The 71,889-nt window shown below is 43.4% G+C and overlaps 2 protein-coding genes across 3 annotated transcripts; one reads left to right on the top strand and one right to left on the bottom strand.

Annotated features, from left to right (window-relative positions):
• Nucleotides 1-59,304: 59,304 nt before the first annotated feature.
• On the bottom strand, nt 59,305-61,363 carry LOC119654835 (pre-mRNA-splicing factor CWC25-like). 2 transcript variants are annotated; one of them, XM_038060408.1, is made up of 4 exons: nt 61,230-61,363; nt 60,849-61,169; nt 60,670-60,776; nt 59,305-60,605 (listed from the first exon to the last, which is right to left on the bottom strand). In XM_038060408.1, the coding sequence occupies exons 2-4, from the start codon at nt 61,157-61,159 to the stop codon at nt 59,482-59,484; spliced, it is 1,542 nt and encodes a 513-aa protein (XP_037916336.1). In that variant the 5' UTR covers nt 61,160-61,169; nt 61,230-61,363; the 3' UTR covers nt 59,305-59,481. The 2 variants fall into 2 exon arrangements, with proteins under 2 accessions (XP_037916336.1, XP_037916335.1); XM_038060407.1 differs by having other exon boundaries at nt 60,670-61,169.
• An 8,504-nt stretch (nt 61,364-69,867) lies between these two features.
• Nucleotides 69,868-71,611, top strand: LOC119655152 (GPI mannosyltransferase 2). The gene is made up of 2 exons (XM_038060890.1): nt 69,868-70,022; nt 70,093-71,611. Exon 2 carries the CDS (start codon nt 70,143-70,145, stop codon nt 71,469-71,471), a length of 1,329 nt encoding a protein of 442 aa, XP_037916818.1. The 5' UTR covers nt 69,868-70,022; nt 70,093-70,142; the 3' UTR covers nt 71,472-71,611.
• Nucleotides 71,612-71,889: the final 278 nt, after the last annotated feature.

The raw sequence follows: 71,889 nt of genomic DNA, 5'->3' as shown, positions 1-71,889 counted from the left end.
TGATAATTATAATTCCCATTTTTTTTAAGTTCAGATGTACTGACAAAATTACTTTTGACCACGATCGTTAATATCCCAGTACTTTCGGGCAGCTTGTTTCTTTTTCTTCAGCCTTCTTTCGGTCCAGTAGATGGGTCGGCTTGTCAGAATTTGATTCGGCACTTCTCTTAGACATGAAATTGATCCACGGGGAGTTCCGATACGTATCAAAGCGTCCCTGTTATGGCCCGCCTTTGAATTTCGGGTGATTTTCTGTCACCCTATAAGATGAGTCGTAATGATGTACCACCAGCGAAAATGACATAAACGCATCATTTAAGGCACTCCTATCGCAATTTCTCAATAATAGGTGCAACGCCATATAGACCATAAAGAGTCACCCCATTAATCTGGCCTACCATGTTCGTTTCCATTATGACGAAACGGCGTTCATTGTCTGGCCCAGAACTCGTTGTGGAATGCTAGCACCGATCTATCAAATTAGTTTATTGCACTACTGGCTGCATTTACCAAGGTACTTAAGGGCATACCATCAGGTCGACCTATCGGCTACACCTGAACAGTCCACTAATAATAATAATACTTTGGGGATTACCCGGCCACCATGCTGAGTAGATCACTGCCGGAGGCACCCACCATGCCAATACGCCTGGCATGAATTTTGCGGATGTTATCGAAGAGGAAATTCGACGGGCCATAAACAGCTCGAAGAACTGGAGGGGCCCAGGTCTGGATCGGGTGCAGAATTTCTGGTATAAGAAATTTACCAGCGTATACAGTCGGTTGGCACGCAGTATAAATCAGGTCATGAATTTCCACCCTTCCTCACTGCGGGAATTACCTACCTTATCCCTAAGAAGGACACGGTGCAGGACCTCGCAGACGCAATACCGATTACTTTCGTTCCAACCCTCTACAAATTCATAAAGTCCATTATTAGTGGAAGGGTCAATGTGCACCTCGACACCAATAACATTCTGTACAAAGAGCAGAAGGGCTGCCGAGTTGGGTCAAGGGGCTGCAAAGAGCAACTCATTATCGACTCGGTAGTTTTAGGACAACCAACTAGAGGCCAAAGAAACCTCTTTAGTTGCTATATCGATTATGCTTTCGATAGCGTCCCGCATACCTGGCTAATCGATGTGCTACACCTGCATCGCATTGATCCAAAACTAATAAAGTTTTCGGCGACCGTCATGGAAGAGTGGCATACTACCTTATCATTGCATACATCTCAGAGTGCTAATACCTCAGAGCCCATCCGCATACGCAAGGGCATCTTCCAGGGGGATGCTTGCTGTCATCTAAGCCTATTTCAGCTTACAGAAACTATTTCGTTCAAAACATCTCACTATAAGGTAAATGCTCTTGCTGTGCGAGACTATCATCCTAATGTTTTCCTCGAAGACTTGGGTTCCTAGCACGAAAAGTTGCGAACACTTGCCCGCGTTCGCGAGAAAGATCCTTCGAAGAACTTTGGGCCCCTACATGAAGGTGGACGATTCCGTAGCCCACATAACGACGAAATTTATAAGCTAAACTACAATCATCTTGGCTGTGGATGAGGAGGATCCAGCCAGTATGGATGAGGATGATCCAGTCAGTAGATCAGGATGCCAGACAGCTTTTAAGGGATATCGAATTGGTGCACCTCGGCGCAAAACGGGGGTATCTGAAGTTTCCTAATAAGGCAGGCCTAGACCGGATACCGATTGTTGCGCCGTTGATGACGATGATGGTATATATGTACATACAGCTGCCATTTACCCCTTGGTGGGATATACCGCGTCAACACTTACGTCCCATCGGTCCCCCACGGTCTGCGAGACGCCCGCACTCCTTTTTTATTGTACTGCACCAAATGCCCTTAGAACGACCCACTTATCGGCCATCTTGTGAGAATGGATTCCACTGGATGCCGTGGCCCGCCCTGCTCAATGTCTGACCTATCCACTGCCACTTCCGTCTTCCAATCAAATTGCCCACAGGTGCGAGGCCTCTGCGCCGATCAAGTTCTTCGTTTGTGATAGTATCGGCTCAGCGTACTCAAATGATGCAGACAGATGTTGACGAAATCGTAGAACTTTTCAATAGTTTGAAGCAGATTGGGCCAGTGGAATGACGGACACGTCTCGAATAACTTTCGACATACCGTCGTAACCGACTGCATATGACCGAAACTTTCTGCTCTAGTGTGTCCAGAATTTCTGCTGGCATTGCCAGTGCTGATCTGAATCAGTCTAGCAATGCCCTGCCTTAGTGAGTCCCGCCGACGTTCCAGACGAATTTTCCATGTTGGATCTCTTTGGTCACTCAAACCAATAACACGAAACCGAATCTTCTAAAGGTGCAATCTGATAGCCGCAACTGCACCACAATACACAAGTGATTGTAGTTGCAGCAGCGACATATCACCACACAGCCGAGATGCAATCTCATCATTGATTTGAGATAGAATTCCCGGAGTTGCTGGAGATGCATAGAGCCTAGGAATACCTGGTCTATGCAAGGATCCATATCCGAGAATTCTATACACGTTCTTTGGAATTCGTTCCGAATCTCAGCAGAAACCTCAGCTGGACGGTGGAGAAGAGTGCTTCGGCGAGTACTGAAACTGTTACCTGCAGTGCGGTGTAGTGTTGTTGATGCCGCCGCCTCCCTCGGTCACCAGTTTCCCCGATGACCTCAAGTCGAACACGCTCCTTGATGGTGGCCGGGATTGAACAAGGGGCAGTAAGATGTTGTACCCGCCCCCGCCATTATTTCATAGTAGGAGCGGATGATGAAGAGGTCCATTTCTTGAGTCCATTTCATCCGCTGTCCACGCGAACCTGCTGAAGTGGTCGCCACAGATTGTGGCGAAACAGCTGCAGCAGGCGGAGCTGTGCTCCTGGTCGTCGTGGCGCCTAGACGTCGAACCGCCCCACGACTAGCGGTTTCGACGCCGTGCTGTCCATTACGGAAGCGAACGGACTCTCACATCAACTCAGGACTCCCTCAATTCTTAAAAGAAGAGTCTAGCTCAAAATTTGCCTATTCTATTCTCCATAATGGATTCTCCCAATCTTCCTACTTTCTCTGAACAACAGAAGCCTGTTATAGTGGCTCTCTCAAATAGGTATTTGACAGCAAATCTTACCTAAGTTTTAGCCATTTAGCACTCGATAAATCTTCCGTGGTGATTAGATCAAACTCTTACCATATATTTTCGATAGTCAAAGCGTATCTAAACGTTTGAAAGATATTATCTGATTTTCAATAAGGATTAAATCCTACCAACTTTTTGACAGTTTCAGTAAACTCAGGAAAACATCGATAGTCAGTTTAGATTCAAAAGAAATATCAGCTTGAAATAGTAATACGAACTGGAGTCCAGATAACTTCCACTTTCAACCCAACTAAATTAAGCAATTAGAGATTCAGATATCCAAAATCTAGGCCCAAATCTTCATTAAGGAACTTTACATTATACGAATCTGAAAAGAAGAAAAAATTTCATTAAGCTTCACTGTAATTGCAACTCATTATAAGTGTAGTTGGCGGCGGCGGCGTTGTAATTTCGTATTTCTTATTTGCCGGAAATCTGATAGCATCTCAACTCAGACCTGAATAACTTTTTTCTTATTTTCCCCGTTTTCCATTTTTTCTACCCATACTCGTGTGGCTAAATTAGAAAATGTTAATAAATGAAAGATACTCGCATGAATCTGTTTTGTTTTTTCTCTGAATGAATCTAACCTTGCAAATATCAGCTTGCATTCTAAGCTGCAGTTTGTTGCATGCTATAATGTTTGTTTTAGAGGAATAATGCAACAAAGAGTTCTAAGAGCGTAGGGGGTTTCGTCACACGTCATTGGTGCATTTTTCTCTTGGAGCGGAGGTAACTGAAGCGTATATGCAAGGGTCAATCTTGAGGTCGGTCATTCATCGCATTCCCACGAATAACTTGCGTATGGACGTAATTATGCATGTAATAAAAGGCTGTAAAGCTGATTAAGGAGTTGTGTCACTGTTGGGCAATTAAAATGTAATAGTGCTTCAGCAGAATAGAATTATTGCAAAACCGAATAGTTTTGAAACATATAGAGATTGGGAAACATTTAGTGGGCATAAAAGTTTTCATTCATGGTGGAGACCAACGAAAATTTGCATATAACCTTCCAGATAGCAGCGCGGGAAACGCAGTGTTGATACAAGAAGCTTATTCGAGTTATTGTTTTGAATTCATTCATCAACTGGAAAACGTATAATGCAACTGTATACTGAGTACGGAGTAAGACAAGGGCAAATTTGGCCCCAAAAATTTGGAGGCGGCTCGATTTCTAAGGATCGTCTGACTTGCTTATAAATGCAAGATATGATTTTTCTGGGCTCCATAATAATCATCTTCAATGGCTTGTGCCTGCTGCAAGCAAGGAATCTACTACTGCTCACAACTCCCCTACTTCATTAGCCTAACAAATTCTTAGCGAACTGGCAAGATCCATCGCTCCACCGAAGGCAGGACCTACTCAATCGTCTCTCATCATAGATATTGCCCTAGCGCTTTCTGGACATGGTCTTTAATATCCATTTGGATTAAATCTTCCCACACAATTTGTTCGACTCCAAAGACTGCAGACTTTAACTAGGTTTTGCCAGTTATTAACATGAAGTTAGTTCAGTAGATTTCGAGGCATTAACCATGATATCTATATCTCAATTTTCCAACAGGTAACCTGTTCCTAGCCCTGAAAGTTGGAGGTTAAGAACACACTCAAAGTCATCACTATTTGTCTTAAAAGGATAAAAATTTATGGGCTAGCAACCTGCAAATTTCCAAACTTTACTGCTACCGAAACATCAACAGCGCTTACAATGAAGCTATCCAAAACGGATTATGATTGGTTTCTGGAATGTTCGCACGTTCATCGACAACGTATTAAGAGTCTTAGAAAGCTCGCCTTCTGCAATTCGAGCAAGTATTCCAACGATATAAGCTGGATGGACTTGGTACTGAAAAGTGCACAGAATCTATCACTCACAAGAGGAATGCAAAGTAGACCACTTGAAGCCAGCGATAACAGGACGTGCTTTAACGACAGCTGCAATTCAATGCTGTCATTTTTAAAAACTCTGGTATTGATTTGAGCATTGTCCTTCAGTAAAAAATTGAAGAGTAATCCGTAAAAGTGATCCCTGGCACTGGTCAACGGCGAAACTTAATGTAATATTTACTTAGAGATGGAAAACAGAAGTCTGGCTAACAGCTCTTCTCGAGCTATGCATAGCATTCAGAGGCGTTTCCGGCACCATATAGCTATTGGTTCCTTTATAGCAGCCTTCCTATGTGATAGAATTTGAACCCCGCACATATTCACAGGGTGTTGATTGATGCAGTGCGGCAGAACCCGAAACTGAAACTAATCTACTCTCTGTTGAGCATGCTCTCTTTTATTGACTATTCAGGTGATATATCAAGATATAATTTTGGAAGAATTTGAAGTCAAAAGTGGAGTCGCATTCTGTCTCCAAAATTACTACTTCTCGGGTATCGGTGAGAACTGCTATCCTGACCACAGAAGGTGGGACATTTAGTGGACTTTATCATCCTTCCACCAATATATCGACTACTCAAAAGATATCTACTTACCACTGACTGTGGCTGTGGATTTGGAGAAGAAACCATGCAGAAATGGATTGAAAATGAACGCCAGCGGAACCAAGGTTTACAGTCTAACTTGTCTACATTAACGGGTAAAATCTGGAAGGCATCGAAAAATTTTTCCATATAGGAAGCGTTATTTTTGCGATAGGAACTCCAGACTTGACATCACTCCCCGCAACATCTGCACTAGATGTCTTCGCTGCTCAAAATCTGGAAATGCAACTATTTCAATACACGTGAAGCTGAGGCTTTTCTACGCCAATCTTCTCTCTGTGCTTCTAAATTGAAATTGCAGATTATACCTAAGTAAGATGAACCCAAGCAAAGACTATAGAATATCTGTAATGAAACGTATAAAGGAAAGCAAAGAAAACCATACAGATCAATGAAACCATTATAATCTCACGCTAAAGAAGACTTTTGGAGGAATAAAAAAAGCGTTGAACCAAAAAAAAAGGATGCTGCTTTCGATTTGCACAGCCTTAAAGGGTAAAATTCCACCAGACATTCGCTCCAAACAGGACGCTTGCATGAATGAGTATACTGGTACGAAAATCAAACAGAAAGTATTCTGTTAGCAACTGATATTTTTTAAGGTATCAAAGAACACAAAAAAGCCTGATACACATAGGTAAAACTCCAGAAAAACTACCAATACTTCCATAAAATGCTTCCCCATCCAATTTATAGCGGCTACATAATACTTTCTACAAGCCAATATAGCCCCGTATTCATAACCTACGTTTCGAAATCCAAAAAAAGAATCTATTTCTTAATTTTACTCTAATCTATCATATCAGTCCATGACGTACCCTTTTGCACACCTATTTATCTGCACAAGCCAACAAAAAAACATACTCCATGTAAACTTTGTCTGGCAAAAAGCCCTTATAGCAAGTAGTGCGCAGAATCAAAACGAAAAATCATCACTTTTTCAGAAAATCTCCCCCATTGTACTCAAAAGGATATTCCACAAACATGTTCTTTCGTTGCATCAATCGTAAACCAATGCCTACCTAACGCCCATTTCCTCAAGTGGGAGAAGAATAGAAGACTGTTCGTATTACCCTTGTCTCAAGAAGGAGTTAAACTCACCATTCAAAGTTTTTCATTCAAATTTTTCAGGCACTGCCATACGAGACCCGGGAAGGACAGTGCAAAATGACGGTCAAACCGGGGGTTACTCAGGGATCCATCCTTGGGTCGGACTCTACAGGCCTTATACGATGGTCTGATTGGGTACACGAATGCTATTGCGACACTGATTGCCGCCTGCACGGGTGAACAATCCCTACGCACACTGCGAATACTAATGCGGCGAGTCAGCAGTTCGGTGGGGACGCATTGATTTTCCCTGTCTCTGAAGAAATCCGGTTTGTGAAATCATGTTCTTGCCAGCGGTGAAGTACTTTGGCATTATGATAGACATGAAGATGAGCTTCTTCGAGTAAATTCGCAACAACGCAGACAAAGCTGCAGCTAGAATATTTGGATGTTGGAGGAGTTGGAGGTCCTTTTTCCAATAAGCGCCGTTTGCTAAGGAGTGCAATTCGGATCGTCCTTTTTTATTGTTCCACAAATGCCTAGCGCAAAAAAAATGGCAAGAGGCTTTGCGAGTTACGTCCGCCTATCGTGCCTCTGAGCCAGCATTAATGATGATGACAGGAGTTATTCCAATTGTTGCTGAGCGGAAATCTGTGCACCTCAGAAACGGAGGGATAAATTAGGAAGCCGTCGCTTCTGAAGAGAAAACCCACGCTCTCGGTGGGTAGCAGCACTCGTGGGAAAAAGAACCAAGGGGTAGCATATCACCAAAGTCGAGCAGCCGTGGTTCAATCGAAACCACGTTGAGGTTGACTATTACCTTTCTTGGCTGATCAGCTGACGCGAATATTTTCAGCCTTACCTCTTAGCAAAAAATCAAAGTCAGCTACCTGCATTTAATGGAAGGATATAGTGAATGATACCTGCCATACCTTTTTCTTCTGCAGTAGGTAGGAGCGCCATCACCATCGCCTGTCAAGAAAGAGTATCAAGTGACTCCAGTGGAAACACTTGATTGGAGGATACGTGGAACTAACCGACACGACACACTCAAAACATTCCTAAGGGGAAAAAGCGAAATGGTTAGGAGAGACGCCAAGGAAGCTGAGACTTACTGAACCACGGGGTGATGCCCTTACACTGAATAGGCCTGGGCTAAGGTAATGTTTCAAACAGCTCCGGGTAAGTGTCCTAAACGCAACAAGGGAATATTTAAGCGAGTAGTCCGTCTGGGACAGAATTCTGGCACTTTGTACATTCCACCTTCCTACCCAAAAAAATCAGACACTGCGACGACCCCAAGCGGCACTATAATTAAGGGAGTGGTGGGCCTCCCAACCGCGTTGCCCTGGGTTCGAATCACAACCGACGTGGATATTTTTGTTGTATGTTGTATATCTTGAGCTCTAAGGGTGATAGTAATGAAAGTGAAGCATAGTCTCATTGAAAATGAAGGAGAAAATGATAACAACAACGACTTATTCGAGTACTCCACGAAGAAATGAATATGACATATGTAGCTGCCACCCCAAGTACATTCTCTCCTCCCTAAAATTAAACTCTTCTTCGAGCCGTACTGACATTTTATTTCTTCGCAATTAGTTATTTGGCAGGGAAGAACAACTTTAAGCTACTATAACTTGGTTAATAATAGTACGATTTCCACCAAAGTTTCCGGTTTTCCCTAGCAACGTCTATCCTATTGCAATTTACATATATAGGATGAACTTACGGAGGGGTCGCAGTAAATTTTCAAAATATCAGAGTAAAGAGTATTTTGAGGCCCAGATTTTTCGGTTGGGTAGTCTCTGAGAATGGGTTTTTGAAGGAAGAGCCCCCTTTCGGAACCCCACAGTCATTTCCTTTGTCACAAATGCCAAAAGTAGTATCTGCTTCGAAAAGTACTAATCGAGACATTTCATTTTATACCACCACATGACTATATTCGGTGAAAAAAATGTTGCGCCCCTCTTCTAAGTACATGGGGACCCCCTAAGTTCAATTTAATTCAATGTATTTCTCCGTTCACAATTCCTACCTTCCTACCAAATTTCGGGTCAATCGATACAATCATTTCTGAGTGAAGTGCGTGTAACAGACATACAGGCAGACAGTGAATCGATTTTTAAAATTCAACGACAACTACATCGCAAAAAAAAAAACAAATACATACATCATATTCACATCCAGAAGAGATTCTAACACTAGATTGAGCTTAAACGATAACGAAGAGGTTCAGCACCCTTGATATTAAATCAGCTTAAAACGATTGCAGGTAGCCTATGCCGAGGGTATACAAAAGAAAGGGTGGCCAAACCCGGAAAGTCCAAATAAAAATTCTGCAAAACAAGACAAACAGAGGCAGGAAGAAGGACTGATTCCGATGCTAACGAACATCAACCCTTAAACGACGCCTGAAAAGAGCTGAAGAGCGCAATCGCAACTAATTGGGTTTGAATCTCGACGCAAAAGAAATAATTAGTTCTATGGCAAATTTTAGGAAGCACTCGAGAAGAAAAATGAGCCATCGAATTAAACACAAAGATGAAGAAAAAGAATTACCCCACTCTCATATGAACCGCAAATAGAGTAATAAAGCAAAAAATGTGGAAATAGAATTTGGTAAACAACGACAACAGACAAGCCACCAAAGTGGAGGAGTGAGACGCGAGTTCAAATTAAAAAGTACACTCTATAAAAGAAAAGATGCGGTGGCAGCAAAAAAACAGGAACAATGGGCATCATTATTTAAAGAGCGCATTAATCTTTCTCTGCCAAATGAACAACTCAAAGCAAAAGGACTAGTTGACGAACAACAGATTAAGCGACCTACGTTGGCTTGTTCATGCTAAAAGGTCCTAACAAAAATACTGCATAGAACGTAAAATAAGTGTATACTATATACCTACAAAACAATCATCCACTGCCAGGAAGGTTTCCAATCCGGTCAATGAATCCTCGACTAACTTCTTACGACAATAGGAAGTGAAGGTTGCCCGACCCACTAGAATGACACTAGGTAAAATGACCCCGCAAATAACGACCAACAACAATGATGATTACTAAGACAGGAGGAAGATTCTAAACCGCGTAAAAATCAGAATTAGTCGAGTAGTGTGTTGAATACGAATCCGGCCCGCCCCGTTTACAGATGTTTGGATTATGGGCACACGAAAAGAAGAGTTGCGTCCTATGCAGGGGCCGTGGCGCGTCTAATGAGAACGTTGCGCGCACTGTGGGCTCGGGGCGGTGTCCAGTCTTCCGAGCAGAACTGGAAAGACCGGAGTGCAATTGCTCACGAGTTGCTGGTGTAGTTCGCTGCGGAAACCAAAGCCATCTTGATCCGGGACGGCATCCACCTTAGAGTTCTTGCCCAAAGCCGAGGGGACGGCTTTGTCTGGATTCGGTATTTAGGGTTAACATTTTTCAGTGTATATCTAGCTCCGAATGAGATGATCCCGGACTTTCGAGGCAGGCTTGATGCTCTTGAGGACACTATGTTGGGTACAGAGGGGTGAATCCTGGTGGGGGTGACTTCGATGACAGAGCATTTGAATGGGACATGCCTCACCCAAACTTCAGAGGGAAACGAATTCTCGAAATGGCGACGAACAAAGGGCTTGTTGTTTAAACACTGAATCCACCCCAACGTTCCAACGGCCAGGCTGCTAGGAAAACATTCCAGAAGTAACCTTTGAGTCGGAGTCACTGGTGTCGCTGGTGGGCGTAAATTCAGTTATGAACCTAATAATGACAGCCTGCAGAACTTTCATTTCCAGGAGGGCATCCAGACTTGGCAAACCTTCTACGTATTGATGGACGGCGGAAATTGCAGAGCTCCGAAAGGAGTGTCACAGACTCCGCCGGTCGACAAAACATCTAAAGGACTGGGAGGAGGCAGGTACCATAATGACAGAGTAAATATCAGACAAAACGACACTCCACAACGCAATAAACAGAATCAAAGCTTGTACGGGCACTATTCCCTGCGCACTCCGTACGAAAAGATAACGTTGGCGCGGAGAGCGCAGAGGACTGCCCACTTTTCTCTATAAAAGAGTTGGAACAGTCCTTTCTGTGAAAAACAAGAACGCACCAAGACCCGACGGACCCGTAGGTATTCCAACGTCGGCCAGATCTTCTGCTCAGCGCATTTACCGCTTGCTTGAAGGAGGGCATTTTCCCTTCCCGTTGGAAGGTGGCGTGGCTGAATCGGAAGCATGTCGAGACTGACTATTTCCTTACCCAGTTCTTAAGTTTCAGGACGCTAGACAGCTTTTAGAGATATCGAATTGGTGGACCTCGGCGCAAAACCGGGATGTCTGAAGTTCCTTATTAAGACAGGCCTAGACCGGATACCGGTTGTTGCGCCGTTGATGATGATCATCATCATCAGATAGCTTCCAATATATGATGTTACCGTTTGTTACCCCAAAAATTCCTATTTTCTGCACGACAAGAGTTCAGCTCGGTGATGAAGTTGTTTTAGTGGGTCAGCTTTTCTACTATTCTATGTTTTTTCTCCCCAACTCCCATCAAAGAATACAAACAACTCAACTGCATGCATTAACGAAGTTATTTACATATCTAGAGTCAACAAGCTCCTAGTTCATTACTCAACCATTTATGTAAAAATATCATTTCCGTTACTTCAATCAAATGTACAGTATAAAATGGAGGAGTTTCACAATATTCACAACATTAGTCTAGCTTTCACAAGGTGATTCATTCATTAAGCCATAATTAATATACTTTTCTTGCCTTTGTCAGCTTCATATTAAAAATTGTTTAAAGATAAAGTTGTGCGCTTAATTAGCAGCTTGCATGTCAAGTTAGAATCTGATTAGCAAGATACAAGATGGTGCATGGCTAAGACTTATAATGGATTCCGTATGCTGTTCTATTTTTAAGCCACCAGTCACAGGCGAGGTTTCTTTAAAGTCTTTAAAGGAGCATTTCCAGTCTCAGCAAAAAACCGAACTTATATATACAATTGTGATCAGACAGGATGGATATCTGCCCGTATCTTATTACATCCCGCGAAAATTTATCTTCAAAAATGACAGCATGGAAGGATGACCCTTATCCAGACTACTTTCACAGACCGTAGCAGACTTCAATGACATGCACCTCACTTTTTCCCTTAAATCACTACCTCAACGCTGCAAGTTTTCCTTTTACTTTTCCGTGGGTATTTTTGCTGCCATCATTCCTTCTGCGCTGATTTGCGTGTATTTTCCGAGTTAGCTGTATTTACGGCACGATCTCTCGTCATCTTACAATGAACTAACCTATCATTTGGATTAACCCCGTTCCCACGATTTTTACACAAATTAAATCATACATCAAGTTGTGGTTTAATTTCTGCTATAGTATCTCAAAAAAAAAGATAAGTTTAGAAAATTTTTCAGTAGTTAATGTATCCCAAAACTACATTAAAACGAACGGATGGAAGTGGTTTCTTCCAAGATTAATGGGAGAGAGAAATTGTGAAATTGAGCTGGTTAACTGTATCTATGTTGTAAATTCTTTTTTTTCGGCATTAAGCTGGTGCCGTTAGGCGTCTTAGCAAATTATATGCCGATTTTATTACGTTAATATCATATAGTGATAAAATATGGTCGTCACATTGCAAATTAAAGCTACAAAGGATGGGAAGATGGTGGTTGTTACATCGTTACATCTAATTTGCATTAAATTTTCGCAACAAATCTTCATACTTACAAGATTATTAATTGCCGCTTTCGAAATCAGGTGTTAATTAGACATGTAACCGTCGATGGGTTGATGATGTGAGCCTAGCTCCGCCAAGGTAGCATTTGCGGCGTGTATCAGGAGCCCTGGTCGGACAGTGTGCATTGAACCGGTGTCAGTAGATCGCATTGTCCTGAGCGAGCGCTGATCCGTCCATGAGTTCCGGGATCAGCTAATCGTCGGTCAGAGCTCAGGGAACGGGGATAGGGGCTTGGGCCCCGAGGGTATACCCGTTCCTGACTATTGCGGCCCGATCCCTTGTACACGATGCGCTGGTAAAGAACTTAAATGGCGCAGCACGCTCGCCCCAGCTCCCAGCGAAGGACGCAACAAGGACTAAAATACCCAACGAGACATCAGGACGCACAGACGGAGAGAAGGACTCGCAAAGTGATGCGGCACCTGCAACGGAGACAGGAACCCAGACCTTACAACGCAGTGCTATAATTGCGGAAAGAGACACAGTGGAAACTACAGAAACTAACCAAATGGTTTCAAATGTAAGTCGGGTTACAAGGCTGCCGACTACTCTGGTACAAGCTGAAGAGGAAAGGCTTATTAGAAAATGCGTGGCACTTGTGAAGCGCATGCGATCGGCGACGTTCCTCCAGAAAAACGTCAGCAAAGGGATGAAAAACGGACTAATGGAACTGGAGAAGCTCCTGGACAGGATTTCATATTATAGGCCAACATGGAGAGTAAGAGAAAATCCGTGGAAAGCGGAAACAACCGCGCCTCGCATTGCAGGGCGAACTGGGGAAAACACGAAAGGAGGAAGGGACATCTAAAGGAGACTTCACTCAGGTACTTTCCAGGGCACAAAAGAAGAAGGCGAAGAGGAAGAGGTAGCAACACATCGCGCCATCAGAAAAACCTCTACCTAAAATTAAGGACGGAGCACCAAAAGAAAAGGTGGGGAGACGAAGGGTTACTAGACCGCCCGCTCTACTTATTAAGCCGACGGAAGGCAAGACTTTTATGGAAGTCCTCAGTAAAATCCGTTACAAAATCAAACGCAAAAGTAACGGAGCTGAAGTGTCTTCCATTCGTAAAACGAAGGGTTGTGGAGTCCTAGTCAAACATGGCCCGAGGACAATAAATAAAGCTACGTTCTGTGAAGCAGTCAGGGGGCTTCTGGGAGAAAAACTACGAGATCTTGACTGCCTCACAGAAAAGAACGAATATCCGAAGGTAACCAATGCCCGAATTGGTATCACCTCTGCGAATTCCCGATGCCAAAAACTGGCTGTGATGGAAATTGCCGAGCAATACGCGAGGAAGCTTCTAAACAGCGGGAAACTAAGAATTGGTTGGGTAGTGAGTAGGATACAAATCTAAGCCATAAAGCGACCACCTGAAATGAAAAGGAATCCTGCGTCCTATACAGGGATCGTGGCACGATTCATAAGAACATTGCGCACACTGTAGGTTCGAGGCGGTGTCCTATCTTCAGAGAAAAATTTAAAAGAACTAGGACTCCGTCGATATGATTCGCATCCTACAAATCAATATGCACCGGAGTGCAACCGCTCACGAGTTGCTAGCGCAGTTCGCTGCATAAACCAAAGCTGATTTAGTACTCATCAAGTTGCAGTACCAAAACAAGGACCCAGTTTCATGGCACCCTGACATCTGAGTTCGGGACGGCACCCTCCTTAGGGTTCTTACCCAAGGCCGAGAGGACGGCTTTGCCTGGATTCGGTGTTCAGGCACAACGTATTTTAGTGTTTACCTTACGCCGAATGAGATAAAGCCGGACTTTCGACACAGGCTTGATGCTTTGGAGGTCGCTATCTTAGGCGCAGATGGGCGGATCCTGGTCGGGGGTGACTTCAGTGCCAGGGTACTTGATTGGGACATGCCTCACACAGACTCCAGATGAAAACGAATTCTCGAAATGGCGACGAGAACAGGACTGGTAGTTCTAGACACCAGATCCAGCATTCCAGACATAACCTTCGCATCGGAGTCGCTGGTGTCGCTGGTGGACGGGTGTTCGAGAAGCCCTCTCGGCAAGCTACCATCAATACATTGCCTTGGAAGTGGTGGACACAAACTCTCGGTGTACGCCATCCCGGCGCTCTTGCTGTGCATGGAACGCTGCGAAAGTGACCACCGGGAGGTTAGTCGCCACTCTTGGAACAGGTGGGGCCGAGCTGATAGATACTCCTGGGGTGGTGGCGCTGCAGCCGACACTGCCGTAAATTCAGTTATGAACCTGATAACGACGGTCTGCGGAGCATAGGTCGGAGGAAGAAGAAAGAAAGCCTCAAGAAAAGCCGGACATCCCGGCCCTAACAGTGTCACAGGCGACCCATGTGACACCAACGCACAAAGTCATCGACCTCCGATCAAGTAAGAGAGTGCAAAATAAAGTGGGGAAGCTTCGCGGAATCAACAGGCACTAAAAAGGAAAAAAGGGGTCTTAACCAGTCCAACAAAAGGAACTATAAGGTCAGAAGGGTCCTAAGTGTCCAAAGTAGGAATGCCGGCTAGCAAAGCGAAACTGAAGGAAAATAAGAACGTTGGTTAGACTAAGGTCCTGACGAAAAAAAGGAACAAGAAACCAAAGACTGGAGGCAATTGTAATTTCCAGCAGAGGACATCTAACGTACACGGAGATACTGAAGAAGGCAAAATCTGACCCCGACCTAAAAGACCTAGGCGGAAATATCAGCAAAATCCGGAGGACCCAGAAAGGGGATGTTTAAGCTGAAAAAATCCAGCGTGGAAAAAACTGACGGCTTTCGTAACCAAATAAACTCACTTGGGGAGAATGTCGGGGTTATATACGGTGCAAGGGTCGCGATAAGGTAACATCCAGCGAAGAGATCTGCACTGCCTTGAAGCAACAATTCAAGTTGGAGGAATTCAGCGAAGAATATATCGTGGGCCTAAGAAAAGCTTATGGCGGTACTCAAACGGCCATAATGCGACTGCCAGTGGAGGTACCGCAGAAGTTGTTAGCCTTGGGAAAGGTTGGGATTGGATGGGTTGTTTGCCGATTAAGGGAACAGATCTCTTTAAAGAGGTGCTTAAAATGCCTAATGTTTGGACACTTCGCGAAGGCATGCCCTAGCGGCATCGACAATTCCGATCGATGTCGAAGATGTGAGGAGAAAGGACATATTGCCAAGGAGTGCAATAGAGACCTCAAATGCATTTTGTGCAAAGGAAAGGAGGGACGGGATAACAGGCATATTGCCGGAAGTGGTAAATGCCCGGAATATAGGAAGGCGTTAACTGCAGTAAAAAAATGAGGTTAATACAAATAAACCTCAATCACTGGAGACCCGCACCCCGGAAGTCGAAATCCAAAAGAACACCAGGATGGTCTGCAAAAGTGATGGATGCGCAAACTTTCGTGGAGGTGTGGCTAGACCTGTCTAGCCAAGCAGGCACCTCCACGGATAGATCTGTCCATGTTACACAAAGCATCTGTAAAGCATGTGACGCATCGATGCCTAGGAAATGCTCATTTCCCACTAGAAGACCCAATTATTGGTGGAATAGCGATGTTGCCAGCCTTCGATCGATTTGCCATAGAGCCAGATGAACGGCTCAGAGGACAATAGGTAGGATCGATCAAGGGCAAAAGGAGCATGCCTATCGGGAAGCCCGCAAGAACCTCAAGCTCGCCACCCAGCGGAGTAAGAGGGAATGCTTTAAGGAGCTCTGTTTGGAAGCGGACATAAATCCGTGAGGTAGCGTCTATAAAATCGTGACAGGACGATTCAGAGGCCGATCATCTCCGCAGATCAAGTGCCCTATGCTCTTGTCGAAAATAACCCAGGGGTTATTTCTCCAGGAAGAGGGGGGTACTGACACCTTTCACCGGGCTCCGAACGAGGCACCGATTTCACCAGCCACCAGGGACGAGCTGTTGGAGATCTGCAGTCGAATAGGCGACAGCAAAGCCCCGGGTCTTGACGGCATAGCGAATAAGACCATCAAACTTGCCGTCAAATCTAGACCGGATATGTTCGCGGAGCTGTTCGAAACGTGAATGTCCCAGGGTATGGAAACGGCGAAAACTGGTGCTTATGTCTAAGGCTGGCACACCTCCAGGGGAACCGTCCTTCGATAAACCCATATGTCTTCTAGACACTATGGGGAAAATGTTGGAGCAGGTTATTTATAGTAGATTACTCCCAGTCGTCGAGAGCCAAGGAGGCCTTTATAGGCAGTATAGGTTCCATAAAGCCAGATAAACCATTGATGCCATCAAAATGGTTACTAGCTTGGCCGAAAATACAATTCACGGAAAGGGTTATACCATTCAATGCATTCAACTCGGCGAACTGGAACCTTATACAAAAGTCTCTGGCGACCATTGGTGTGCCGACCTACCTCGCCCAAGGAGTATACTGTCTCCGCGGGTGTCCCACTACTATGAAACATCATATATAATGATGTACTTAATCTTCCGGTTCCGGATTAGGCCACGGTGGTGGGTTACACCAACGATATAGAACTGGTTGTGGTCGCAAAACATATCGAGGAAGCTAAGTTGTACTCAAGCGAAGCAATCAGTGTTGTTAAGGCTTGGTTAGAGCGTGCTGGACTAGCACTCGCAGAGGAAAAGTCGGAAGAGGTCCTCGTCACTAAGTGCCGTAAGAGAAATTACGCCTTCATTAGGATCGAGGATCGTATCATCACTTCCAAGTCGGCCATCAAATACTTGGGTATGATGATAGACGGAAAACCCAATTTTAAGCAGCACATAGAGCATACTAGCGAAAAAGCATCCACCGCGAGTATGGCTCTCGCAAGGATGATGTCGAACGTAGGAGGACCGTGGCATACTTGCAGGCTACTCATAGCCAGGGTGGTCAAATGTTGAACACTTACACACCAGGTCTCGTATGGGGATGCCTTGAGAGACTGAATATACTCGGCTCGTCCAACAAGGTCTGAATACTTTGGCTGTGGCTCTACAAAATGAAAAGGAACAGTTGAGGGAACTATATTGGGCGGGCCTACCAGGGATGGAGCAGTCCAGGGTGCTTATTGGGGGATACGAACCCATGCACACAAAGGATTGCTTAAACCTCACCAAAAAGGACCTCCGAATCATAGTGGGAATTCTCACTGGTCATTGTCGGCTGAACTATCACCTAGGCAAACTAGGGATATCTACGGACACTGCCTGCAGGTTTTGTGAGGAGGAGGACGAAACCTCTATACACGTCCTGGGACAATGTAAGGCACTTGTGCAAAGTAGGTCAAGGTATCTGGGAGAACACTTAATACCAGATGCAAAGCTGAAAGATTTGGAAGTAAGGAACATACTAAAGTTCCTAACGGTTATAGGCCTGCTTGAGATACTATGATCAATAGGTACACTATAACCAGTAAAAGGGGCACAATAGTTCTTCAAGGATGCGGTGCGACTTTCCCTTAACAGAATAATAATAATAATACCAGGTCCATCTCTCCCATATCGCAGGTGATAAAAGTCGAAACGAAGAGATCCATAAGCATATGACTACAGCGATGGGATCAGGGAGAAAAGGGTCGTTGAACTTACAGGTTGATCCCTTCCATCGTCAAGTGACTGGAGAGAAAGCATTTTTAATTTCGAGACTCCATTAACGCAACAATATGCATTAATTTAATAATCATAGCGAATTTTAAATTAAGTTATGGAATCACTATATATTATATTTAACTATATAAATCAACCCGCAAAGAGATATTAAAGGCTCATCATCCTGATACGTTGTAGTGCAATGTGATGATGTAGTTAGTGTCGAGTTAAAACTGAACAACTCCATCATATTCTGAAAAATACATACGTAACTTTTGGTGCCATATATCATGACGAAAATACGCCTATATACAATAAAGCAGGCTGCACGGACCCTTTCCAATCGGCTTATAAATTCAACAACCTTCGTAATATCCTCTACAATAGTCCATCTTTAGATAGGCAATAAAATGAAATAAACACCCAAAATTAAACATTTTTAAATAAAAATATTTCGAAAATAAAAAAGTCCTTGCGTTTACACATTCATATCATCAACGAATCAAAACAAAATTCATTGAGACCATCTAGCGTAGGCGTATGATCGCAATATTTCCATAATTTGTATATTACATATAAAAAGGCGTTGTTTGGGTGGTCGGATATGGACACTTATAATGATAAATGTGGGGATGGACCCGCCTCGCCATTAATATCATATATCGGACATGTATGTAGATATGATGCACTCTGGAACTGAAACCAGAATCAAATCATGCGCGGCATTACTACGAAATTGTTATTGAAATTGTCCTCAGGGATTTACCACACAAAAAGGCTTGTCCTCTTAATATTCTCACTCTTAATGATGAACTGATCAGTATTTGTGCAGTTATGCCGAGATGCAATCGAAATTCGCAAACAGAAAATATAAGAGCCAGGAAACCTGTTCGAACCATCATTCCGGCTATCATAGATTTTTTATCTTTTCGATCAATCGGCTGCATTGAATAATAGATGAGGATTTTCATCAATAAAATCAACGGTTTCGTTTGAAATAGAGGAGTATCAGCTCACTTTCATTCGGGGCGTATTCATGTTCAAGGGTTGTATCCGTGAAGTTTCATTCCTTTTTATGTTGAATTCATTGAACTTTTATGGTATCTGAAAGCCCAAATTGTGGGGGAAATAAATGACCTCAATATCTTTTTCGGATTTTTTCGATTTGAACTAGATATGTAATATATGTGAATAATGGAGAGTGGAATTTACAATAGTTCATTATTCTCCTTGATTCAAATATAATAGTTAGTCGTTCGTTTAACTATTCGTTCGAAAGTGTTTTCATTCTCTATATCTATCAATGCTCATCTAAAAATTCTCTGCTACAAAGTGGTCAGATAATGTCTAGAGGACCAAAAAATTTCGCAACCTGCTAGTTATTGCAGATGTTGTTAAAAACATGGCCTACTCCGGAGTTTACTAAAATGAATTCCAAGATTGCTTCATTCACTTCTATTCCTATAGCATAGCATTCTTGATTCCATTAACTCAATTACACTACTTCCTTCCTGAATCCTAAACTTAAAGCTAACTGAAAATTGAGTTAAAGAAATTTCTTTTTAGTACCTCCTTTGACTCATTAGTTCTAAACTCCTTCGTTTTCATTCTATTATACTTTCATATTATTGTTAATGTGCTATTGCTGGCTTTTTAGGTAATTAAACGTATGGTCCCTACATTGGGTAGCTTAAAATTAATGGTCATCTAGCATAAGATGACGGCACAAACCACTTTGCCGCAGGTAGTAACAGATAATCAATATAGGAATAACCGCTTACAGCTGGAGGTCAATGGATGACTTAAAAAAGTTCTAATTGGGGCCAACTACGAAAACAAACAAGGGGCGAAATATTGAGTTAATCACTATAAAAGATACTTATAAGATAAGACTTAACATTTTTTTTTCCTTATTTTTCTCTTTTTCTTGCTTGTATTTTTATTACTATATTTGCCAATACCAATATAAATGCATTTATCTTACATTAACGGCTTAATCTGTATTTCCAGTCGAATCCCGGAGCCTCCACCGTCAAATTAGGAAAGTACTGTATTTTCTTGCCGGTACTTCAACAAATTAAACGTAACTCCGCCATGCTATTAACATAGTATGCTGGTCCCAAGCCCAGGTAACGGTTGAGGGCTTGAGACAACGTACTTTGTACTACCCTCAGGAAAACAGAAATAACTTGCTGAGGTCAGAGAAAGAAATAAATAAAGTGAAGTTGGAGTTATTCCACTATTCTAAATCCTACCTGATCTCTCTTGGTGACAGATCCCGTGACAGGCCGACAAAGAAAATGCATTCAATGTTGTTAAAAACAACATGATCGGGGGCATCCACCTCAACGCGGCAGGACATGCTCGAGTCCCGTCGAGAAATGGGTAAGTTAGTCTGAGCAAAACAAATACGTGTCTGCACACTAATTGTTGGCACCCTGGCACTAGGAAGAAAAAAGAAATGATCTCACTTACACGATTACCAACCATTACGAATGTGCAAGAATCGATCCATCCATCCAAACCAGGTAAGCCGTACATTCACCGAGATACTTGGTTTTAGAATAACGATGTTGAAATGAAAGTCCGTGGAAAGAATCGACTCTACCACATGTTTCTCCACGCTCATCCTCCACTTCCACAACCGTTGTCAACATATGGAGCAGTTCCACCTGTCAGCACAACTGAAGTCGAGGAAGCAATAAAACGAATGAAATCGAGTAAGGCCACAGGATCTGACGACATCGTATCTGAGCTCTGGAAAGCAAAGTGCTGAGATCCAACACTGTGGCTCAGTGAATTCTTTAACGGGGTTATTCAGGAAGGTAGAACACCATCTGACTGGCAAGAAAGTACCACAGTTCCAATATGGAAAAAGAAAGGAAGTCCAGCAGAATTTTCAAATTACCGTCCGATCCGGTTACTTCCTCATACTATGAGGATTTTTGATGCATTCCTATGATCTCGAGCAACTTGCCCAAAAATGGAATGATCACCTCATGCAACACGGTCTCAGATTGCATCTGAATAAAACTGAGTTTCTGGCGACCGATCCCCATGAAACAGGCACAACCATTGTCAGCAGCAGTGACCTGGCCAGAACTGAATGATTTAAATATATCGGGTCAATGTTATCAGCCAACGGAGAACTGCGTTATGAAATTGCTTCACGCATTAACGCAACCTGGATGAATTGGCGTTCCACAACTAGTGTTCGTTGTGATGGACGTGTCAACGAACGTCTCAAATGAAAAATTTACCGCAGTATCGTCCGCCCTGTCGCTCTCTATAGTTCTGATTGTTGGCCAACTATAAAAGACAATGAACGGTTTCTTGCGGTAATGGATACGAGTATGTTGCGTTGGGCTAGTGGCGCGACACGTTTTGATCACATCCCAAATGAGAATATCTGCACCGATCGTGAACAAACTGCGAGAGAGGCGTCTTCGAGGGTATGGTCACGCAATTGGCGCCAACGAGAATTCACTTGCCAAGATTGGCCTGAACATTAAAGTTGATGGTAAGCAACCAAAAGACGGGCACCGCACCTTAAGTAAAACAACGGTGGCTTGATACGCTCGATAGGGATTTAAAAGCCTCATGCCTCTTACGCCTCTCGGCGAAACCGATCACGACGAGCCGACCCCGCTTGAGAACGGAACAAAGGCTGAAAAAGAAGAAGAAGGAGTTTGTCATTCTTGGTTGTGTCTGGTGGTATTGCTTTCCGGCATCAACGCCCTTACAGAAGGCGCTGAAGATATACTATATTTCCTGATGAAACTTCTTTGAAGTTGGTTTCCTGCCCTATTGATGAATAGAAATTCTTTTTTGTTTGCAATTTATTCTGTCACCTTTGTCAAGGAAAAGTCTATGGATTGTCATTGGAAAGCTGGCCGATGCCGCACCTTTCCGTTTACACTGGCTTACCCTTATTTTGAGAATTTTAAATAACTTTATCTTATAAATCGCGACAAAGATCACCTGTTTCGATATTTCCTTATATTTGTACCGCATAACTGTTGAGGGTGAAGTGATTCTCAACTATCCAGGAGTCACAAATATTGTCTTTCTTGGTTATTATGATGTTTGGACGACTAGGAAGCGCAAATGCCTGATACAAAATTCTGGCACTGATAATGTATGTCGGCTATAGTCGTTTTCGAATTCGTACTCCCTCCTAGTTTAGGTTGCTCCTACGGATCCGGGCTCTGGAGAACTGCTCCCTGATCGGCACATTGTTCAATTGGGAATATTATACTTATCTGGACTCATAGAAAAATTTAACTTGAACTAATACTCGCAAATACAACCTAGAATAAACAAACTGTAGACGCAATACTGATCTAATATGTCAGCTACTACTAACGCACTATGGGCAAGAACTCTGTATTCAACAAATTGTCATATCCGCAAAAAATTTGCAGTTTTACTGATCGAAATCTGTCATCTTCAAAAACTAGGTAACCGTTTATTATAATTAAAACATTTCTTCGGATTAGTGGGTAAAGATTCCATAGCTACTTCCGGCCAAAGGTGACAGCAGGCTGCGAAAAAAAGGGACGGGATGGAATGGTCGGCCCCAGTAGAATGCAATCGCTTCACAACAGTTTAAACTATGACAGACAATAGGACAATAATCACGGTCACTTGATTACATCTCAACAGATCGCATCTACACCTTCACTGTGCTCTGGGATCCACTATCTGATTACACGCCAACAGCTTTACTTATCAACCAATTCCAAATGGAAAGCTGGTCAATTCAACCCTACACGGGGTTGCCGAAATGTGTTAAAGGTCTGTCTTGAAGGCTAGGGAGTCAACCATTCTGAGATGGTGGATTCCATTGCCGGCTGTGGCATGAAGAGGAATCCACCATGTCTCCCCTTCTTTGATGTGTGACCTATCACTGCCACTTCCTCCTTCTATTCATTAGGACGTATCTAGACCGTCGACGGAATTCTTCACCTAAGATTGTGCGATATCAGGATGGGGACGAGCTTGAAAAAGCTTGAAACTGCCAAAAAAAGCAGCATAGAGAGAACATTGATGCGAAATTACATCAACATTTTCAAATTTTGACTAAAGCACTGATGCTGATCTTTATCGAGAATGAACCTTTGACCTCCAAGAGCTTCCTTCAACAGAGGGGTAATCACGCGGCGACAAATTTGGGCTATATAGCGGATTAATTAATTTTCTCCAATTTGCTTTGACTAATGCGCACCGGGTGAGGCCGTGCATTGTCCAGAAGTAAGATGACGCTTCTGATTGAGAAGTCCCGTCTTTTGGTTCGAAAGTCAGCTTAGTGTTGTCCAACAGTTCACAACAGTAAACAGAATTGATTGGTGTTCATGGTGGAAATAACATAAAAAAACTTGGAATCCCAAAACACGGTTGCAAGAATTTTCCCTGTAGATAACCACGTGTTCGCTTTTATTGGGGCAGCCTCATGTGTTATTCTCCACTCTTTGCGCGCTCGTTTTGATTAAAACGTGTAATGGTGAACCTATGTCTCATGATAGGTGATTAAACTCTTTCTTCAGCATAACGAGCTAATAATCTCTCGCAAATTTCCAAACGGCCGTTTGTTAACCAAAAGAAAGAAACCAAAGAACATTTCGTGCTGAGATCTTTGAGAATTCAAGTTCCTCTCTGATGATTGAATGCATCTGACTTAGGCTGAAGAAGCAATTTCGTCGGCGTTGAAACGCCAGTCTTCCTCCAAAAGTTCGCTAACTGCACGGATGTTTTCATATTTGATGGAAGTTGGAGATCGTCGATCGTCAACCTACTTTTTAACCATTTCGGAGAGTTTCAGCTCGCATGTAAATATTTTAAAATTTCTGAAGGATTCACTTCTTCTCGCATCAAAAACTTTATAATAACCCGTTGGATAATAGGAATAGGAACCACTTGCTCACTCAATGTTAGTGGGGGCGAAAGTGTAATATGGAGGCTAACACGGAATTCATGGAAACCATTCAGAGCCTTCCAACTCTCCAGAAACGCTTGACAACCAAATTCCAGATTGAATTTAACTTCCTATGCTATACACATTATTCGACGCCTTCACTGCTCTACTTCTTAATGTAGATAAGAAGAGGACAATGGATAGTCAGGCTGGGAGGCTGAGTTTAATAATAATAATCGTTGGCGCAACAATCCATATTGGATCAGGGCCTTGAAGTGTGTTAGAGCACTTCATTCAAGACCGAAACGGTACACCACAGTACACTGTGGGAGGCAATGTGGTCAGCATTGCGCTCGCCCGAGATTATTACCCTGATTTGACTCAGGTACTCATTTACAGCTGAGTCGACTGGTGTCCGACATCCAGTCACGATAACAAATTCCTCTGCCCCCAGCGAGATTTGAACCGCGACCTTCCGCTACGACAGCCCAGCGCTCTAACCACTTGAGCCATCCGGACATCTGAGTTTTCTTGATATTTATCTTTAACCCCATTCCCATTTCTCTTTAACTCCACCTCCTTTTTCTATGACTCAGAGAGACAGCCAGCAGATGTCTCACTGAGTTATAATCCAGTCCATAGTCCAGCACAGTCGAAGTATGTGAGGGAAAGATTCACGCCCCTGATGATTGGAACAAATTGCTGACAGAATACAATCCTGATTGACTCCTCTTTGGACTTCTAATTTCTACGAAATTTCGCCTCAACGAAGCACAATGACAATGAGAGCTCAGTGACATTTTGCTCCGTCCAATGCCACTCTAATAAAAACTATTCGTTTCTCTAAGTGCGTATACTCTTTGTTGACGTTGTCAATAGCCTTCTCAAAGTCGATGGGAAAATGTGAACTGTTGATCCAGGTACACACTCCACAATGATCCGCCTGTTACCTTCTTAACTTAATTTGACTATCCTCATCAGCACAATATGATATGAAATATTATATATGTATTTCTCGCCATAGACTTGCGTAGTTTCTTTTAAATTCCATACAAAGTTCTGCGGTTGAAGTCAGAATACTCCACTAGAGTTCGAATAGGCATTTAGAATTACTTGTATTTCAGGGAAGAAGAGCAGGGAAGGAAAAGTGACGAAACTTGGAAGCAACAAATGGCGCCTAACATGGGGCTGCACTTTCGTTAAGGTTAGTAGTAAAGTTAGTCTTTTCACTTGCTTCCTTGGTTCGCTCCACGTACACTTAAGTGTATATTTTTAAAATGCAAGAAAGACAACTAACGATTTCGTCCAGGGCAGAGGTAACATATCAGTCACTGTCCCACCTCTGCCCTGGAAGCAGCGTGACCAAAAGTGATAAAAGACATAAATCCCTCCTTTTTATTCAATCGCCAACACAGGTGCGAATTGTATCCAACTTATAACCGCCAGTACTTTAAGCCCAAGCCAGGCCAAAGGTAATGTTTTTATTTAGGACATGAAGGACCCTAAGTCCGCATCTACTTGATTTTGGACTAGACCATACTGTAAAATAAAGTTACCCATCCTGAATAGTATACCATAAATCTTGGCACTTTTATATTTGTTCTAGAGTTTAGATTCCAGAAATGATCGCTTTTCACAAGCTTCTGGAAATGCGGGCCGAAGCAACTAAATGTCGTAAGGTATTGTCCGTTCTAGCTTCTTTGCGTTGTGTTTCCTTGCAGTTTTGCGGATGCCAATTCTGTTATTTAAAACTGCAGCATTCTTCCTTTTTTGGCAGGAAGGCAGAACGATTATGTCGGAGCTGATATGTTTTCCTTCCTCATTGTTTCATTTGTTTCAGAATCCGATATCCCGACGAAACTGATAAGATTGACTAGGCTGATCCTGACCAATGTGCGAGACCAGATAAAAGCAGCAGGATCACTCTCAAGACCATTCGACATCAACAACGGTCTACGACAAGGGGATGTCCTATCATGCGTTCTCTTTGATCTGGCCCTCGAGAAAGTGATCCGTGATGCTGAAGTAAATGCAAGAGGTACGATCCTCTTTAAGTCCACCCAACTACTGGCCTATGCTGACGATATCGACATCATGCGAAGAACCACCCGAGACGTACAAACTGCCTTCATGCAGATCGAGCAGGCGACGATTGCCGCGAGATCTTGGGCTGCACATCAATGAAGGCAAGACAAAGTATATGGTGGCATCGTCAGCACCGAAAACCAACCAATCAACAACATCGAACCGCACTGGTCAAAAGGGAAGAATACAGATAGGAGAATACAACTTTGAGACCGTTGATAATTTCTCCTATCTAGGGTCGAAAATCACAACCGATAACAGCTACAATGATGAAATCCGCGCACGGTTGTTGTCAGCCAACAGAGCCTGTTTCAGCTTACAAAAACTGTTCAAAGCTCTTCTTGTACAAGACAATGATCTTACCAGTCCTCATGTATTCGTCGGAGACTTGGGTTCTTAGCAAGAAGAATTGCAAACTCTTGGCCGTGTTCGAGAGAAGAATCCTCCGAAGAATGTTTGGCCTACATGAAGATGGACGATTCCATAGTCTACATATCGACGAAATCTATGAGCGATACCATGACCGTCAGGTTGTGGAGAAAATCCGGCTCAATAAGTTATGGTGGTCGGGTCACTTAATTCGTATGGATGAGGATGATCCAGCCCGGAAAGTCTATAAGGGCAATATCTATGGTAGAAAAAGAAGACGAGACAGAACCTGCCTAAGACGGAGCGATGCGTAGGTCAGGACACCAGACAGCTTTTAGGGATATCGAATTGGTGGACCTCGGCGTAAAACCGGGATGTCTGGAATTTCTTATTTAGGCAGGAATAGACCGGATACCGGTTGTTGCGCCGTTGATGATGATGATTGTTTCATTCTTCTATCATTTTCAGATTTTAAATACAATCGAATGGTCTCTGCTCTTCCACGCTACCTGTGTTCCCTTCAGGCAAAATAAGATACTGAATGATGGATTACCGCCACCTCCAAACATCCGCACCAGACCTTGCCTATCATCTGACCGTGTGATGCAAGCTATGCATTCTTTGCAGTTCAAGTTTACTGGAGTAGATCCCTGCCGATAGACCGTCTTTCATATCGAATGGAGATACATACAAAATCTCACATGCTATTTAGAGGAAAGAGAGCCGATTAACACTGGGGATATAACGGGGCCAGGAAGGTAGTAGTTTGCCAGATCTTCGAGAGGACCACAGAGATTAATTTCGAAAATAGATCTCTAGGAGCAGATCCGAAGTCGTATCCAATAAGAGGTAGAATCATTCGAAACGTTTTATCGAAAAACTAAAAAAATAATTTAATGTCTACAGTACCCTTCGCGAGGTCTTCCCCAATGGCGATACATACCGTCAGAAAACTATACGATTGGATACATAAAATGCAACAGCCAGGAGGATCGCCCAGCCAGATGGCGATCTGTTCCACGTTGCACACAACAACAACATTCTAAACAGGACATTGAACCGTCCCTGAGAGCAAATGTTAGCCAAGATACTCTGAAAAAGTTGAAGCGTTTCCCCTCTGTCAAATGTCGCCAGCGGGAACACCGATTCGGGGGCTGGATGGAAAAGTGAAGCATTTTCTGCTTCGTGTGTTATGCTGCAGATACCTGCAAACCACAGTATACGAAGCACTCTGACCAAAAGGGCTCTCGTTTCGTTACAAACGAATTACGCTTTTGACGAAAAATCAGTACTCAAAAAGGTCCTGGCTCATCTTTCTACTACCATTCACAACTACTTTCGGTCACGATGCATCCGGCGAGGTGAAGCAGTGTCTGCTGAGTTGACTTTGTCCTCTGTTGTTTTTAAATTGTCTACCAAACCCATAGATGAGAAAGTTTCTCTCTAAATGATTCGGTCCTAAAAATCCTAAATGGAAATTTTGAAATTCAGTTTTGAACTTTAAATATGAAAATGTAAAAACGACTGCGGATATGAGACATTTTGCGGTGAGATAAGATCTTTCTCCCAATTTTCACGTTTCAGAGCCAATAAGGTCTGCTTTCACGACGGATTAGATTAGTTGTCCCTAGTATCAACGTTCATAGTTGAGGTTTCTCCAAAACTTGTCAAGAATCTTTCAAATCGAGGGATACGGACAAAGGCGTAATATATGTATATATAACTTCATATGTCCCCTCGAATTTCCTTTCTACCACGTGCCATGAAAATCAAAGTGAAATAAAGCGTAACCTCTAAATATGACAAAATTTTCAAGTTAGCTCCGATGCTCGTCAACGACCCATTTCTCAGCTGCCACTATAACTAGTTAAAGGTTTCTTCCATGTTTTCCATATGGACCTTAATTTTGAAACCAAAAAGGAGCAATACCAACTAGGAGACTCTGCGCCCTTAAAAAGATCATTTCAAATATGATAGTACAATCACTGCTAAAATAGCATAGACACATATGTAACCACCGATGTCAACAGAGACAGTATAGTAGCCAATAACTTCCATGCATATCGTGGAAAAGTTCAAGTTGTAAGCAACACTCGTGTCAGTAGCATTGACAACCAAGATCGCATGTAGTGAACTTGCCGAAAGGCTCCTCCACTATATGATCCCCTTGATCTGCCGCTATACCACCGATAGCCATTCTAAAATCGATCGACAGTGTATATGCCTACAATTTCTCGGTACTACTTGCTGTTTCGCCCCTGTGTCATCTAATCGAATGGTCTCCAAGAACAGTACCGTGGTGGACCAGATATCTTTCAGTTGCATATAGGACCAAGCGAAATCACATTCTAATCGTAAACCGTCCGCATACCACCGCACATTGGATCTGAAGTCTAAAAGCTAAGACCCCAAGACTATCTATCCCCTCGGCTCAGTCTTGAACCCCAAGATGCAGTTGCGGTCGCTTTATAAACTTGAGTTTTGTCAACGATCCGCGGGTGTATTGCAGTTAGCGCGATCTCTGTCGTTTCCTACAAGATATTCGACTGCTGCCTATGTCCAAAACAACATCATTGACAATTATCTAAAATATATGTGTGCGCATTTAATTTACCTTGCAGCCGGGTAACGAAGGATCGTGGCTTGAGGAATGGTGGTCAACAGGCGCGATGGCGATGGGTAGAGTTACCACTTCAATTGTCCCCAAACCACTTTGAATCCCAGAAAGATACCTCAAATTTCAGATCAACCAAAGTCCGCTGAAAGATAAGAGGACAAAGATAAATGTTAAAAATAGAAGATAAGTTAGGACTTAATTTAAAGGCGCGATTTCTTCGAAAAAATGATATGGTCAAATGAGCCTCTTTGATGTCGTAGATGCAGACTTGATTCCTCCTCCAACTATTTGTCCCCCTTATGCGGCTCATTCAGTTCAAACCAGAACTCGGCCACACTGTTCACCCTCTTCAAACTAACTGATATTGGCCTGATACTTCAGTCAGAAGCCGTATTGTCAGCAACCATAAAGACCGATTCAGGTAAACAGTATGGTGACTTTCAGGCTCTAGGCCTTCTGTAGCCTCCATCTGAGCGCATTGCCTTGTCGCGAGCGGTTTCACTTGGAAGCACAAATGAATTTGATTTGTTGCTTCGTTGTCAAAATATTTAAAATATGTTCGGCTGGAGCGCGTGTGTATGCACGGAATGCGTCTAAAGAGTCGACAGGACTTTTACACAATTTCAACGGATTCTTGACTTAAATTTGTGCCAAGAGAGCCGTGCCGCCATGCGCACGTTGCCTTTATGTGGACTTGATCAAAAGAAACATGTGCTGGATCGAGTGACATACAAAATACGAGAGTAATTTAATGGCCTTTTGAGATTTTTCCTTTCGATTTTTAGTGCAAATGTGGTAAAGTGCATATGCTAATTACTGCTTTTGAGGAGGAAGTACTAGCGCCTAACGTTTGCCAATTGGGTGGCACTCACTAAGCAATACGAATTTCTCCAACTAAGTGCGCATAAATTAATTCAAACACACCAAGGTGACACCTTACTTTCTCTTACATCTTAAAAAACTGAAAACCTAATCAACAATTACCGTGGAGAGAGTTTCTGTTATTAATGAAGCTCTAAAAATCACACTGGATGAAGATAAAATCGATTTCTGGGTAATCCTCCTGGCACTCTCTTAGTGCTAGTTTTGTAACTGATGAAACCCTGCTGCTAATAAAAATCGTCCTTCCATGGGATAGTTCAATAAAGGTACTCGCCAGGTATATACGTAGGTTATATGCGTAATAGATAAAAACTCGTTACAGGCACCCCACCCCCTAAAAAGTCAAGGCCCTTTAAGGTGTGTTTTTTTATATCATCATGGTAAAACTTAAATTTTCAGCCCTCCCTCTAGAGGATGTAGGGATGAGGAGGGTAAAAAGTTATAGGACCTCAAAATGGGGCTGTTTTATGTCAAAACGGTAGGTTTTAATTCTGAACCTCACTAATGGAAGAGGCAAAGAGGTTATAGGGGGGAGGAGCAGGAGGTCCTTTGTCACGAACCTCGCTCCGCTAAAAAAATTGTGGCGCGTGGTCACCCCACCTTAAAGAGTTAGGTCACTTCAAATAGAGGTTTTTTCCATGGTCACCCCACCTTAAAAAGTTAAGTCACTTCAAATAGAGGCTTTTTCCATGTCGCTAATAAGCTTATTAATAAAAAAAAATCCTGCTCCTTTTTGGGGCACCATAACCTTTAAGGTCACTGCGAGTTTTAAGCGAAATTAGAGAGGAATTGACAAATCAAAATTTACCAAAATAACGTCAAAATGCCTCCTCCCCGTCACGATCTTGTAAAAGAATTCAAGAGAGAGGATCTCCCTACCCCTCCCCTTCGGACACTCCTTGTCATTATGAGGGAGTCTGTGGTACTACTACTACACTAATGTTGTCTAATAACACATGAAGATGAAAGCAAAGGATTGTAACTCTCCAAGTGGTAAGCAGTGGCATACTTCGAATCCACCGCCAACTTTGAGAAACCAAGTCGTGGTCGAGGCACGGAGTTTGAAGGCCTCACCGAATTCATGTTCCCCCACGGAAAAATCTGCGATAGACAGACTCTTCACTTTAGTGGAAAATCTGCATCCGGTGTCTACGGCGCGGTCAGTGAGAAAGGATATTACAGCAACTCCCTTAATGAGAGGAACTGGAAACCTGACTACGTTCGGCCTGTCGGGGATACTGTTGTCTAACTCTTCCAAAAAACAGGAGAAGAAGGTTCGGCAGAAGCAAACTTCAGTTGCACAATAAAAGAGACTACAGGCTTACCTGTTCTCCTCTGCCTCTACCAGGAAAAACGGAAGAAAGGGAAACTGGTGACGTAGACGCAACTGGTCTAATGCCTGTATGTGGAAGCGGATCTATGCAGCCCGGATACCGTGAACCTGAGAGGGCTCAAACCCGACAACAGCATAAGGCACTATGAAGAAGGCGATGTTTCATGAGAACGAGGACATACACACATACACCAAGTGTGGTGATACCCAAAAAAATCGGACGCAAGAAAGCAGAACTTCCGGCGAAAGGTAAAGCTGATAATCGCTACGAGATCCATGCTGAACGGTGTTCAGGTAGCAGCGATTTTTATTTTAGACTACACTTATGTCTACAAACATGAAGGTTAGTCAAATTAACCTGCAGCATGCAAAGGCCTCTTCCTATTTCCTTGCCACAAGGCTGGCAAAATTCTAGTTCAAGAGCCATGGGTTCGTTTTAACAAAATTTGTGGTATTGGATCAGTAAAGAGGACAAGGATCTTCTTCGATAAGAGATCTTCGAGACTGAGCGCCTGCGTCTTGATGGCAAAATTGTTAAAAGCAACCATGCTACGACAATTTTGTTCCTAGGATCTAGTTGCGGTCAACTTTTAATACCAGATTAATGGCAAAAGGAGAAATATCATAGTTGCCTCTGCTTGCTTACCCTAGGATTCTTTGTGTCTCCGCTGACGCAAGAACTAAGGGATCTGGTAGTTTGTGCAGAATCAAATCGCCTTGAACTCTTAATAGGTTGTGATACGAATGCTGAGCATATTTGTTGGGGCGGTAGAAATGCAATACTAGAGGAGAGATGTTTGATATTATCACTGCAGTTGCTCTGGTTGTGGCCAAAAAGAAGTGAAATAATTAATCTAATAATCTGCACTTCAAAGTTGTTCGAGCTGGCGAGTACTAGATGAACTCTCACTCTCAGATCACTGCTACTTAGAATTCAGTCTGACTATTGCAAGCGAACAGTCTGTAATACAAAGACGAAATCCTAAGAAAACGGATTGGACAAAGTTCAGTGAACTTCTTGGCGACAAAGTGGAGCTCCCTAGGTGACTCTTTTGGCGATAGCAGTTCATTTGGAAACTTTGAATCGCACAATTTTAGGGTGCTTTGAAGAGGCTCGTCCTATTTCTCGAGGGCAGGGCGTTAAAATAGTTCCATAGTGCAACCGAGAACTACTCAGGAAATCTACGAGATGACCAGATCGTGTTTGCAAAAGCAGCAAGAGGTAAGACTGGTTAACCTTCCGGAGCCTATAGTGTGAATATAAGAGGCTCGTAAAATGGTGGAAACGAGACGACTTTAGAGCATACTGTGAGGAACTGAAAGGTGAAAGACTGACCTTAAGGTTGTGGAGAGTCCTTAATAAGGACGAGTCGGCCAAGTTAGAACTGTTAAAACTCCGAGTGTATTTTCACGAACTTCAGAATTGAGTCTATACAGAGTCCCTTAGCAATACACCACCCAGGCGAACAGGTCCCAGAAGTGGGAGGAAAATAATTGACGGTTTCTGCAAACTTTTCAAGACGAAGGTGCTGCAAGGGGAATTGGAACACTGTGAGAGTAGTTGTTTCCAATGAAAAGACGAGAGCTGTTATGCTGTCCTTTGAACACTTTAAAACACTTGGCATTTATCCAATGATGCTAAAGGAAGGTTTGGAGCACTTAGAGCAACTTCTAAGAAATATTTTTCGAGGATGTCTTGCTCTGGGCTACATGCCTTCCTCTTAGAAGAAGGTTAAAGTAGTCTTGATGCGTTGGCCTGTCAAAGATGACAATTCAAATCCAAAGAACTTCGGAGAAATCAGCTTAATATATTTTTTTCTGAAATGTATTGACAGACTGGTTAAGCATCACATTCGCAACAGGGCTCAAAGGTTGCACAGACTAAATAAAAACCAACATGCTAACTATCGTCGGAAGTCCTATGAGTCCGCTCCTCACTGTTTGGCTCCAAAGATAGAGGGACCTTAATATTCTCTTACACACCTCTCTCATCCACATCTCCTGAGATGATAAGGCAACTTTATAGTAATGAAAGAACAAAAAGCACTGGCGGAATAACTTTGTAAGGGTGGTGACCGCCAGAAGTTTTCGCGGAAATTGTAAAGAGGGCTGTTGGAGCACTTCATTCAAAATTATAAAGAACTGTAAGGACTATAATACCCAGTAGAAAGTAATGTGGTTTGCATTGTGTTGGCCCGTGATTATTACCCTGATTTGACTCAGGTGCTCATCCGCAGCTGAACAGGTATCCGGCATCCTGTCACGAAATAAATCTCTTGATAATCAGAAAGCTTGAAGTCGATTTCCTTTCTTTTGTGATTTTGTGTATGGTTTCAGCAGTAAGGGACATTATATGCAAAATTATTGTCCTTCCGTGGCCAGTTCTCCCAAGAAAAGCCTAGCTATACAGCAGAGAAATGTCATCAAATGTAAACTTCAAGCAGTTGTCCGGTCAAAACAGATACAGTCGATCGAGATGGCAGATCATGCAGCTTAAAGAGATTCATATTTAGTCTTAATGAGAAGCCAGTTTCCTCCAACGAAAAAAAGGGTCCACATAATTGTCACCCCAATCCCGCATGATTTTCACGCCTGATCATGTTTCCCTGCATAATTTTCTCCTCGCGCCAGGATTTCTCTCTATTGCCCTGTCCTGTAAGTTGGGGCTTAAGACTGGACTCAAAGCCTTTCCTGCTTGTCGTAAGAGGCAACTAAAAGGGATAGAAATTTGTGGGCTAGCAACTTGCAAATTTCGCATCTTTTTGCTACCGAAACGTCAACAACGCCTCGGACAGGAACCAACCTCACAGCCACGCCTTTTCATCATCATCAACGACGCAACAACCGGTATCCGGGCTAGTCCTGCCTTGATAAGGAACTCCGAACAACCATCCAGACCGCACGGATTAAGTGATCCGCCCACCGTAACCTATTGAGCAAAATTTTATCCATAGCCAGACGGTCGTGGTATCGCTCATAGATTTTGTCGTTATATAGGTTACGTCCATTCTCTCGAACGCGGTCAAGATTTCGCAATTTTTCTTGCTAATAACCCAAGTTTCCGAGAAGATCATAAGGACTGGCAAGATCATTGTCTTGTACAGTAAGAGCTTTGACCCTATGGTAAGATATTTCGAGCGGAACAGTTTTTGTAAGCTGGCATAGCCCTGTTGGCTGTCAACAACCATGCGAAGATGTCGTCATCGTAGGTGTTATTGGTTGTGATTTTTCGACCCTAGATAGAAGAAATTATCGACGATCTCAAAGTTGTAGTCTTCTATCTTTATTATTCTGGTTTCACCAGTGCGATTTGATGTTGTCGGTTGGTTGGTTTTTGGTGCTGAAGTTGCCACCATATGTTTGGTCTTGCCTTCATTAATGTGAAGCTAAAGGTGTCGAGCCGCCTGCTCGATCTGGATAAAGGCAGTTTGTACGTCTCAGGTCGTTCTTCCCATGATATCGATATCGTCAGCATAGGCCAGAAGTTTGGTGGACTTAAAGAGGATGGTGCCTTCCGTATTTACTTCAGCATCATGAATCACTTTTTCCAGGACGCTGTTGAGCAGTTCATCAAAATACTCAACCCATCGCTACAATATGCCCATTCTATGGCAAATCGGATTTCCCTCTTTTTCTCGACAGGATGCGTATCGAGGTGTATAAGGCTTCATCCTGCTGTCTTATTGGTAAACTTCCGCGCCTAGTGCGGTTGCTCCCTGTACTTTTTGAGGTTACAGACTTGTTGGTTCTCCTTGGATTCGTTTTTCTATCTGTGAAGTCGCTTCTCCACTCGAAAGAGTTCCAGATAGGCCTCTGCGCGTACCCGCGTTCTTATAGAGTGCGGCGTTGTCCGGTATGCGGCATTATTCCGTTCCGTTGCTAGCTTATATTCATCGTCGAACCAGCCGTTCCGACTTTTCTTGCGGCTTAGGCTAAATATGTTTGTGGCCGTATCAATAATAGCGTTGATTGTGAAGATCATTTGTTGATGCTTCATCTCCAGGATCTTTGTTGCCTGCGGTGGGGGAGGGGGGCGAAGGGCTGTGCTGTGGTAGGCTTCAGTGTTAAATCTCACATGGTTGTCAGAGGGGATTCTGGGTGGTGTTGTTATTCGAACCCAGAGCATCATGCCAACGAGATAGTGATCCGAGTTAATATTGGCTTCCTATCTGTTCTGACATTCATCAAGAATGAGAAGAATGAATGGCGGCGTTCGATCAACACGTGGTCAATAATAGCAAACGAGGTACTTCCAACAACCATTTCGTATGACACCGCTAATTGAATAATCTGCAGTCCGATAACAACAGATTTCATTTTTGGGTGATTAAGAAACCTATATTGATGGCCACTATAATATATGGTGTAGTGGCTCTTCTGGAGGAAACCAGCCCCTGTCCAACACATCTCCTGCAACGCTGTTATCTCAGCCCTATATTGGGGCAGAGTATTGGCTAGCTTGGCAGCTTCTTCTCTGTATAGAAAGCGCGCGGTGAATAAGAAAATGCGGAAATTGTTATTTCGTTTTCGTTGCCGGGGCGAGAGGCTTGCCTTCATCCTTCTCCGTCTACAGGTTTACGTTAAGAAAAATCTTGCAGCGATCGTCAGGTAGAGGTGGAGATAAGATTTGGTAGTAGAGCTTTTGGTGTTGGTTCAGCAGGCGACAACCTTTGGCTATCGAAAACGGACTATGATTGGTTTGGTGAAATGTGCGCACACTCCAGAGAGAGTGCTCAGAATACTCGCTTTCTTCAACTTGAGCTGGAATTCCAGCTAAACTGCAGCATTCTGTGCCTAAGCGAAGTAAGATGGTGGGATTCTGGAGAGTACTGGGCATTCTGCGCCTAATTGAAGTGAGATGTTGGGATTCTGAAGACTACTCCTCTTCTTTTTGCGGCAATGTGCTTTTGTACACTGAATAGCAGACGCAAAACCGATGTCCGGTCGCTTCTGACAGCTACCAGAAGGCGTGCTCTCTTGGACTGAAAGTCGATTTCTAACTTCTAGGTTTTGGTCCAGGTTAACGAGTACCACCCACGGGGACTTAAGATATAGTGGAGAAGGATGCTTTTTACGAGCAATTACACGCAGTTCATGTTTCCTAAAGGTGACATTGTGATCGTGATGGGTGATCTGAATGCCAAGGTGGAATCTGACAACACCTTGCATGGTCTTGGCGACCGCAACAGTAATTATGGGAGGTTATGTGGATTTCTGCAACTTCCACCACCTCTTCATTTGTGGCACATTGTTCGATCACAGAGCCTGCCATAAGGTCAGTTAGGCTTCAACTGACCGACTGATCGACCAATTCCCGATCATCAGCAGTAGATTTAGAAGTTGTCGCTGACATCGGTCTCGAAAAGGATTATCATCTGATGGTAGCTTGCATTAGCTTGTGCGTTGAGTCCGTCATTCCCCGCAGAGTTCAACATTTTTCGATGATTCTCTGAGGGATGTTACCCGACTGCTTCTCATCCAAGGTGATGAACAATTGAAGAGGTGGAAATAACACTTAACCACAGCTCTTAACCATATCACAACTAATGAGGTACCGCCTCTTGTGGATGAAATGACTAATCACCGTAATATGTGGATAAAAACTTGTCCACCAAATAGAACAACCATCAATGCACTTAAACAGAGTAAACCCAGTAAGCCCGACGGTCCCCTGAAGAGTTATTTATCACTGCATTTTCAGTGCTACTTCCATTCGTATGGAAATCCTGGAAATCCAAAACTTTTCCCAAAGAATGGAAGAAGGAGATGATCGTTAAGATTCCAAAGAAGGGCACCCGCTTTGAGTGTGACAATCGGAGATGCATCTGCTTACTCCCCGCCATCGTAGAGATATTGGCTACAATAATCCTAGAACGCATCAAAAAATATCTTGAAAGCTTGATCAGCAAAAAACAAGCTGGATTCCCCTCTGAATCATCGCATCGCATTTACCACATCAACATTCTATAATTCATTTTGGAACAGCGCGCGGAGTTTACATTTTCGTTCCACCTGCTCTTCATTGATTTCGAGAAAACTTTCGGTACTGTGAACAGGGAACGTATCTGGCGTGCTCTACGCAGAGCGACATATCATTGCGCAAAATGACATGTTGCACATGGGAGTCACACATGGAAACTGAACTCCACTATTACTCAAAAGCTCGAAGCCTTCGTGAACACCTGTCTGCCTCAGTAATTACCGATTTGATGGTCTCGCACAGCGGGGGTGGCCGCAGCCGCCTTTTTAAGAAAGGATGGGCTCTTATGTTCCTTGGACATAATCTTGCTGAGCGCTTTGGATGTTCTGACGATAGTCCAACCAAGACCGCCTCTTGGCGGTCCTGATGGCCGAATGGTACTTCTTCAGGCAATCATTGTATGGCTGCCAATATTTATGCTTATAACAGATGTTGAAGATTTCCCTGGTCGGCTTCTGAAGGCTGGAGAGATCTTCATTCCACTACAGTGGCAGTGGCTTCTTGCTGTAAGTACAGCAAGTAAGTAGTAGGGAACAAGACTTTAAATTCGGTACCGAATGCCTTTTCTAGAGCCCCGACCTTTGACTCCAGTTCGTCTGTCCTGCCACGTTTGTCCTAATTACTTGACCAAACTTTCTCCAGTCGATCCTCCCGAAGTTTCTGAAGAGTTTGGAGACCTCTGCGTCGAGTTCTAGATTGAAAAGTATCCAACTGTGATCTGAGAACTATCTCTGGTTAGACACTCTCCAGTTCTCCATCCTAAGAATCCCATTATTAAGGTGATATCAAGGACCTCCTCCTAACCATCACAGTTCTCCGAGCTGGGGAAATGGAAGTATGTCTTGCCTTGGAATCGCAGCCTATCGACAGGTTGGCCTTCTTTGTTGCTGTAGTGTTCGTTGTTGTTGTTCTCCTGGCGGTGCTGATCATCCCACCCGTCGACGGTACCAGCCTCATTATTGTTAACAATCTTGCTGAGAAAATGAATGGCCTTCTAGTACTGGCTCTTCAGTAAGACACCAGTGGACCATCGCTACACCCAGTTTGACGGCAGTACATTCCAGGCTGAAAACCACTAGTCCGTCTGCCGCCTTGCTCCCGGAGGTCCCTGCATTTGGTTTCAGCACAGCAGTGCTACGGCTGGCACTGAGTGCACTATTCTCGACGGCTACTGTCTCCTAGCTGGATGCCAGCAGTTCGTCCTCCGATGATGCGCCTGGCATCACCCTCTCTTCTTCTATCGTCGGTTTTTTTATTTTTAAAATTGAGTCCACGTCTTGATCCCACGAGTAGTCCGGGAAGAATGTCCACCCTGGCTAGCCCAGCCACAAAGGTAAGGATTTTATTTAAAACTGAAGGTGCCCAAGGTATTTAGAGTTCGTATGCTGAAGACCAGGCTCATTGGCCACGCAGCCCTTGGCGTATTCTTCTACCTTGGCTTGGAGTCCTATTAGCACCTTCTCATCCCCCCGCCGGATCTACTTGCCCTTAACACATGACCAGCAGACCAGCAGATCCTCGTCAGTCGGATGAGCCTACTCCCAGCTCGAGGAGGTTGTGTGAAGACTTGCCGAATTATGCAACTTTAACCTAAAGCATAATCAGACCAGGCCGCCAAAAACACAAAATTAGCTAGAAGTTGAATTGGTTAACCTATACCTTTAGCGACGGGAGCTTGAGGAAACAACTGTTGATCTTTTTAAGCCAGTTTTCTAGGTTCTCAAGGTCTGTAGATATCCCTTGGATATAGTCAAATCTATGATAAACTTAATATTCATTCAATTCAAGCACCAGTAGTGATAATTGGATACTCCAAAATCCATGAAACCTCCTTTTAGAAAGCAAAATCAAACATCACACATTAACGTTGTCATAAAATATACTCAGCACAAGGTGGCAAAATAAAGTAAGAAACTCACAACTGGAAAAATATGTGAAAAGATACATCTCCTGTAACGCCTTGCAGCACAAAGCGGCTCGCGCATACAAACACCAGCGCAATCCTCGATATGAGGGGCTGGAACCATATCGGACCATAGGAAAACCTCACCGTGCCGTACCAGAATATTTATGATATTTGATTTATCTCAATTCGGCTTCATAATTACAAGGAAAACACAGTTCGCGATATGATCTCTATGTACTAATTATGTGCACACCAGGTGATATATTGGTGCAACCTAGGACCTTCGTCTGCACTGCAACCTGGAGGTCGTCGGATTGCGGCAAGAGTCATCGTTACTGCTCCGTTTGGTGCGCTACAAGACAATTTGACAACCTTTCTAATGCAATCACATGAATTTATGCTGCAATGAAATGTGCATTTGCATCGACTATGTGAGAACGGATGACGGTTATTAAATCTGTTGAAAATTTTATGACGAGATAAATGCAATTACGGATATAACAAGGTGGACCATTAATTACGTACTAATTACAGCTAGTTGACTCGTTGATGTATTAGATTGAAATATTCAAGGAAGTTGGTGAATGTGGATTATGATGATAGGAGGAAAATTACATATTTTTATGAATATTTTATCTTAGATATTGTCTCATAATATAATTTGCATTTTCAGACTCATTCGATCAGTGATTAAATGCACGAATCTACATATGTTGCGGTGTTCGCAACACCCTCCAGCCCATCTTCCTCAACGTACTGACTACTTTGACTTCTACTTTCAGCAATATGAGCTTAGATTTCCTTTATATTACAATCTAATCCCGAAAAAAGAGTCTTTGAATTTCTCCTACTCCTACTTCCACAAACTCTAACACTAGGAGCATTTGACATAATTATTCAATATTTTTCCCTAGATACATCATAAAAGATTCACTTTTAGTAATTTTGGACCTGACATGACAGTTACTGAAGGGAATTTAGCACTTAAGAACGCAAGAACATCGCTTGAAAACTAACCTATTATATTTGTATCATTTATATATTCTCTTGACTTCCTGCGTTGTTTAACGTTAAAAGAGTGCAATTTCTGAGATGTTGGTTCATTAGAAATTCTCCTTAGTTTAGTTTAGTGGGGCAGCTCCAAGCCTCCCGTCTACGGGAATTACCAAAATTCAGATATCTTTTTCATCAAATAACAGAAAAGAGCTTCGTAAACTAAAATAATAACCAAAATGAACTTAAGCTTGATGTAAGTGTCGAATTTTAAGCAATTTTCCTTTCACTCCCAGTTAGCTTTATAGCTCAACTCCCCTATTAACAAAATTCACTTGCAAAGCTCTGTCTAAGGACCTCTTCCAGCTTTGCGCTCCATCGCGCGTCATCGTCCAGTGTACTGATTAAGATCTTATAGAATAAAATAATGAACATTTCAACAGTACAGCGCTAAATAACTACGGAGAATCCCTATACAGAGGAGAAGGAGACTACCTATAAGTCATTGGATGCAATCCAGAAAAGGCTTCCTAAAGGTGACATTGATCTCAGTGCGAGGAGGCACAGGGGCGGGAGGGAATCTCTACACCACCGCTTAGACGTTGCCACAAATTCTATCATAAGATAGATTCCGGCTTTCCGGCAACATAGATCTACTCAAATCGGCCATATCACAATCAGCAATAGATTTAGAAGTGGCCTTCTGGATATGTGAAACAAGAGACCCGCTGATATTGCCCTCGGACCACCACCACGATACGCAAGCGGAGGCAACCGACCACCTCCGTGTTGCATCTTCCCGCAAGGGTAGAGAACTTCGACTCCTAAACTTAATACGATCCGCGGATTTCAGTACGGTATACTGCATCAGATTTTCTCTCTGCGGCAAGCGATGGAAAAACTGTTGAAATATGCACATCAATTGCACCATCTTTTCATCGACTTTAAAGCTGCCTATGATAACATAGCCAGGGTAAAACTATACACAGCCATGAGAGAAGTCGGCATCCCGACGAAATTGATAAGACTGACTAGGATGACACTGACCAATGTACGAGGCCAGTTAAAGGCAGCAGAATCACTTTCAAGACCATTCGACATCAACAACGGTCTACGACAAGGGGATGTCCTATCATGCGCCTCATCCAGTGCGGCACTATCACTGTCAGTGGCAATGACCTGCCCAAAACTCCAATCCTTGTATACCTCTCAACGGGGTAATCAAGAAGACGTTACGTTAGACTAGTGGCGTAACGCGCCATAATCACATTCACAATGAGCACATCCGCGGTGGTATGGTGTTGCACCAATAGTAGAAAAATCGTAAAAGAGGCGTCTTTGATGGTGGGAGCATTTAATTAATACTGACAAGAACTCACTTGCCAAGATTAGTGTGAACATCGAAATAGATGGGAAACAACCAAAAGGCCAGCGAAATAACGACATTTATTATACTAGATGATGATTTGAGAGCAGTCAAAGGGTAGCATAGCTCCCAGGGCGAAGCGTGGATTGGTACCCACGATGGAGCGTAAAACCTGGGAAACGCCTGGTGAACCAACACCAACAGCTCTACTACCAAACCCTATCTCCATCTGCACGTGGTGATCGCTGGGAGTTCTTACTTAATGAAAAACGGCCGACGAAGAAGCGTTGCAAGAGATGCGCTGGACAAGGACCGGTTTCCTGGAGAAGAGCTACTACACCATACCTTAAAGCTCACATAGTTTACATAAGGATACCAATGATAACAGACTGCGGATTATTCAATAGCAGTATTGCACGAAAGGGTTGTTGGAAGTACCTGCTTTGTGCGGAAAGCAGTCCATATGGAGGCGACCAACTACGCCCAGCAGTTCATCAACTGCTGCTCAAGGTGCGGGACATCGAATCAACGCTTAACGAATGGCAACGAGGCATTATCTCTCCCATACATAAAAAGGGAGATGTCACGCAGTGCCGCAATTATAGAGGTATCACGTTACTGAGTACTATCTATAAGATATTCTCCTCTACCTTGCTAGACCGGATAGCCCCATACGCCCAGAACATCATTCGCCCATACCAAAGAGGCTTCACTCCAGGCAAATCGGTAAAAGATCATATTTTCTCTATGCGGCAAGCGATAGAAAAGCTGTTGGAATATGGACACCAATTGCACCATATTTTCATCGACTCCAAAACCGCCTATGACAACATAACCAGAGTAAAACCGTACACGGCCATGAGATAATTCGATATTTCAACAACATTAAAAAGACTGACTAGGCTGACCCTGACCAATGTGCGAGGTCAGATAAAAGCAGTAGGATCACTCTCGAGACCATTCAACATTAACAATGGTCTAAGACAAAGAGTCACGATTCTCTTTAAGTCCACCCAATTACAGGCATACACTGACGATATTGACATTATGGGAAAAACAACCCGAAATGTGCAAGCTGCGAGAGGCGCGAGATCTCGGGTTGCACATTAATGAAGGCAAGACGAAGTACATGATGACAACGTCAGTGAAAAAAGAAGAACATCGAATCGGACTGGTCAAATGAAAACAATAAAGATAGGAGACTACAACTTTGAGACCGTTGAAAATTGCTCCTATCTAGGGTCGAAAATCACAACCGATAACAGCTACGATGATTGTTGTGGATAAAATCGGATTACACAAGTTGCGGTGGACGGGTCACCTAATCCGTATGGATGAGGATGACCCAACCCGGAAAGTCTATAAGGGCATTATCTATGGTAGAAAAAGAAGATGAGATAGACTCTGCCTGAGATGGAGCGATGGCGTAGGTCAGGACGCTAGACAGCTTCTAGGGATCTCAAATTGGTGGACTTCGGCGCAGAACCGGGATGTCTGGAGATCGTTACTAAGGCAGGCCTGAACCTGATACCGATTGTTGCGTCATTGATGATTATAATGGTAATAATAGTTGGTGCAGCAATCCATATTGGATCAGGGCCTTGTCTTCTTTTTCTACCGTAGATACTCTATCAGTTTCTTCTTCCAGAATCTCTCCAGAAGGTTTTCCATCTTTATTTTTCAGGAGCGGGGTCACTGCAGATTCATCCTGGGTTACATGTTGAATGCTGTTTTCAGATTGTATCAAACGCACATTATGACAATTTGTGGAACAGCAGGGTCACCTAGAGCCAATCGCACCTCAAGCTCTACTGTGAAATTCTGTGGTACAGCGGGGTTATCCTGAGTCAAATTTTGGACATGGTATTCAGATGGCACAATACATCCACCCATAACATCACATGATGTATCCAGAGCTCTCCTCGGAATTTCAGTGTTTTGCTTGATACAGTATTCTATGTAACCTTTTGTCTCATCCGCAAGAATTTCAATCAAATCATCAAGGTCTTCGAAAGTATTTTTAAAACCTTGGAAGCTTTCATCCTCCCGCATATTTTCCGAAATGTGGCTGTTGCTCTGTAGAGCTTGGGTTGAATTTGGCTCCGATATGCTTTCAACTTGAATATCACTAATATGCTGATCCGGCATGGTCCTGTGATCCCAACTCTGGGAAGTATGATAATCATTCTAATCATGCCCCACCCGGATATTGAATGAGTTGATAGAATTTTGTTGAACTCCAGTAGGGTACGTGGAGAAAGATTGAGGAAGAAGAGGTTGAAATCTAGGTGTAGTGCTATTTCAAAAAATTAATTAAGGAAATAATCGTAAATATCCCGCTAACTACAAAAACTCCTCAAATTATACATAGACACCACAATGATCTTATTTGGAATTTTGAAACCATCTTTCTACCTTTGGGCATTGTCATAAGGATATTTTCACTATGCTGCTGTTACGTCAATCAACAAGACAATTATCAGGCAAGGCTCAGATATTTGCTGTTGATGAGCCTAAGCATCTCCCCCTCGGACACCACCTTGTCGTGGTGAGGGAGCTTGTGGTAGTTTACTACTGCACAAAGAGTGTCCAAAAACACATGAAGATGAAAACAAAGGATGGTAACTCTCCAAGTGGTAAGAAGTCACAGACTTCGAATCCACCCGCGACTCTGAGAAATCAGGTCGTGGCCGAGGCACGGATTTCGGTGGCCTCACCTAATTCATGTTCCCCCACGAAGAAATCTGTGAAAGACAAGCTCTCCACTTCAGTGGAAAACCTACACCCGGTGTCTACGCCGCGGTCAGCCAAAAAGGATAATACAGCAACTCCCTTAATGAGAGCAACTAGAAATCTGACTACGGCCGGTCGGTCGGTGATACTGCTACCAAACTCTTCTAAAATATTGGGGAGGAAGGGTCGGCAGAAGGAAACTTCAGTCGCAAAAGAGAAGGGACTACAGGCTTGCTTGTCAGAACCTTCTCCTCCGCCTGTACCCGGAAAAACGGAAGGAAGGGAAACTGGTAATGTGGATGCAACTGGTCTAACGCCGTTATGTGAAAATAGATCCATGCAGCCCGGACTTAGTGAACCAGGGAGGGCTTCTAGCCGATGACAACGGAAGGCACTGCGGAAGAAGGCAAAGTTTCTTGCGAATGAGGACATGGACGTTGCTACACCACCAAATGTGGCGATATCCAGAGAAATCGGACGCAAGAAAGCGGAACTTTCGGTGGAAGGTGAGGACAATCTGGTAACCCTGGTGAGATCCACACTGAACGCAGGAGACTTTTCAGTTAGCAGCGGTTTTAGACTGCACTTATGGCTACAAACATAAGAGTTAGTGAAATCAACCTGCAGCATGCCAAAGTTTCTTCCTATGCATTGGCGGCAAAACTGGCAAAGTTGCAGGACTGTCCTTATATATTTCTGGTTCAAGAGCCATGGGTTTATTTTAACAGAATCTGTGGTATTGGATCAGTCAAGGGGACTAGGATCTTCTTCGATGAAAGATCCTCGAGACCGAGGGCCTGCGTTCTGATGTCAAAATTGTTAGAGGCAACCATGCTGAGACAATTCTGTTCACAGAACCTTGTTGCGGTCAACTTACAATACCAAGTTAATGGTAAGAGGAGAAACGTTATATAATAGTTGCCTCTGCTTACTTAGCCTATCAATCTTTGTGCCCTCCTCCGACGCAAGAACTAAGGGATCTGGTAGTGTATGCTGAATCAAATGGCCTTGAACTTTTAATAGGTTGTGATGCGAACGCTCAGCATATTTGTTGGGGCAGTAGCAAATGCAATTCCAGAGGAGAGAAGCTGTTTGAACCCCGCGAACGTAGGGTGCGCCCCTACGTGGACTTCAAAATTATTAGAGTTGATTAGGAACTGGCGAGTACTAGATGAAGTCTCACTCTCAGATCACCGTTACTTCGAATTTACTCTAACTATTATAAGCGAACAGCCTGTAATGCAAAGACGGAATCCTAAGAAAACGGATTGGACGAAGTTCAATGAACTTCTTGGCGACAAAGTTGAGCAAAGGACTCCTTTGACGATAGAAGAATAGAAATTGAAAACTCTGAATCACACACTTTTAGAGTGCTTTGAAGAGGTTTGTCCTATTTCCCGAGGCCAACGTGGTAAAACGATTCCATGGTGGAAGAAGAGAGTTGGCGGTTTCTGCGAACCCTTCAACATGAAGGTGTTGAAAGGGGAATTGGGACACTGCGAGAGCGGTAGTTACCAATAAAAAAGCGAGAGCTGCTATACTATCAATTGAACACTTCAAAGCACCTGGTATGGATGGCATCTACACAGCGATGCAAAAGGAGGGTATAGAGCACTTAAAGCAACTTCTAAGAAATTTGTTTGAAATAATAAAAACTTGTTGTTTCTTTTTCGTTGGTGTAAATATTTATTCTTGCAAATACCGATATTTCGAGAACCACTTGTTCCCTTCATCAGTGCTAACAAGAAACCAACGAAAAAAAACAACAAGTTTTTATGATTTCAAATAATTAATCGTTGGAAACACCGCATAATTTCACTCAGATTCTAAGAAATATTTTTCGTGGATGTCTTGCTTTGGGCTACGTGCCTTTCTCTTGGCAGAAAGCCTGGGAAAGAAGACTATTCTAATCCAAAGAACTTCAGGCAAATCAGCCTAACATCATTTTCGCTGAAATGTCTGGAAAGACTGGTTGAGCATCACATTCGCGAGAAGGCCCTAAAATCGCACCCCCTAAATGAAAACCAACATGGTTACCAACGTGGAAAGTCCTGCGAGTCTACTCTTCATTCTTTGGTTTCAAAGATAGAGGGCGCAACTCTGAAAGGGTAGTACGCGATGAGGATGTTTGTGGACATTGAAGTGGGTGTTGATCGCTACTTAACAACGGAAGCGACGAAATGTTGCGCTCAAGGAGGTGTGCTATCGCCACTTCTGTGGAGGATGCTGATCGACTCACTACTATGCGGACTGCAAAATCTGCCAATACACGATCAAACTTATACAGATGACGTGGCTGTACTGGCTGTTGGTCGAGATCTCGGAATGGTGTGTAGAAATACACAACGCGCCGTTGATTTTATTGACAGTTGGTGTCTCAGGCATGGACTTTCAGTAAATCCAAATAAATCCACAATGATTTAGAAAAAGGAGGAAACTGAATGGTCTTTGCCTTTCAGAGATGAAGGGTACTACCCTTCAACTCTCCGAAGAAGTGAAATATCTGGGAGTTATTCTAGACAAAAAGCTTCTTTGGAACAAACATGTAGAGGTAAAGATGAAACGAGCTCTCACAGCTTATGGGCTGTGTTGGCGACCCTTTGCCTCGACATGGCGACTTAGCCCTCAGGTAGTAATGTAAATATATGTTGCTATCGTTAGGCCGATGTTCGTTTATGCAGCCGTAGTGTGGTGGGTTAAGGTGAAATAGAAGAGTTTTCACTGTAAACTAGCCACACTGCAAAGAACTGTGTGTCTGGGTATCACCGGTGCCATGAGCACCTCATCCGCTGCAGCTCAGAATGCATTACTCAATTTACAGCCCTTGACTAATTCGATTAGACTAATTCGATAAGATCTATGGGAAAACAATGGTTTTGGGGTGGGGGGAGGGGAAACAAAGCATTGGAATAGTCATTGGGAGAACTGAATCTAGTTTTCGCGTTGCCTTGCGATTCTCAGATCCCCATACATCTGTTTGGTAGAAGATATGATGTTATCTTGAAACGGAGAGAAAACTGGGACGAACCAGAAGAATGCGTGTCAGAATATACTGACGTCTTCAACACCGATGGCTCAAAGACAGAAAATGGTTCTCGAGGAGAAGTCTACCTCTCGAATAAAAACGAAAAGTGATCTTTTCCTTTACACAACGATATTTCAGGCTGAAGTGTATGCGATCCTAAAGGCTGAAACCTGGTTGATTGATGAGCGGTTGAAGGGCAGGCGCATCGCAATCTGTAGCGATAGTCAAGCTGCATTGAGGGCGTTGAATAGTACTTTGATCACTTCAATCGTTCAGGAATGTAGAAACCGATTGAACTCTGTTTCTAAATTCAATACGGTGGAGTTCCTCTGAGTACCTGGTCATAGTGGTGTAGAGAGAAATGAAATCTCGAATGAGTTAGCAAAAGAGGCTTCAACTTTCCCCATTCCCGGACCGGAACCAGCAATTGGGGTGTCGGTAGCATTGGCTGATGCTGCTATCAAAAACTGGGAACAAGCTTCCCACACTGACAGGTGGGGAAGCCTTAATGCTGCTAGACAGGCCAAACTCTTCATGTCAAAACCAAGCAAACATACTGTAAAGTTTATCCTATCGAAAATCAGCAAGACTTGCAGAAGTATTGTGGGCATTCTGACTGGCCATAATTCACTAGCTGGGCATATGTTCAGAATAGGAATTATCCAAGATGATACGTGACCATCCTGTAATGAAGAAGCGGAGTCTATGTGAGTGCCCCACTTACGGATGCATCAGACATCAGATTTTTGGTGGTGATGTGATCCAATTGTAGCGGCTAGCATCACATCCACTAACGGAAATCCGGCGATACATAAACGAATCCGGGATATTCCGTTGGACGGGGGAATCGAGCACAATGGACCACTAAGGTCTGAGTGCTCAGAGGCTTTGCCTAACCATTATTGCGGTTTCCAGAAAATGTTCAACCCGGATAGTCCCACATTGGGCGCTACTTTGATATTAAGAAATTTTCCTAGAATATTTGTAGATTGCATCAGGGGTTATAAATCAACACTTTGTAACTTCTATCTACTACCTTTAAACATCTGAATTACAGCACAATGTGACTATTTTACTATTATATCTGCAATATGTTGAATACTTATTTGTTGTCGCTCACTAAGCATTCAAATAACGGCCATTTCGTAAATATTTCGTTAATCAATTTAAATTCAGATTGAATTCTTCTGAAATTTCGTAAACCCAAACTGTATCACTCCAGATAATTGCTCACGCATAATTGCCCAATATGTTTCAGATACATCTTAAGCTCCATAACACCATGTAAAATCAGAGTAAGAAAGATCCGCCAGATTAGCTCCGGCGTACTACCAAGCCGTCGTCGTAGACGTTCACCACCAGTTGAAACTTCTTAAAGTGCGATAAGATCGTCGTGACATGGAAGTGCTATTGGATATCAATGAGAAGCGTATCAATGCTGCTAGAATTAAATAGAAGGAAAATTCTTGTGAAACGATAGAAATTAAAATAAATATAAAAGAGAATTACACACTAAATCCAGAGCATGTTCCACGTATCTTACATACGTGGATGTAGACTTAGCGGCTTCAGCGGACTCAACGGCCAAGCCATCCAAGAGCCACCGATGCCGCGGTATCGTTCGCATATTCGCGATTTCGAATTCTTTCTAGAATGTGACATTGCGAATTACGCATAAAGTTGGAATGGCAAAAACATAAATCAATGCCCTGGCTTGGCGGCGGTTGCGCACTTTTAAACCGAAACATAAACGTATAGAAAAAAAATGAGGAAAACCACAGCATCACCGAAGAAATGTCGCAAAACATACGGGTGCAGTGGGCTTTAAGGTAAGAATCGTGAAAATCGAACTGCAACCTGAAGATGAGCAGCAAATAAGCTAATAAGACTGCAACGGATCCAATAAAAGGAAAAAACATGGTATCAGTTACAGTCAGCACGGTATCGCGGTACAGTGAGGATGCTATCCCTAAACTGATGCAAAAGACCGGGCGATCTTTTCAAGTCACCGACCAACCGCCTTATTTATAGTGGAAGATACTCTTGAACGCTTGGCGTAAGATGCCTTCCAAGGCTCTTCTACGAAATACACAATATGTGTAGAAAGCCAGGTGGAAATGGTGCATAATTCTCATTTTTTCCTAACTCGCATATTAGGTGTGTGGAGGCAAGGAAAAGACTAGCAGCTCAGAATTCAGAGGGGCTGAAAAGTCATTAAAATCAATGGAAAGACAAACACTTTTTTACGTTATTGCATAATTTTAATAATGTGCCCCAATTTTTCACTTACACCACCTCACGAAATGCGCGTACCCCGTGTTATATTCTGCAGCGCTCTACCTGCCTTTCCGCCCTTTCTTCATTCATTGGGCTTTGCATGTTTTAAGTATGTCCTTAGATCATCGCAGGTCATTACTTTTCTCACTGAAGAATGAACTATAATAACAACATCCCCTATGAGTAACAACGAGCAATATAGGACACAAAATTGCAGCCAATATGGCCAACAGTGGTGTGGAACCTTTTAATTACGCTACCAGCAGATATCGATAACCTCAACACCGGGATCTAGACCAAAGTGTTTGGCATTCTTGCTGAGTAATGAACACACATGTACTGCTAGTGTACCTAAAGTTGGAAGTGTGACCAATCAACTCCTCAAAATAGCATCAGGGAAACCTATGCCCCTGGTACGAAACCAAGTAGGACTCTGCATTCCTTATCAATGCTCTGAAAGGTAGAGCAATTCATCCCCTCAATTTAGTTGCATCGTCACTTCTGTATAACTATCTTTTCATAAACCTAAAAATCTTAGATCTCTATCTTTCTAGAATAAATACTAATGGCAATACCACTACCAACAGCAACACATTGTGATATTGTGGTCAACTCAGCCATAAAAAAGCAAATGAACCTCGCGAGTAGACGGAAGCGATTGGATTGCCTGCCTGAATCTCAGTAAAGACTGTGGTCCACCGTTCAATGGACCAAGTAGGGAAGTCGTATGTGAAAGGGCCCAAGCTCCGCATCGGAACCTCACAATATGAACACAGTACACTCAGATAGCCCTTTGCGTCAAGAGCATAATCGTTTTATTAGTGTTTTGCATTAATTGATTAGCAGGACCGATAATGTTGTGGTCGCATCGAGATGTGCTCCAGCGTTCGACATGACTACCTACTCTCCTAGGCGTTGATAAGCGCTCGACGAAGACTTTCACGAGGCCGCTGTTTGTGATTAAAATTAAACCAGGTGAAAATAGTTTCATAGGTAACATATCAGCACAGAATTTGCTTTAATTATGAAGACCATCATAGTGGCTTTAAAGGTCCCATATTAATCAGGGTGTGCTTATTTTTATATCAGAATTTCAAAGGACACTTTTAGTCAAACATAACAGGATTAACATTTTCCAAATATGCTATCATGAAGACCAAGCCCTGTTTAATATTATAAACAGAATAAAACATCAATAAAGACCAGGAAGCTAACATCTCACATTCGCTGCACTTTTTGAACACGGTCCAATCTACAAAGACCTTTTGGTATCACTGTCACCCCAATTATTCAATTTTTGCGTGAAATATCTATGTATCTCTTCCTATTAACTGTGAACTTGGGGTCAAACAGTGGACTACAGGATAGACTTATACGGAATATACGATAGTCCTCTGGAAGCCAACCAGTCTCTCTCTCTGGGGGCTGAAGATGGAAATTTTATAAAGGCACTGCTGCACCAGGTCGCTGCACTATGCAGGATTCTCACCCACTAAAACCACCCTCCGGGTTCTCCTTCTGCCTTCCCCCCGGAGCCGCCGCAAAGCGTTATTTCGCGGAAAGGACTGAACTTTGAGCTACTCAATCCTTCTCTCCCGCTCCGCTTTCCCAAGTTCCCCCTGAGTCCTCCTGACTACGGAGTTCACCGCGCAAGAATTGCCTCCGACTTGAACACTTCCCTAACGATCATCTGAAGGCTTATGCTGATTTTCAAAGACTCTTCCATGCTCCCCCTCTCTGTGCAAAGTCATGGACAATAGAATATGACACCCTCCAGGTCCTCAGGCGGCCCAACCAGAACAACAGGGAAAATCATCCAACTGGAATAAGTACAGATACCTCCTGCAACCATCATGCTCTGACAGGAATTGAATCAGGTAGTTTCTAACCTCGCCGTGTCATCTCTGAGTCCCCTGGTCAAGACGGGGCATCGAAGTGTGCGGCCAGCAACTGCCGCGAGTCACCCCACCATTGCTGACACTTTTCTAAGGATTCCCGCCTTACCACTCTTCGGCATTCTGCTTTTCAGATAGATTCATTCTCCTCTTCTTTAACAAAGAGCGTGTCTTACTCTCCAAAATGCCCATTAGGACCATCCACTTAATAACACACGCTGACTGTCATGAGATTATCCTAGAGACATCGAACACCCTTAGTGCCATTAAACAGTAAGGCATGTTTATCCTCCTGATCGGTGCTACGTACAATACTGTAAAGCGATCCACTTCGGTCACAGTAATCTGCGACAGTATCTTGATCCTCCAATGTTTGGCACAAACCAAACATCACCAGCCTCAAGTTTGCAGGTAATTGATTGTTTTCTGCCCTTCCTTTGATTTGTGCCCAAAAAACGATACTCATACGGGTCGCTGCAAACGCTCCCAAACCTACACAAACCAAGCCAAACATTTTTTGTTTTTGCCAGTTTCTGTTCAGGCTCGGTAAATATGTAGGTCCGGTATTAGGTATCTTGCTTACTAACGACACGCTAGTATTTATTCCGCTTTTTCGCAGGAATAGTATAGTTGTCCTCTGATATTGATTTTGTGTCAATTTTCGCCCTCAAATATTTTATAACCGACTTGCAGTGCGGATGAACCAATCTGAAAACTAACCGTATTCCATTTCCTTCAGTTGGTAATCAAGACCGTCGGGATCTTTTGTTCCACATGGTCAAACTGAACCATCTCCAGTCACGCTTTTATAGCGGTAATGGTTCACTAGCACAAACGTCAATATCTTCCGGTTATTTTGCGACGAGAACCGTGGCTAGATTATCCCCGAAATCGATTATTGTCGCCTACTTTGGAATTAGAATGACAAGGATCTCATTGTACATTACGTTGCATAGAAGGGAACCTAACACTAAGCCCTGTGAGTCTCCTACCGTGACGGTTTGCTGCTTAGGTCTCCCATCCGTATCGTACCAAACTTTCCTTTCCAACAGATTCTCTATGATCATTAACGGATCTCTTACTATATGAGCTGTGTGTGAGTAACGTCCCCAAGGTGTCCGAGTAAGAAGTCCTAGCCGGCAGAGTACCTCCGTCGTAGGTAGTCGCGTTGAGAAGGCCTCTCGGTGAATAGCGAACCACAAATGACCGGTACACGTCGGGACTCACTGAAAATCCCAAGAATCAATGGAGTGATTTTAGGCCAGCTCTGCTAAGGTAATACTTGTGACGTGTATCAAGATACCGCCCCTTTTGGACACTATTCGGTTACACCAGTTCTTGACTACTTCAGTCCGCTCCCTCTCACACGATGCGGTAAAATTTCAATGGAAAAAAAAACAAAAATAAACTCAGGAAATCGACAAAATGGCAGATGAAGGGAAGGAATTGACTGCGTTTAAACGCAACACGGAAATGTGCGAGGGCTGAAACACTCGACGTGACACCTAAGCGATGCAGCTACCGATGTGGAAACGGCAACTCCAGTATCTTGCAGTGTTCCTATTGTAAACAAAATCGTTGAGTAAGTGGATTCGAGCGCAAGCCGAGTGGAAATGCAGTCGAGTGTTCTTGGTAGAACCGTAGAGGGAAGACTTATCAGGAAATACGCGACAGTGTTGAAGCGCATGAACTCGGCAACGTTCCTCCAGAAGAACGTCAGTAAAAGCTTGAAAACGAGCTAATAAAACTGAAAGAACTACTAGACCTTTTACATTCGAACATAAACGGCAGCGGAAGATCCCTGAAAAATAGAAACATTCACACTTCTTGCTGAATGCACTCTAAGCGCTAAATGGAGCGCAGACAGCCAAGAGCAAACCGAGCTGTGGAAAGACCCATCTGAGGGAGGCTTTATTCAAATAGTTTCTGGGACCCAAAAAAAGGTTCCTTGAACTAATAACTCCCATCCTGCGTTGGTGGAAGGAATTCCCTAACTTGAAGGATCCTAAACAAGCAGAGCCGAAGGGCTCGACCGAAGTAATATGTCAAACGATTCCAAGCTACTACTGAGATGAAAAGGAGATATTTAGTTGGTAGTCCCACAAGCTAGATTCAAAACTACGTCTACAACGTAGATCATAGAATGAAAAATTAAAATTGTCTATCTGATACACCATACCTATATTCTATGATAGGGAGAAGTTATCTTTCCTACGCGAAGTTATTTTTCCAGGCGGTATGATGACGGATGTCATGGTTCCTTATTGGACTTCAATAACAAAATTAGTTTTTGTTTTTCCACCAAATTGGGAAGAATCCTTTTACTATGAATGTCTTAAATACGCTGACAAACTTGTTAATTATTGTTTAGAATAGTGAGGGATCCTAAGTCCAACTAGTCAGGTCGGGTCGTAACATCAAATTGAAGGACTCCATTGGGAATAGTGCCAAACCGAATCTCCCGAAATTTGTCCTCAGTTACCACAGGTATGGCGAAGACGTCCAACGCTCATTTATACTTTTTACGCTCCCCTTTATGTGAGGAAAAGAGCTCCATCACTATATATTGGAAAACATGTGGACAGCTGAGCTCTGATTTTCGCCCCTAATCTTCTTCATAACAACCCCTACCTCGATAGTTCGTGTATACTTCCCATTTCTCGGGAAAGTCTGGTCTTCCTCTAGATGAGTAGCAAATCCTTCTTGTTGGGAAGAATGCAGCCCATAACTTTTTTCGTTCCATCGTCTATTAACGAGGATATGCCGCCGCACTATGCCAGAGTTGAATGCTCTCATTATTCGTCTCATAATTTGTGGTTTCTTTTCTGAACCCATATCAGCAGGATCATCGCCACTAATGTTTTCACAAACCAGCTCCGCAGAAACGCAATCGCGCATGGCCCATTTTCTTTCCTCGCCAATGTGATACTCATATATATCAAATCGACTATTGAGCCCTAACCTGTCCCACGAAAAATGAATACATTTCTGGTATTTGCAAGTACCAAGAATAACTCTGCGAGCGCCTCAAGTAAAAAGCCGCCCCCGTTGTTCGTAGTTCGACTCCACAACCCACGCGTTGAAATCACCTTCTATAATTTTGGGATTTCGTCATCGCACCGCGCATCCAAAACTAGCACACCTAGCATTTCCTCCTCCGGAGACTTCTTCAGTCCCAGCGTCGAATCTCCTTTTCAAGAACGTCTAATTCCGTTAACGATTTCTCTAAGGTCAGTTCCAAATCAAATTTGATGAGGATACCGGTGTATGATATATCATCTTTCTTCGAGACGATGATCAATTCGAGATGTAATCTTGTCTCGGGTGTTATTTTTTTGCACCGAAATTAGTCAACGCGTCCGCAGTTCTGCGAGAATCCAAAGGAATCGTTCACCCCCACTCCTACTTCTTTTTCGAGTTTGCCACCCTTTAGATTTTGAGGAGGCATTACTTATTTTGATGTTGACTGTTCCGCTCGAAACGTCTCACCATAGGGTCAAAGCTCTTACTGTACAAGACTATGATCTTGCCAGTCCTCATGTATTCCTCGGAAACTTGGGTTCTTAGCAAGAAAAATTGCGAACTCTTGGCCGCGTTCGAGAGAAGAATCATCCGAAGAATTTTTGGCCCCCTACATGAGGATGGACGATTCCGTAGCCTACACAATGACGAAATCTATGAGCGATACCATGACCGTCCGGTTGTGGATAAAATCCGGCTCAATAGGTTACGGTGGGCGGGTCACTTAATCCGTATGGATGAAGATGATCCCACCCGGAAAGTCTATAAGGGCAATATCTATGGTAGGAAAAGAAGACGAGGCAGACCCTGCCTAAGATGGAGCGATGGCGTGGGCCAGGACGCCAGACAGCTTTTAGGGATATCGAATTGGTGGACCTCGGCGCAAAACCGGGATGTCTGGAGTTCCTTATTAAGGCAGGCCTAGACCGGATACCGGTTGTTGCGCCGTTGATGATGATGATGATGATGATTACTTATTTTGCCTATGTGGCGTTTGCTTCCGTCGGGATTTTTCTGGTATTTGTCACTGTTATAAAGAACTTTATTTGCTCTACCCAAGTTTTAAATGGTCTAGTACACATTATATTCCACAACTCGAACAATCTTCGCTCCTGGCAGAGCGAGCGGTGATTCGTCCGTATATGGACACTCTTCCTCTGCTTGATTTTCACAATGTAAACATCCATATTTATTAGCTTTCCGGGAGCTTCCCTGATTTCTTGATCTTTTACCAACGTTGGTTTCGTTGCTTCGTAACTTCTCCTAAATGGGTCCAACACTAGTTCCTGCAACATCTCCCGACCAAGTGTAGCCACCCCACTGTGAACTGATGAATCTTATGATTCTTTCGCAACGGGTATTTTCAGGAGTGATATAATCCTCATATATGCCTCTTTCTGCAGACTAGTTGTACTATTAGATGTAACAATCGCCAAGTAATCCACAACTGTGGCACTGCAGACGGGGAATATCGACGACCAGGAACCTGTTTACCCACTCCCACAACCACCGGCACTGTAGTTCCTACTCGACCGACGCAAAAACATGCCCATACGTGCACACATCCAAATACACACAAGTGCATTCCTTTATCCGCACGAAGGGACGCCCCTGATGGAAGCTCTGGCGACTCCGCACGGGAGTATACCAAGATCTTTATTGAGTGCTGATAGCCACACCTTGTACGAAGTGACCCCACTATTAACAAAACGCTATAGATATAGACCAATCGAGGATGTTATGCGAACAGAGGTATTCGAACGGAGCCTTATTAATACCCGATCGCTTCAGTGCTACTCCTAACTGTCATGCTCCGCAATCCTGACAACCAGTTAAGAAGGCATAAGCTGGGAAGTCAAGCAGTGTAGCTAAGCTCAGCATTGGCCAACAAAGGTCCTTGATCAGAAAGTACGGACTAACAAAAGTCAAACTTCAGGAAGAAAACAGGCCTCCATGGCGCAGGCGCGAAATAGTATCCATGTTATTTGAAGCAAGGACTACAACAGATAGAGGCCCTTAAAACAGAGGAACTAACGAAAAGCAGAAAACCTAAAGAACCCAAATCCGAACCCAAGATGAAGGAAACCCCGGATAAGTAAGCGCCGAAACCAAAAGCCCCGTCGCTCGCTATTACTAGTGTGATGAAAGATGTCCGACCATATCGCCGAAATCATCTCCTGACCAAATAATCACTCGGAGCAGGAAATCAGCGAAGTGCTTGTCGTCATGCGAATGTCCAAAGTATGGAGAGCAGAGCTCGTATTTACCCTCAGACGTTTTTGACCAAGCATTATACTGCGCAACGAAATAAATGGACAATGAATCTTCTGGGCCCTTGAATTGCTTAGTATAAAGATCTTCATACGTGGTTTTTAGAAGTAAGATGGACAGCAAACGCAAACTCTTCACGACAGGGGTAGATGACTGATCCTTGGACGTAATTAAAAATCGGTACTGCCTCATCCACAATAACATAGATTTTGCATCATCCGTGTGCATTTCTACAGGAAGAAACCGAAGGAAGATACTTCAGAAGACACACCGGGTGAGATCCACAAAGGAGTCGCGGAAGTCATAGAGGCCCAAAGGATAGGACCGAACAAGAATGTGAACGTGCTGCCCATTGCGGACGAGGATTTGAATTACCTAGAACTAGATCTTCTAGGGCTCAAGGCCCACAGAAAAAAAATAGACGGAAGCGGTATGTCTGAGGAGGGCCAAAACGAATTCCAGGAGAACAGATTGAGACTTCTAATGTAAGGAACTAGAACAGCAATATGGTTCATCCACTGGTGTCCAGCGACATCAGAACTATAATAAAACTGAGGACCTCAACCAAGATTACATTGACGCATGTAAAGTCAGCTGTCCAGCTAAAGTAGTCACGGCATCAAGCGATGAACCCAGTGAAATTACAACCTAGCCAGAATGAGAACATAGGTCCGAAAACTTTTCAATCGAGCGAAACAAACCAAGGACTGTCCAAGATACAAAAACCAACTGTCGGGATATAGTAACCCGACCAGTGAAGCAAAACGAAACAGCTTGAAGCAAAAATGAAGTAAGTGACCTAATAATCTGCATTTCAAAAATTTTAGAATTGAGCAGAAACTGCTCGATGCTAGACATAGTCTAGTCAACCACCATCACTTAGAATTCAGTCTGGCTATTAAAAGGGAACAGGTTTTAATACAAAGACGGAATTCTACGAAAGCGGAATAGGCAAAATTTAATAAAATTCTCGAGAATTGAGAGTGCAACTCCTTAGCCGACTAAGGACTCCATTCGCGATAGAAGCTCAATTGGAAATTCTGAATAGCACAATTTTTGACTACTTTGAAGATGCTTGCCCTATAACCCAACTAAACTGCCTGGCGGAATCGAGGGCTGGAAAAACTTTACAAATCAACTAAATGACGAATCGTGCTTATAAAAGTAGTAAGAATGAAGACTGGTTAAACTGCGGGAATGTACAGTGTACAAGAGGCTCCTTTGGAACAAAAACGAAACGGCGAAAAAGAGACTTTAAGACTGCGTGGGGTTCTTATGCGGGATTAGTAGCGAAGCTAGGCTTTCTTAAAAAGCCAACATCATCTCCGCTGAAATGTCTGGAGAGTAGAACGTCACCTTCACGAGAGAGCGCTAAGTTTGCACCCATTAGGTGAAAACAAACATGCTTTCCAGCGTCAAAAGTCATATAAGTCTGTTAGAACATGTTGTCAATACTTTAATGGGGAAGCCCCGCGATTTCATCCAGATCAGGCCTTCGATAGAACAAATTCTATGTGCTGAAGCGGGTGTGCGTCACTGCTTAACAATAAAAACAACGAAAAGCTGCCCTAAGAAGGTGTGTTATCATCATTCTGCGGAATATATGGATCGCAGCTTCCACCATTTGAGTACAGAGCTTGCAATAAGGTCAGTTGGGTTTCAACTGATAGTCACCGTACGAGCAATCAAATTGACCACTTTGCGACCTGCAGTAGATTTAGAAGTTTTCTCCTGGATGTAAGTAACAAAAGAAGTGGTTAATCCGTTTGAAAATATCAATGAGGTCGCCATCAAAAATGCTCTTTTCTCGGGTTCTACGCAGGTCGTCGGCCACATCCCAAAGGGGCGTCATAAGATCTGGCTGACTGCGAAGCCGTGGAAGCGGGTCGCTGAAGGGAGGAGATTGAAGGCTCTATTGGCCGATGAAGCGACACGCTCGAACTCCAATACCGAGCGAAATTCTGGGAAGTTTGGTGTAGTGTGCGCCGTGACAAAAGGGAATTTGCTATTATGCTAGTCAAGGAAGTAATGATTTCAGAAGTGTATACCGCATCACGAAAGAATTTACAAATTTTTCGATGGTCCTGTGATGGTTGTTCACGATCGACTGCTCATCTTCGATGGCGGGCAACTAAAGAGGTGGAAAGAACACTTCATTCTTAACATTCTTAACCATATCACATCCTATGAAGTTCCTCCTCCTGTGGACAAAAGGCTAGTCACCATAACATGCGGATACGGATTGTTATTCTAACCAGAAAAGGAATCATTTCAGTTATAAATGCGCTTAAACGGGGTAAAGTCCGTAATTATATTCGAGATGCGTCTATCAGAAAAAGTCCTGCAGAAATAAAGCGAAGTAAAAAAACAGAGTCGTCAAATAATAAACAGAATTTAGTGCCAATTTATTATTACTTTTGTAGCCTTTGTCCCGTTCGGTAGCATCTAGATCAAACTCTCCATTTTCCTTGTTCTTAGGTTTGATCGGGAGAGAGTCGAAGGGCTTTCAAACCACCATCTAGCATATGATGACATTATTATTTCGATTGGCCTTTGGGCCTTTTCTCAACAACCTGAATGTTTAAGCCAATCAGAGACAGTGAATTCTTGTCAGTTCGAATTACATCACCATATCATCGAAAATACAAACAGAGATACAAAGTTACCTTTTTATTACTATTTATTTATTAGTTGTATTTGGGATCATAGAAATCAATGTACATTTGTTGATCTTATTCTCTCTACCCTCATCTCGTTCTTCACTGTCCTCCTTAAAACCACTAAGTTTCTCCTTACCCAACTATATTTAATACAACGGCGAATCCCAAAAATTAGATAATCATTTACCAACAATTACCCTCTCTTCAACAGTAGGTTTTACTGCTGGCACATTTTTTGGAGGATCTGCTAGTTCTTTGCCAACTATTTTCTGATTTCGAACTTTTTGTTCATTACTTTCACTACTGTTACTATCATCTTCTTGAGACTCCAGCACTTCGACTTCTTTACCTTTAACACTTTCCCGAGATTTCCCTCTACCGCTTTGTGATCCATCTTTAGCTTCAGTGTTCACTCGAGGTTTTCCTTTACCTCCTTCTATTCCTGACAATGACCGATCTTCACTTGTATCCAATTCTCTTGAGCGTTCTCTGCCTACACCAGAACCTACCTTTCTTCGATCGGATGGTAGGTCATTTTCTTTGGCTCCAGAACTCACTCGGGGTTTTCCTTTACCTCCTTCTGTTCCTGACAATGACCGATCTTCACTTGTATCCAATTCTCTTGAGCGTTCCCTGCCTACATCAGAACCTACCTTCCTTCGATCGGATGGTGGATTACTTTCTTTGGCTCCAGAACTCACTCGAGGTTTTTCTCTTCCTCCTTCTGTTTCTGACAATGATCGATCTTCACTTGTATCCAATTCTCTGCTTACACTGGAACCACCCTTTCTTCGATCGGAAGGTGAATCACTTTCGCTTCCTTTAGTTCCAGTACTACCACGAGGTTTTCCTCTACCTCTTTCTGTTTCTGACAATGACTGATCTTCACTAGTATCCAGTTCTCTTGAACGTTCTCTGCTTACACCAGAACCTCCCTTTCTACGCTCGGATCGTTGATCACTTCCTTTAACTCCACTACTCAATTGAGGTTTTCCTGTACTTCTTTGTGGTCCTGGCGAAAACCGATCTTCAGTTGTAACCAATTCTCGTGAACGCTCTCTTCCTCCTTCAGAATTTCCTTTTCTTCGATCGAATCGTGGACCCGTTTCATATGATTGTCCAAGATCATCATCTTCTTCATTCGTTTCGTTAGGTTCTCCTTCACTTTGGTCATATTGTCCATCTTCTACATCAGATCGTCCTCTACGTCTATCTTCTACAGAATCACGACGATTGTAGACAGGCTTTACCGGTCGAGGTTGAGGTAACAATGGGAGTCTTCTGTACACATACCAAACAGGACCTTCAAAAAAAACATCATATATATCTAACAATTCAAAATCTTTGCTTCGAACCGGAACACTTACTCAAAGTCTGGCCAACAACATTTTGGAAAAGTCCTTGAAGAGGCCTAAGCAAAGGCAACCTAGGTCCAAAATCAGGTGAACGTGATGAAGATTTTTCGTAATATGGTCTATCATAATAATCAACTTGATCAGTATTTCGAGGATATCTGTAAGATTTTCTCCCAGTGCGACTACGATACCTTCGCAAACGTGCTAATCCACGATATCGTTTTCTGCAACCAGAGCGGTTCCGGCGCCTACTCCTTAAGCGCCGTCGTAACTTAGAAACATCCTTTAAAGTTTCTAACCGGTGTGGTATTGTAAAGTGCTTTTCATAGGAGTCCCTTCCTAAAATGTCTCTATCTACTTGAGTACGCAGTTTGGTCACTCGACGTTCAAGGGAAGCTGAATCCGAATCTAATCCATAGAGTCGACCATAATAAGGAGATGAAGAACGCCTACCAGCGCAAACAGCAACAATCACTAGGAGAAAAATTAGTTTGATGTCCATTTTTCGAAATCTAAGGAAGAAGGAATAAGAGTTGAGTATTTAAACAAATTAACGAATATTTTTCCATTACCTGTGAAGCCTTCAGCTCGAGGTGGCATATTACTTTCAGCCCTTTTCAGTTCCAGTTTTATATGAAAGTCACATAATAAGAAATATAAACATTACCCGGTTCTGAACGAATATTCGTAATTATTCATTCAATTTAACAATTACACCAGCAAACTGAACAAATAAATTTATGTTCCAACAAGCGTCATATCATCATCGTCTCCAATATTCCCCCTGCTCATTATGCATAAATATAGCGTCTGTTTTCCATTACCGTAAATGAATTTAATATAAAGACTTCATTCTGATTTTAAAAAAAAAGAACAAGTAAGAAAGGCACAATTCTAAGAACTGTGAAATGTGATGGATTTAGGAATGATTAAAAAAGTTAAGATAAGTAGGGATCTTTTAACGGCTGGTAATGACCTTTGTTTCAAACCTCCAACTCAGATCCATAGTCCTCGATCGAGATGTAACCCTTTCCAAAATTCGTTTCTGAAGAAGCAGTATTTTAAAAATTGAAACTCAAAAAGGCTAACTAATCAGTGTAGAGATCACTTTCGGGGTCAACATTCAACTCCTACTTTAACCAATTTCTCTGGCTTCACTGTCAACTTGTCTCATCCCTCTCTAGTATTTATTCTGGGATTACTTCTGCGCGGTTTATAGCACTTCTACGATATCCTTATTTAAGTTTCCCATTGGCAGTCCTGATACCAAAGTCGAAGTTGATGTCAATAGTCTTCCAAAAATCTGTCAGCTAAAACAAAACAGTGCAACCCCCGTCCCCTCAGTATACTCTTCAATAAGATTCTCCAAGAAAATTATTTCTCTAGCCTTTGGAAGCAGGCTCGTATTACTCCTAACAGAAAGACACCTCTATACATTATTGACCTATATCACTCTTCCTCTTTTGCGGAATATCCTGTGTCAATTAGATGGCCGGGAAGTACAGCATCCCTTTCGATTCCTTTATTACAAAAGCTGTAAATCAGCCAGTAGTGATTCAAATCGGTTCGAAAGTCCAAGACCACGTTGATTCTCAAATATAATAGTTCTGAGCGAAACTTAAATCCATACCTTCAGTTGGTACCCTCATATAGCCCACAACCAGCCTATTGATGATCTAACGTGAGGTGCGACGACAATAACCTGGTAAGACCCAACCTTATGATTTAACAAACGACTGGAAAACAGATTGCATATGAACTCAAAGCAGTGGCACTCTGCTACCTTACTACTTCTAAATGAGGTGTTGTGGAGATGACCACATGGCAAATGCGGAGACAGGAACCTAGATGATGTTTTGGTCGCCTCTTCTTCCAAATTTGAGCTTTTCGACTATCGCGAGTGCATTTTTCAACGTCTACTTGAGGCTTGGGTCGTTCTGAACCTTGGAAAAGGCAAATTCCCACAGAAGCATCAAAAACCTTCCCCTGCCAACCACGGTGAAGGATCTGTGAAGGTTCTTAGGCATGTTAAATTTCTATCGTCGCTCATCACTAAGCGATCCTCAACGATTACTTGTCCGGGCCAAAAAAAACTCTCGCGATATTGCGTTTGAAACTGTCAAAGAACAGCTTCCTGATGCTACACTACTGACATTTTCTCGGCCAGACGCACTCCTAGTCGTATTCGTTGATGCCTCAGACGTAGCAGTAGGCGCCGCTCTTCACCAACGGGTGAAGCAAACCTGGCAACCGTTGAGCTTCTTTTCGAAACAACTCAACCAAGCTCGACGTAACTACAGCGCCTTCGATCGTGAGATACTCCACACCTATCTCTCTATTAAATACTTCCGTTTCTCCCTTGAATGCAGACCGTTCACCGTGTTCATGGACCACAAACCCCTTCGCGCTTGAACAAAATCTCGATAAAGCGTCTCCTCGAAAACTTCGGAAACTGACCTAGAAAAGATAACGTCATAATGGATGCTTTGTCATGAATCTCGGAGGTCACAGTCCCCACCGCGAAAGGTTATGCGACAATCAGCGAGGCGCAGAAAGACAACGCAGACCTTCAGAGCCTGAAGACAAACTCCAAATACAAGTTGAAAGAGTTTCCTATCTTCAGCTCTAACTCCTACTTACTCTGCGACACCTCAGACAAGGGACTCAGGCCATTTATTCCAGCCAATTTCCGCAACGAAGTATTCCACGCTATTCAAGATGGATATCAAGGCAGAGTTAAGCGACTCCATAATGCTGCGTCTGCTCGGGACACGGTTTCGAATCGACATACGACGCGGGAAGTTGACACCACCAGGGACCTCGAAATAAGCTCGCAGGTCCTCATTAGGGTGGACGCTCCTCGAAGGCCGCGGCACCTACTATTTGAGGAACCCTTTAAAGTCCTGGAGCGACGGAAGCACTCCTTCAGGCTTGGTGTACAAGGCGGGCTCAAATGGGTCTCCTTGTCGAGGCTGAAGGACTTGGCCGAACCGGAGGACGCTCCAGAAAAGCGTTCGCCAGGTAACACCATTGGCGAGATCACAACCCGTGGGGGTTCAGCTGAGGGCGGAGTGATGTGGCGGCACAGCGGAGGCAGCAACCACCGAGTGCATTGCCGGCGGTGATATCACCTCCACCGACGCACAAGGCCGGCACGTTGCATTTCCTTTTTCTTCTCGTTCCGACCGCCGGAGAGTGCGGACGCCAACCTCAACGTGATTTAAATCTCTAAAAAAACATTTTATTTTAATTATATTATTATTTTTGTTAAACTGGAAACAAATCGTGAAGGACAATAAAGTGAACGTGCTTTTTTCAGTTGTATTTAATTTAATTATTTCATTTTACTTTTGTTATTTTTAATTAATTTATTATATAAAACTAAATTTAAAGAATCCGAAGAGAAGAGTTCTTCACTCCTCGAATTCTAACTACTTACAATTGAGCAATGATTACTTCGCTCCTTCAAAGCGGCCTCGTGGCAGGTTAGGCCCTCTTCCAATGCGTCCGGCATTGCTCCACCATAGCACCTCGCTCCCAGCCGAAACCTAGTAGTTGCGGGAAGAGAAACCGCGGCGAGGCTACTCGGCTGAGGTCGACTGGCGGACGTCAAAACGAACGCGGCGCTCTCACTTCCTTTCAATACGTCTGCTTCGTGGAAGAAAGGCTTCATCCTGTCCAAGGAGATTGTCTACGGTTCGCATCGATGTCCACACTGAGCATATGCTCTCCACGCTCGTGTACCTTATAGAGTGCATCAGTACTCACCAGAATGTGGGTACAAACTTTAAGTTCCGCAGGGTTGTGGACAGCCGGCTACGTGTGACGAGATGGCGTGGGTGGCTTTAATTTGGGTATGGTCTCTCGTAGTAGGCGCAACAATTCGATCTCTCCAAGGTTGTCTATTTTGTCGAAAAGTACCATTTTCTCCGTACACCAGCCCTACACGGCTGGCAGCAAACTCTTCGCGAAAGGCTGTACGGAGGCCAAGCAGAACGAAAGGACCAGGACGTCTCGTCGCTCAAGCCGTCCGGTGCGAAAGTTCTAGCATCCCATTGAACTGCGGATGATATACAATTGTCCGCTGACGTTTTAGTACCAGGGGCTTTCCAAGCTGCGTGAAAAGAGTAGATTTAAACTGCATTCTGCATCTGTAATAACGACTTCAGACCACTGAATAATGGGGGGATCACCTTCTCGACAATAACATCCGTCAGAGTGTGTTAGTCTTCATTACCAGATATATCACTAACCGCCGCATTGCACAGGCCAAAAGTCATCCATGTGAACTCGAAGGGTCCAAAAAGTGGCAAATTGCTGTCTTTGCAATATCTTCGGGAGCTACAGGGATTTGATGCGCCAAATAATACGCAAAGTCTTGGATGAGCGGAATAGGGTACAGGTATGGAATCGTCATTCGGCTTGGGGAACAAATGGAGTGGAGATGACCAACTGCTGCTGGATGGTCTGCATATACCCTGCTTTAGTAGTAGTTCAAACTCTTTCCGCACAACGGCGAGCTTCTCTGGTGATAGAGGACGGACCTTCGAGAAAATTGGGGAACCAGTAGTGTTGATGTGATGCTGAGCATCTTGTTGCGATATTTTTGGAGAAGTGAAACGGCACGTGATATTATTAGCGGAGCAACACCAGAAGAACCCGAAAGAGAACGAGCAAGAAAAAACTAGACCACCTTTTGACCTGGAAAGAAGGAGGTAGTGCCGACTCTTGCAGCCTAACATGTTTTACTTTTATTTCTGAATATTTATATATGATATATACATCGTCTCCACAAGAATAAATTAATGTTACTGTGTTATTATCTAAGTTCAATAGAGATATTGTCGATTGAGTTCAAACGGACTCCTAACTAACGCCTGATCCTTGCTCTGAACACAAACTTTCATAAGAATTTCCGTCATACCATTCGTAATTTCCCTAGGTTAAGTTAGAGTGAGAGACTGCGAGAAGCTGCAGCTCCAAGAAGCCAGGAAATCATTGCACTATACCTTGAAATCGCCTAGGCAAATGGCAAGCCATCTGAAGGCCGAAAATTCTTCTTTGATGAAGATTTTTGTGAGCTATTTTCGCCTAAGGCCTGGGGAGGCTAGGGGTACGCCTGTGAAATGGAGTGCAGCCCTTTCTCTTCCTCACATTGATTACACATAGCCGCAAACCGACAACCCAAGTAGTTCACGAGTAGTAACAAGTTTTTAATTGGGGCATTGTTACTTTCAGACACTTACCCGTCCTAGACAAGCAGTACTAGCCATAGCTCTAGAGAATACTCTGGTAAAGAGGCTAGCCGGAAAGTAGAGGGTGTCATATGAGTCCAGTAGGAATGTTTGATCACAGAATAATCAGATTCGACATTGAAGGCAATTCCGAAATAAAAAAAAATAATAAGGAAACCCAGGACGCATATGAAACCAGCTATCCTGCTAAGACAATTGAGTCATCAAGGGATGTACCCTAGTGGAATAGGATCCTAGCCAGAATGAGAACAGAGGTACGAAATTTCTTCAACCGGACAAAACAAAACGGAGACTGGCCAAGGTACAAAAATGCACTGACTGCGTATAGCAACGCGACTAGGGAAGCAAAACGGAATAGCTTCAGGGAATTTTGTGAAGGGATTGAACAAACCGCAGAAACAATCAGGCTATACGAAGCTATAGCCAAAGATGAGGTAATATTTTCTATCTGTCTGAAGAAGGAGAATGGGACATTCTCTGTAAATGTCCCATTCTCCTTGAGGAGGAGAGTGAGTACACCTGTTTCTCAGAACGTATTTCCTGGTTTCTACCCCACGGCGGATGGCGACAACATCCTGCCTGGCTCCCCAACAACGAATAAAAGGGCAAGAAAGAAGAACTGGAAGCTAGCAAAAGAGGTAGGCTCGGAAGCTAGGGTAAAGGCAGTGGGAACTTTTAAACCACCGAAATAACCCGGAGTGGATAGCATCTTCCCACCACTAATCCAGAGAAGCCTAGAAATAATCTTAGAGTCTCTTCTAAGGATGGTAATGGGCAGCATAGCCTTGGGATATTCAACAAGAGCATGGAGGTTGACAAAAATGGCCTTTATTTCGAAAGTGGGTAAAAAGGATCCTTTTCATCCTAAATTTTTTAACGGGATTAATGGTTGCTAATGCCTGGTGCAGGAAGACGGGGCTGCGCATCAATCCAGCCAAAGCCACCATAGTACCATTCACTAGGAAACGTAAGCTTGACCACTTTAGAGCCATAAGGTTACTTGTCATGGAGGTGAAACGAGAAACAGAGGTCAAATATTTGGAAATTACGCTAGTCCAAAAATGACTCTGGAAGACGGAAATACTTGTCGGAAAGCTACGAGGGCTCTGATGACTTGCAAGTCCATAGCAAGAAGAAATCAGGTTACATTCCGAAGATACTACTTTGGATGAATACTGCAATAGTAAAGCTAATGATTACCTATGGGGTGGTAATTGAGTCAGAAAGAGCTGAACTCAGCACACAAACCAGGGAGTTACACAGACTCAACGGCTGGTGCGTGTGTATCAGTGGGGCAATGAGGACATGGCCATCGGCAACCCTGGAAGTCCCTCTGGGATTGACTCCTCTCCACATACAAATGCAGGCAAGGAGGGGAATCCTAAGGATGGCCGGGAGTATCAGTGAGGCGGGGAGCTGCCTAAATCGAAGAAAGGCAAGGCAATCTGGGAGAGCGTAGCTGTGACATAAAACTTAAACCAGCATCTGATTACTTGGTACACTGACAGATCCCTCACAGCACGGGGAGCGGGTTCCGGAGTCATTGATTCAATTTACTTGGAACCAGTGGGTAAGCATGCTGGGATATTCCAGGCGGAAATATACGCAATAGACAGGTGTGCCTGTCCTTTAATCTCCAAAGGAACTTTAAGAGACAAAACTTTTGAGAGGTGTCATCAGCGAAGAGGATCCCTCCTCACCATTGTCGTTGGGTGAAAAGGGCGGGTGGGGGTCTGCCTGAGTTTCCGTTTCCGTGGGGGATAAGTTTACGACAGGGTTTGTAGGCCAGAATAGACCAATGAGGGACTCCTGACTTTACTGGGAAGTCGATGGAGCGAAGTTCATCGAAGCGCAAGTGGCAAGTTCTGTTGGAGATGAAGTCTCCGAGGATTCTGAATAAGGGAAGGGGGCAATTGGTCTGAATTAGTTTGTATAGCAAGCACTCTTTCCAACAGTACAATGCCTATTTTCCACGGGATTGAGGAGGATACAGGATTGCCTGCTCGTTGTATCTGAGGTTTTCGAAGCCGAATTAATTAAGTGGGATGATAGGGGATTAATGTCTACTGAGGAGAGAAAGAAGCAAGATAGGCCTCATATCTTTGAGATCGCCCGAGCAACCCTTCTTAAACATAGGTATAACGAGCGCTGATTTCCATGATACCGGGAAGTGTCCCTTGTTCAGGCAGTCGCTAAAGAGAAGGAGAGTGATACGTTCACTGATCGTAGGCACACACATCCGCAGAACAAAGTTAGAGATGCCGTCGGGCCCAAAGGTTTTTTATTGTTGGATCCGGTGATTGAAAGTTCAAGGTAAAGAAGGAGGCGAACGGGTCTATTCTCTGAATAAGTGGCTAAAGGAGTCTACACAAGCGGATATTTTTTCCTCAGGGGGTGAAACTGAAGGTTACCTATTTTTATCGGGTAGTAGTTGACGTAAAGAGAAAATTTTTTTCTTCCAGCCAATCGATTAGTTGTTGAGGAAACTTGTGGGCCAGCTTTGAGGGATTTGAGGAGTTTCTTGTAAGATGCATTCAGTTCGGACCGAATAGTTCTATTGTTTTTGCTGGACAGGTCTTTGATGATCTCGGAGAGGATAGCGTTGCATCTGTTCCATAACCGGTGAAATAATCGTTTCCTGCGCTGCAGTAGTTTGTTTCTATCGCGGAATAAGAGGAGGGTTGAGGGGGAAAGGCACCCGTATTTGTAGTAAACAAGTTCTTTAACTGGAGCGTATTTGTCAATTGTAGTTTCGAAGGCAGAGTTAACTTTCCAGATGTAACTCAAGATAAGAGTGGATGCGCGATTTGTTCAGGGGAGAACCCAGTGCACTGGACAAGTCGCGTTGGAAATCGTCCCAGTTTGTCAGATTGAAGGAACTGCATTTATGCAGATGCTGGGGTGAAGGGAGAATTTGCTGTATATGCAGATAGGCTGAGGGCATGATGGTCGGGGTGAGCTGCCAAAGAGGAGCAGCTAGTAACACATGCTGAGAGATTGGACGAGATTAGAAAGCCCTCTAGAAAAGAAGACCCACGAAGGAACGAAAGCACTCCAGCGTTAATGATGTCCGCGCTAAGGAATGGGCCTGAGATATGAAGTTATCCTGAAATGTAGAGGGAACTGGGAAGTCCCAGAGGAATGCGTGGCGGGATATACCGAAGTCTTCTACACCGATGACTCAATATCAGAACAGGGTTTTGGAGCAGCAGTCTACCTCTCGGATAAACGCGAGAAGTTGATTTTTCCCTCGGGAGAATATACAATGATCTTTCAGGCTGAAGTGTATGCGAAGGGCGTTAACCTGGATGATTGACGAATCGAGTACAATGGATCACTAGAGTCTGAGTGTTCAAATGCTTTGCCTCTCACCCATCAAAAAACACACAAACACACAAAAATTAGTTGACACAAAAAAAGGGAGTTAGCAATAGAATATTCGCTTACTGTAACGAACTCATTTGCTTTTATTGTTATAAAAAAAATATTACTATCAAATTTTTTTGTCATAAATCTTCATTCAATATTTCATTCAAAAAGAAAATAATCTTTAGGCGTTTGTAACTGACATGCGTAATTCTACCTATTATATATTATGAATAATACAAACCAGCTCACCAAGAAGCAGTGATACTACACATTTTTTTATAAAGTAGATTTACCAATAGGCCACGAATAAATGAGCAAAAAATTATCAGTTTCAGGGTCACAACCTTTGAGAATCCCAAAAATGTAAAGCAAATTTTAGAAGAGCTGCGTAAACTGTTGATTGGTCAATTATTTTAAATTAATTTATTTTTGAATGTAATTCACGAAAAAAAAACGCATTTATGTTTGACTTGGCGAAAATTTACAACGAAAAGACGATCAATTTGCCAACGGAAATACGTCATGCCGGCCAAATGCACTCTCCTCAATCATTCCCACTTGCTAGCCGGCGCTACTCAAATCAAGAACAAGCTCATTTGACAATTCTCTGACTGTCGTGTGCACATCATCTGACATTTCTTAAAGGCAGGCAGGGCAATTTCATGGCTTTTGGGATCCGATAAAAATCCCCAACTGCCGTGACATATTACACGCCTTCTGTTTACGTTCCCGATTAACATGGTAAGTAGCTTCAGACAAATCACCGCTCCCCTAGCCCTGTTATCGCCTCGATATCATTCATTCTTTGCAGATCGTACTACAACTTTGATAACCTCAAAGATCGTATGCCGTGTGAACAGAATGAATCCAAAAGTTACGTCGTTGGCGCTGTCGAGCCGTGTTTTGGTGCTAGTTCTTCAGTTCGTATCTAACTGGTTGATGCCTGACCATAAGCCGGACGTTTTCAAGTCACCGCGAAATGTAAGCGCCGCAGAACCTCTGGACAGAGTCCCGAAATTCCTTCTAGGCGGTCTCGTCAGGTGGGATGCCGAGTACTTTCTGCATGTATCCGAGTTCGGCTACACCTACGAGAACACTCTGGCCTTCTACCCACTGTTTCCTGCTGTGGTGAAGCTGATTACCGAAGGTGTCCTCTGGCTGCTGCCTTTCCTGTCGTTCCGTTATGCGGCGCTGATAGTAGCAACCGCCGTTAACATTTACTTCTTCTATCGGGCCGCGAACTGCCTCTACGACTTGACCCTCAGGGTGCTGGGAGACGCGGTGCTTGCGTGGAATGCTGTCGTTCTGTTCTGCTTCAACCCCGCCTCAATATTCTTCTCAGCACCCTACTCGGAGTGCCTCTTCAGCTGGCTCTCCTTCAGCCTTATGCTCGAGTGCGCGACCAAGATGTCGGCGCTCAAAGTGATCGCAACCCTGGCACTGAGTTTCCTGTGTCGGTCAAATGGCCTTCTGAATATCGGCTTCCCAATATACTTCGTGTTTAGAACTGTTTTATTGAAGAAGACTGTCTTTAACATTTTCAAACTTGTGTTCATGATAGCTTTGGCCCTGGTGCCGCTGGCCCTCTATCACATGTACATTTACGAGCTGTTCTGCCTGCAGCGACCAACCAACCATTCCACCAACATCGTCGACTACGCCGTCAAAAAACAGTTGGTCTTGGCCGGGCCAAGATCCAACGGCAACTCGCCCTGGTGCGACTCGGCGCTGCCCTACTCGTATTCGTACGTGCAGCAAACCTACTGGGACGTGGGCCTGTTCAACTACTACAAGCTGAAGCAAATTCCAAATTTCGCCTTAGCCGCTCCCATTTTAGTTCTAATTTCGACCAAGTCGATAAGTTTCTTAGCACAAATAGCCAAAGAACTGCCGTACCGGGGGTTCGCGGAGGTAGTTCGAACCACCAGATCCATTCCGTTTGTGATGCATGGCCTAGCCCTGACTGTCTTCTGCACACTCTTCGTTCATATCCAGGTGTCAACCCGGCTCCTGGCCTCCTCGACGCCAATTCTTTACTGGTTTGCGGCCGAGTATCTACCAAAAAGTTTCGAGGGCCTGAGTTTCTCCCTACCCCATCCCAAGTCGATGAGAGCTTTAATAATTTATTGGTTCGGTGGATATTTCGCGATCGGAACGTTTTTGTTTAGCAACTTTTATCCATGGACTTGAAAGGATCAATGAGGCACGTCCACTCGGGGGCCGTGGATCGATGATTACCTTGCGGTGAAAGTAAGACTGTTTATATGATGTGCATGTTGAGAACCAAGTGTAAAAAGACATTTTTTGTAATAAATTTATTTATACTTTAATATGGTTTACTTCAGTGATAACTAGAAGTTTGAAGAGCTAACTCGCACTCGTGGTGAGTTAGTTGATTTCCATCTCCCGAATGAACAAGTTATCTGACTGGCTAGCTAATCCTGTTCCATTAACTGCAAGTCGCGCCTCAACAACGTAGTAGTGAAGCTCAATGACAATAATCAATTCAGTCACCAACGCAGAACTTGGTACAATTTAGTTCATTTCATTTTTTATTGCAGAAAACAAGAGATTAAAGGGAAGCATGGTCACTGCCAGTGCTAGTGAC

The sequence above is a fragment of the Hermetia illucens genome, chromosome 4, assembly GCF_905115235.1.
Source record: "Hermetia illucens chromosome 4, iHerIll2.2.curated.20191125, whole genome shotgun sequence".
In the NCBI taxonomy this organism is placed as follows: domain Eukaryota; kingdom Metazoa; phylum Arthropoda; class Insecta; order Diptera; family Stratiomyidae; genus Hermetia; species Hermetia illucens.
Note: the sequence above shows the minus strand (reverse complement) of the source record. Positions and strands in the feature narration are given on the sequence as shown.

Bases quoted from the DNA above. Each gene is read 5' to 3' on its own strand.
- LOC119654835 (XM_038060407.1), bottom strand. From the start codon at position 61,159: ATGGACATCAAACTAATTTTTCTCCTAGTGATTGTTGCTGTTTGCGCT. The intron at 60,606-60,669 runs GTAAGTGTTCCG...TTTTTTTTGAAG, and splicing joins TGTTGTTGGCCAGACTTTGA to GTCCTGTTTGGTATGTGTAC.
- LOC119655152 (XM_038060890.1), top strand. From the start codon at position 70,143: ATGAATCCAAAAGTTACGTCGTTGGCGCTGTCGAGCCGTGTTTTGGTG.